The 71,739-nt window shown below is 46.3% G+C and overlaps 2 protein-coding genes and 1 non-coding gene across 3 annotated transcripts in view; 1 reads left to right on the top strand and 2 right to left on the bottom strand.

The window, feature by feature from the left end:
- Positions 1-2,952, top strand: part of LOC8031157 (dehydrodolichyl diphosphate synthase complex subunit Nus1) — an 8,722-nt gene extending 5,770 nt beyond the window's left edge. The window contains exon 5 of the mRNA XM_029984380.4: positions 2,744-2,952. Within this exon, the coding sequence (XP_029840240.1) occupies positions 2,744-2,834 (91 nt within the window). The 3' untranslated portion in view covers positions 2,835-2,952. The remainder of the gene's footprint in view (positions 1-2,743) is intronic.
- Positions 2,953-15,719: 12,767 nt separating this feature from the next.
- Positions 15,720-15,883, bottom strand: LOC8027711. Its single transcript, XR_003919232.2, has one exon. It is a non-coding gene; the product is annotated as a U1 spliceosomal RNA (small nuclear RNA).
- Positions 15,884-18,380: 2,497 nt separating this feature from the next.
- LOC120838391 (scavenger receptor class B member 1) lies at positions 18,381-46,619 on the bottom strand. Its single transcript, XM_040208301.3, has 15 exons — positions 46,401-46,619; positions 45,973-46,056; positions 37,569-37,660; positions 36,132-36,292; positions 34,465-34,606; positions 31,118-31,324; positions 30,286-30,377; positions 26,999-27,045; positions 26,291-26,360; positions 24,250-24,422; positions 22,451-22,569; positions 21,550-21,623; positions 21,364-21,415; positions 20,380-20,550; positions 18,381-19,073 (listed from the first exon to the last, which is right to left on the bottom strand). Exons 2-15 carry the CDS (start codon positions 45,992-45,994, stop codon positions 18,990-18,992), a joined length of 1,506 nt encoding a protein of 501 aa, XP_040064235.1. The 5' UTR covers positions 45,995-46,056; positions 46,401-46,619; the 3' UTR covers positions 18,381-18,989.
- Between the last annotated feature and the right edge of the window lie 25,120 nt (positions 46,620-71,739).

Below are 71,739 nucleotides of genomic sequence, written 5' to 3'. Positions count from 1 at the left end.
CTCTCGCAAGCTGGTTCCCGCGCACGCGCAGGGGTTGTGTTCTATATGTTACCCGAGTAGGTACGAGTTACTCTACCGGCTCTAATCATGTGACAACACTGATAGAGAAAGAAAACTTTTTACTCTATCCGGTCTTATCGCGTGACAACACTGATGGAGCAAGTAAATGTTTTACTGATGAAATTCATCCCACTTCGCGAAAATCCGATGGCCTTAGGTCGAAGAGGTTTTGAGTAGTTGGAACGGCAGGATGTGCCACAGCCTTTGAGTTTTCCGTTTTGAACTGGGAGTGGTAGCTGCCGCCATCTATCGCCGTGGGCATCATGAGAGCCAGTCGAGACAGCCGTCTCTACTTTCTCGGCAAACCCGGTATCTCGGTGCGCCAGCGACTTCCCTCTCCCTCGGCGTCCAGCGACTGCGCCATAGTCCTGTACAGCCCGATGCGGATGCGTTCAGTTGGACACGAGGTGAACACACCGCTAGGGGAAGTATTTGGCGCTGTAGGCGCACTGTCTAAAGGCCCGTTCACACTCTTGCGACCTCTTAAACCTGGGTTCCTTAAAACTTCTTAAACCAGAACACACACTGGCGCCATCTATTGGGAAGCAGTGTAAACTCGGCGGTTCGGCATATTTTTTTTTTTTTTTTTTTTTTTATTCCTCGCGCATTATCCTTTCTTTATGGCTCGAAAAACTTTTGTCAATGTTATAAACGAGCCTTTCTATGGGTATTACGCACATTTGACCTCGGAAATCCCACAAAACCTTCGCTCTTGTGAAATGCAGTTCCAGGGTCACCGCATAGATGGCGCCACAATGCTAGTGTGTTCCCTCGTTCTAAACACATTTAAGAAGTTTTAAGAGATCTCGTCTCTCTCAGTCGTACTCGGTCGCAAGAGTGTGAACGGGCCTTAATGCAAATCAGCGGAGTGGTATGTATCCTCCCTAGCAAAGTACGTATTTCGAGCGAGGCAGGGCACGGTTAGGTTTCAGGATGCGAAGGCTGGAAACCTCTACTTTTAACTAGGTTTGGGTGACTTTTGGAACACAGCCCTGGCTTGTGGTGAGCAAACGTGGGTTTCGCTCTGAACATACGTTCCTTAATTTCGAATCAGTGAGCCAATACCCGAGTGTTGGATCTCCTTCCATTTTTAAATAGCTGTTCTAAAACAAAACGAAGTATTTAATCTAAGGTATACAGGTACACTATACAATAATTACATGTGTGAATAAATGAAAGGTCAACTAAACAAATAGTGCTCCCGTCACACCTTTACCTGAACGGTCGTCATTCCTTTGAAATGGAATTCTAACAATTTACTTACTCGAGGCAGTTCTGAAACCGCTCATAAATTTTTGTCGTTCGTCCTCTGATTCTGTGGCCAGAAATCCTTAAAAAAAAATGTGCACATTGAGAAATATTTAGGTTAATTTTGTGCAACATGGCTCGCTGCATTCCATTACAGTTGAGGACGTGGAGAACATTTCGAAATAAAGGATATTTCTTCATAACAGATTTGTACGGCACTCATTACAAAGAAGCAAATTACTAGTAATCGATTACTTTTTAAAGTAATTTTCTAACAACTTGATTACATTCATTATAAAGCAGTAATCTGATTACTTTAAGAAATATTAATATTACTGGTAACCGTAACTATATTTCCCTCCTGTTTTTAATGGCAACCTTTGTGTGTACAAGTTTTCCGCCACGAAATCATCAAACCAAATCTGACAGGAGTATCTTACCGAAATTGGCGAATTAAGAAGATAAGTAGTTCACAGTTCGATGATTCTAATATAATAATGAACACTATGAAACACCCGTTTTCAAACCGGACGTAAACAGCCGTGTCCTTCTGAAAATCTGAAGTAATCGGAGAAGTAACTGTTACTTTTTCAAGTAACGTCCAATTACTTTTTGTCTCGAGTAATCAAGTACTAATCTAATTGAATAGTTTTTAAGCAAAAATGAATGTAACTAAAGTCGATTTTTTTTTTTTTTTTTTTTTTTGTCATTTGAGAGATGAGAGCTCATCGGTTCCATCACCTTTCGTTCCAAAATATGCCAAAGGTGTTGCCTTTATGAGGGAGTAGGTTTACAACTACAACCCATAATGCCGTTGCGTTTATTCCCTCCGATTCAATTGTACTTCCAGCACAGAGTTGGGGGCCTCCCCCAGACGAAAAATGTTGGCCCAGACAGCTTGAATGTGTTTGGGCGCCCGTACAAGCAGCAGCTTGCTTAGCATTCTTCACCAACCGTCCATTAAAATCACCTTTCTGTGATTCACTGACAGAATGAGAACGGCAAGGTGCCTCATTAGGTCGCATGGCGTGGCGTCAGGCCACGTCATGTGGCCCTATGGCGGCACATGTTACGTGACGGTACATAAGACCTATAAATACTATTATTTAGAGCGACTTTGGGATGACGTCAAGCAACACTGCGACGTCCTTGCGTCACGTGACGTTGCGTGTACCGTCATAGCGTCATCATATGACACCAGGACGCCAGACTCGCCTGACGTCACGATGTCAGTAACTTCGCATAAGACGTATTAATACTACACACCTAGAGCCCTTTTAGGATGACGTCACGGGATGCCGTGACGTCATCGAGGCTACGTCTGTGGAGAAGAGATTCTCAAGACCTGGCTTTATAAATGCCGTGCGTTTATTACCGGTTTTTACAAAGAAACCGATTGGTGTGATGACGCCGGCGTCTGTCTGTCCCTCAACAGGGATCTGGGATACCACAGGGACGTGCTGCCTTCGGAGTTTGTCGAAGTCCTCGAAATATACAGCAAGATTGAGAAGCGATATGGCAAGTGAACAGCTGGTACACCGGAAGGCCTGCCGGATCGAACTGGGACGTCTACACAAGAACATAATCATCGGGGATCATGTTGCGATGGATTAGCATCTGTAAAAATAAAGGTATCTCCTGGTATTCATGGAATAAATTGAGACGGCAGCGGCAATACCCAAACTAAAAAAAAAAAAAAAAACTTCGTTTCACATAGACGACCGAAAAAAGAAGCTTCGAGTATCGACACTTTACGTCCCGATAGTCTTGTGGGCGCGGCCCTTTTGTTGCCAGGTAAAGAGCGAGCACAACAAAGCACAACGGGCCATGTGACCCTCTGATTTTAGGTTTGGTACCAGGCGACACAGCCGGTATCGCTTTAGCTTTAATATTTCCGAAGGACGCAAAAGCGTTTTCTTGGATTTCGGATAAAGCTTCAGACATCGGTGTGGTACCGTGCTTCAGTGTGGTTACTCTGAAGCACGGTATCTTTAGTAGCTCCAAAGTGCCCCACGTGCGCAAACACCTATCTTCAGCGGGTTTCGAATTGCGCGTGTGTGGCCACACAAGCAGAAAAGCATGGCGGTGGCCAGATGTCCTGCTCTGCGGTTGCGCACACATTTCTCAGAAACCTCGAGAGGACGAATAACAATGTTATTTTATTCGATTTGTAATAAATTCCTAAGACGTTGCTTTTTCTTTCCTTTTCTTTTTTTCACGCGCAGTTGTTTAAATAAAATGCGCGTTTGAAGCATATATAATGTGCAATATCCTAGAAAAAAGAATAAAACAAAGAAAAGCAACATCTCGTACGTTCTATCGCGAGGCAAGAACACGCCCCATACTGTTTCAACGTGCCGTTCCATTAGAGAACTCTCGGGGTACGTCGACCCTTTGCTAATCAGGTATTACCGCGATTATTTTTGTTGCCATTATTCGATCGCATAGTTTACTTCACTACTCCTCGTGACACTGGGCAAAGACCCGTGGTGATCGACGACACCAGAGACAAGAATCATCAGCCGGTCAGTATCCGCCACCTCTCTGTGTGTCACGCGAGGAATTGACTCAAATGGAGAGAGAGAACGCGTAAAGCGCGATCCAAACCAACGCTTCTTTTTGCGCCTGTAGGTCGTGCGGCTGCGGATGTGACGCATTCCGCGTCGTTTTTGCTGTTTCCGGGCGCGCTTTCTGAGTCAGAAGCGTGCGCTTTGGTTTGGACGGGCCAGCTACGGGCGGGGGCGCACGCGCGCACGCAGGCACGAGCGCACAAGCAAAGTGCAACAGCGACAGACTGGCCGGCGAGAGAAAGAGAGAGGGAGAGAGATCGCGTTGTCATGTTGGAAGAGAATAAAAGGGAGGGAGGAGAGGGCAGCCAGACGGTGAGAAACGCGGAGCCGGAACTAGCTTGCCCTCCACCGATTGGCCGGGACACAGGCGCGGCCTGCTACGTCACCGCGCTTTTTTGTGCGGCTTGAGAAAGAAGTTGAAATCAACCAACTTCTTCGTGCGCGCCCGGAAGGAGCGAAGAAGCGGCGGGACGTCACGAAAATGCGTCACATCCGCAGCCGCACGACCTACAGCCGCAAAAAGAAGCGTTGGTTTGGATCGCGCTTAAAGGTGGTGCGATTTTCTATTGTTTTGGGAGACGGACGTTCACCGCTTCTCTCGCTCTCTATGTCTTCCCCTCCCCTGGCCTCCACGAATATTGGTATGAAAGTGAGAACCGATGAACGATCGATAACCCGTAACTGCCACTTTGTCTCTGACTGGTCGAGTTTTCGTTCATGGAGTGTCCGTCGTCTCCATGGACATCTCTTAATGAGATGTTCAAAATTCATGGCATAAAGGTGAACGGAAACCTAGAGCTTCAATTGTACTTTGCTTGCCAAAAACACACACACACACATACACACATAGACATTGTCATCAGCAAGAACAAAAAAACTCTAGGGAGTGTCTACATCCACGCGCGGGGATGTAGCCACGTCGGGAGGAGATAAGGCTCCATCCACGCAATACGTCACTTCCGGCGCACTTCTATCAACTTCCGGTCTTGCCTCCCATTGTTTTTCCATCTGCTCGGCGGCCATTGCACCTTGCGTTCCTGACGTTTGCGGACTGCTGTCTACTGTGCCTGCCTGGTGTTCCGCAAGCGGGTTTGACTTTCTCTGAAGCGTTTTCTTTTTTTCTTTTTTTTTTTTTTCCTGTTTTCTTGGACAAGGAGTTTGGCCGTTTGAGTATTAGCACGGTCGCGCTTCTGATCTGCCTCAAGTTTTGGTTGCCGGGGATTCGACGGTGAAATACTTGTCCTAGTATTTCCCATCGAATAACCGGTTGGCTGTCGAAGTGCGGGCGTTTAGTGGCATTAGGATCGAGGTTTTGTTTTCCAAGGTGTCTGACGCCCTGCTCGATTTTGGCAGAAACAACACCAGCGTTTGTGCCAGCGCGTACGTTGACAAGTATCGTCGGCTGGCCGCTCAGATCTTGGAACGCAATCGACGATGCAGATCGCCTTTTCTTCTGTCTTTCCGAGGCGGGAGAACAGGTTCTCTTCGATGGAGTGTCAGCGTAGTCAGAGTGCCGAGATCCAGGCGTTGCATGATCAGCACAGAGACGTGAACTGCTGCAGGAGTTCTGCCGCAAGAAGGGCTTCGTGTTTATCGGTGATCTCGTGAACGAGTGGCATCTGTGCATCGGCTACGGTTTTATTTGTCATGAAATAAACTGTTTCTGGAATCTTTTACCCAGTTTTCTCGATTGAATGCTCTCAGTATGTTTGTTATTAATGGGTCTAATGCATGCTTTCCCTTTTCTCACAATCTTTGTGATTGCGAGCGTGCGCGCAAGTCAAGAACGCACGGAGCGTTGGGCACGTACTTGTCCCCTTCGATACCCATAAGCTCACATTAAAACGCTTCGAGCCAAGCCAACCATACACACGACGAAGCCCCTCCGCCTCGCCTCAGCAGCGATGCACACATGGGCGAAGGCCCCGGAGGCCGCACCCGCACAGCCCGCACGCACGGATGGCACGCACGCCGCCCACGTCTGTGGACATCGTAGCTCTAAAGATATATATTGGTACTATTTTTATGATGCATGATATTTGCTGTTAGTCTTAGAAAACAGTAAACAATTGATGAATTCTCTAAAAATTTGTGAGGTCACGTGACATTAACTTTAAAACAACAATCAAATGTAACCTCTTTATTTTTATATCCTATATTTACTTATAAGAAAGCATAGTATGTACATGAAAACAAATTATCTCCTTAGATTATAAGTCACGTGACCTTTTGCGTGGATGGAGCCATATCTCCTCCCGACTTGGCTACGTCCCCGCGCGTGGATGTAGCCTCGGCCAAAACTCTAACCTACAGAAACACATCAGGGTAAGCTGGAACACATGCATTCTCCATTGGCAATACATTGTAGCGTTACAATCAAGTTTTTTTTGTTTTTTTTCTTGCAAATAACAGGCGAAACACCCGAGTCAAAGGGGTGCTTTAGTAGATCACTTCCTTAGCTCCGCATCCCGTGGCGGAGGTCGACGCTGCTACTGAGCATGCGCACCGCTACATTTGCCTGCACTATTCGAGGGAGGATTTCCGGAAGCCGGAAGCTAGCGGGATGGCGGGTCTGGTAACAGGCTTCGGTGGCTTGTCAGCTTACAGATGAACGGAGTGCACCTACACTCTTTCTCGTAAATACAATATTTTATTTTTACAAGGACTACCATAATATTTCAAAAATGTTGCAGAACATTTTTGAAAAAATTGTGGTAGCTTAGGTCGGCTATGCCAGGATATACGTAGCGTGAGCTTATGGGCACAAAATGAGAGGCGCTATCAAGCGGCTCCGGTGCAGCGTCAGACTTGGCTACTGCGCAACGGAGGCGCACAGCTGGGCACACGATGGCGCCAGTGCGTCTGCCGCGGCTATGACGTCACTCCTCTGGAATGCGCAGACCGGTCGAGGCGGGCGCGGCGGCGGCGGAGCGCGCGGCGGCGGCGGCTTCGGCGCGCCAGCTGTGCGCCGTGTGACGTCACAGCTCCTCGCGCATGCGCAGCACGGAGCACGGCCGGTACTCTTGTTCTGACTGACTGAACACAAGTTCCACCCGAACGCTGACGATAGCCCTCGAGTGCAATCTAGGACTCGCGTTGGCCCTCATTTGGTGACGCGGGAAAGACACTGTGGTGTACCGGTAATTTTAGGGTAATGCAGGATATATATTTATTTAACTGATAGATTACATTCGGTTGACAACGTCTTCTTCGGTCTGCGACCGCGCCCAGTCTGTTCTTTCGCGCAGGCGTCACGTTCTTCACCGGGGCTCGCTCTCCCTTGCCGGCGTCTCCGGTTGCATCAGCCCGCGCGCCGTTGCCTGGACCAAAGGTCGTGTTCGCTGTGCGTGGCGAACACGCACACAATACACGGCACGCACACAATACACGGCAATATCTCCCCCTTAAAAAAACTTCACTTTTTCACAGGCCCAGCCGCGTTGGTGGCTGGCGCGTCCGCGTTGATCTTCTGAGAAGAGGAGGGCTACCCTCCGTGCTCTGGCCACGTGTGCGTCTGGCTGGCGAGCTTGGAGTGCCTGCCTCCGGCGTTGCAGGATCGTTGTGCGTGGTTGGAAAGTCGTCACTGGAAATCGGAGACGATGAACCGTTTCGCTGGATGATGCCGCGGGGAGGGGCGAACTTTTTCGATGTTTTTGCGCCCTTGAGGCTATCGTCTTGATTCGGAGATATTCCCTCCTCCTCCTTGGGTACATGTCGCAGCTGTTCAATGTGCCTTTTCCAGGTATTTCCGTCGTTCGTGCGAATCTCATATGTTCGATTTCCCAGAACTCGTACGACGACTCCTTTCGACCATTTCTTGCCATTCCTGTAGTCTCTTGCCCAGACCTGGTCGTTCAGATGTAGGTGTCGCTCTTTCGAGTTGCGCGAGACGTGCTGCTTCGCCTGTTTTGATCGCACGACATCCGTTATTGATGGTCTAAGAAGATCGAACCTTGTGCGAAATTCGTCTCCTGTCATCATCTTGGCAGGAGTTGAGCCAGTTGTCGTGTGCGGGGTTGTCCGGTATGCCACCAAGACGTTATGGCATGCCTCTTCCATGGTCAGCCCCGACTTCAGGCTTGCGTTGACAGACTTCTTGAATGTTCCCACGAAGTTTTCTGCCGCACCGTTTGTTGCGGGATGGTTCGGGGTTGAGAATGACTGCTGCACTCCGTTTCTTGTCATGAAATCCCGGAATTCGCTTGATCGGAATTGCGGGCCATTGTCTGTCACAATCCTTTCTGGCAGTCCATATCTAGCAAAGAGAGTTAGAAACACTCTTATGGTGGCTGCCGAAGTCGTCGAGGTCATGGGCACTACCTCGGGCCATTTTGAATATGCATCAATGATCAGCAAGAAATTCCTTCCTTGAAAGGGTCCTGCGAAGTCTGCATGCAGGCGTTGCCATTTCTTTTTTGGGTATTCCCACGGGTGTATGGGGAACCTTGGGTGCCTCGTTGCTCACTTCCTGGCACTGCCGACAACTACGGACCACCGTTTCGATGTCATGATCCAAAAGCGGCCACCACACGTAGTGTCGTGCCAGTCCCTTCATCTTTGTCATTCCCGCATGACCTTGATGCAGGTCGTTCAAAACGTGTTTTCGGTACTTCGAGGGTACGATAACGCGTGTTCCCCACATTAAGCAGTCGAGCTCCAAGGTTAGTTCTGTTCTGCGATGGAAGTAAGGCTTGAGGTCTTCGGAATTCACTTGTTCCGGCCATCCATCCATGGTGAGTCTTAAAACTTTAGACAACACAGTGTCCTTTCGTGTCTCTCTGCTGATCTGCTTATGTGTCAGTGGTAGTGCTTGAAACTTTTCCAGATGGAGACATTTGATTTCGTCCATTCTTGTGGTTTCTGATCTTATAGTGCCCTTGTCAGTCATTGGGAGTCTCGACAGCGTGTCTGCGACTACGTTCTTATCAGTCGACACGTACTTTATGTCGAAGTCATACCCTGACAAGATGATTGCCCATCGCTGCATTCTTGCTGCGACCGTGCCTGGGATTCCCTTACTGGGATTGAAAATCGACACCAGGGGTTTGTGGTCCGTCCACAGCGTGAAGTGGCGTCCAAACAAATACTGGTGAAATTTCTTTACGCCCTCAACTAGACTCAACGCTTCTCTGTCAATCTGAGAGTAGTTTCGCTCACCTTTAGAAAGCGTTCTTGACATGAAGGCGATCGGCCTCTGTTGCTTGGTGGGTAGTACGTGTTGAAGTACTGCACCAATGCCATGGCTCGATGCGTCACAATGTAGTTCCGGAGGAGGCGCAGGGTCATAGTGCACTAGCAGACTCTGCTTGGTGAGTTGCTTCTTCGCTTCGTTGAAGGCTCTCTGGCACGATCTCGACCACTCCCACCTTTTATCTTTTCGCAGCAGTTCATGTAGTGGATGTAGGATGTCGGCTGCGTTGCTGATGAACTTCCCGTATTAATTCAGGAGTACTAGAAATGCTCTAAGTTCTTTTTGGTCTTTGGGCGTCTTCGCTTGTAGGATCGCATCTACCTTCTTGGGATTTGGGTGGATTCCTTCTTTGTCTACAACATGTCCTAGGTACTCAATGGAGTCCAGCATGAAGCAGCATTTTTCTTTTCCCAAGCGAAGGCCACTTTCCTTGAGCTTTTGCAGTACGATGTCCAGGTTCCGCAGGTGATGTTGATCGTTCTTGCCAGTTACCACGATGTCATCCTGAAATGCACCTGTGTACGGCAACTTTCCAACGAGTTCTTCTATGACGCGCTGAAAGATAGCTGATGCTGGAGTTATTCCAAATGGCACTCTGTTCACCTTATAGAGCCCTTTGTGTGTGTTGATCACAGTGAGGTCTCTGGATTCTTCCGCTAAGGGAATCTGGAAGTAGGCTTGTTTACAATCAAGCTTGGTGAACTTCTCCCCATGAGCAATCTTCACAAAGAGGTTTTCAGTCTTTGGTAGTGGGTACCTATCTGGCTTCAAGGCTGGGTTGAGTGTAACCTTGTAATCCCCGCATATGCGCACTTGTCCGTTTGCCTTCATCACTGGAACGATTGGAGTCGCCCACTGACTCCTCATCACAGGAGTGATTATGTGCTCTTTCTCAAGACGATCCAGCTCCTCTTCGATCTTTTGTCGGAGGGCGTATGGAACTGACCTTGGTCTGAGAAACTTTGGTTGAGCATCATCATTCACGCAGAGTTTCACGGCGTAGTCCTTCAGTTCTCCCGGACCTTCAAAGATGGAACTGTGTTTCTGTAGCACACCTGCGAGAGTTAAGATTTCTGCACGCACGTTGTGCACTTCCTTCCAGTTCACTTGGAAATCCTGAAGCCATGCTCTTCCCAGGATGGGAGGTCCCCCATTCTTCACCACTTGGATTGCATGACGCTTGACTTGCCCGTTGTACCGCATCTCCACTTGAACCATTCCCTTTGGAACGATGGGCTTGCCGGTGTACGGCTTCAGCGTTATTCCCGAAGGTTTCAACTGGATGTTTGGAAGAATTTCGTGAAACGTCTCCAGGTTGATCACAGTCACGGGTGAGCCTGTGTCAATCTCTATCTGAAGAGGTTTGTTGCAAATCTCCACAGTTACTGTGATGGGTTTCGGGTAGCTTGAGTCAATGAAATAAAACGGAGTTACGTCTCCCGAGTTCTGTGTAGTGACATGGTTGGTGAAGTTTGGCTTGTCCTTTTTTCTTGAGTCTTGTGTATCTCGTTTCCTGTCGCGACAGACCAATTGGAAGTGTCCTGTTCTTCCACATTTTTTACAAGTCTTGTTCCTTGCAAAGCAGTTTTCAGGGTCGTGATTGGTTTTGCCGCAGCGATGACATGGGGTCCTGCTTGTGCGAGATTTTTCTTTTTCTTCGCTGGCTTTTTCGGAAGTGACGTCTTGTGTTTCCGCCCTTGCACCAAGCGATTGACATCTTGTTGGATTTTAGTCTCGCTCCTTATTTCCTTCGCATCCTTCATGGCTACCTCCATCGAAGTGGCAAGATCCTCCGCTGCCTTGAATGTCAGCGTCGGTTCAGCCAGCAGCTTTTCGAGAATGTTTCCGTCCTTAATGCCGTCAATGAGCTTGTCTCGAAGGCGGTCGTTGAGGGAAACACCGAAGTTGCATTGCAGTGAAAGCTGTTTGAGCGCAGCTACGAGTCTGCGATGGTTTCGGATTCCAGCTGCTTCCGGTGATGAAATTTGTAGCGTTCGACCGTTTCATTGGGCGTCGGGTCGATGTGGTTCTGCACTAGTTGAACAATCTGTACGTATGTCTTGGTGCTTGGTTTAGCAGGTGCTGCCAAGTTCCGTATCAGTCCGTACATTTCTCGTCCGACGATAGAGAGAAGAACATCGGCACGCTTTGATTCCGGAATGTCGTTCGCAGAGAAGAACACTTCGATCCTTTCGATGTACGAAGACCATGATTCCGATTTCTGATCGAATTCTTCAATTTTCCCGATGCGAGGCATTCTTTAGGTTTGAGATGGGGCGTCACTCACGTTCCGCTGTCTCCTTTGTTCCGATGTCGCTCAGTTGTTTATATCCGTCTTTGTTGCATAGATCCCATCCTCGTCGCAATTGTTGTGTACCGGTAATTTTAGCGTAATGCAGGATATATATTTATTTAACTGATAGATTACATTCGGTTGACAACGTCTTCTTCGGTCTGCGACCGCGCCCAGTCTGTTCTTTCGCGCAGGCGTCACGTTCTTCACCGGGGCTCGCTCTCCCTTGCCGGCGTCTCCGGTTGCATCAGCCCGCGCGCCGTTGCCTGGACCAAAGGTCGTGTTCGCTGTGCGTGGCGAACACTCACACAATACACGGCACGCACACAATACACGGCAGACACCACTACGGGTTTCTATCCAGGTGTTCGGACTTTCAGGCCCCGTGGCAGCTTTCGAGGATGTCCTTACTTGGTGTGCGGCTGTTCGGGGCTGGCACGAGGATTTGAGGTGACCCACTACAATTAAAATATCTACTGCAACCTAAAAACAAAAAAAAACACGTTTTTGGAGAAATTGTTTTTGGCGGTGAATACACTTTTCTTTTTCCTTTTTTTTTTTTTTTTTTTTTCTTGTAACATGTTACAGCAACGCACTGAGACAGGCATACCAGACTACCCGAGGCTAGAATCATTAAACAAGCTGGAGGTACAGAGTGGAACGTTCGTTCTACGATTTTCTCGCAAGCGCCGGCACTCTTTTTTTTTTTTTTTTTTACGTGTTAGCACACGATTTGTTACATGCGCTGACCTGGTTTAGAGCTAATGCGCTTCCCCATGATGGCCAGCTTGCCGCCATCAGAACTATTTCTCCGCGAAAGTTTGTTCGGTTACTGCGTTCTAGTCGTCAACTCACACGAGGTTCTCAGCTACATTGAGCGAAGCTGGCGTTCTCAGCTACATTTTTCCAGGCAACATAGATTTTTTTTTCTTTTCTTTTTTCCCCTTTCTCTTTCGAGTGCATTCAGACACGTGGATCCTGTGCTGTGACCACCGATGGATTTAACCGACGCCATGACGTCTCGTATGGAATGTCCATTAAAAGTTTCCTCACAGACCTTGATTTTCTAACACTTCGCGCGTGCGCTGAATCGGGAATCGAAAGAATCAAGGCTCATGATCAACTCGTGGGCGCCGGGGAAGGGGAGGGGGGGGGGGGGGGGGGGGGGGGGGCGTGATGAGCGAGAGGGCCACGTGTGCAAGTACACCCGCCGGCAATATGAAGGTGAACACCTTACCTGGTTTCTTGCCTGTTTTACGGCTCCCTAAGCTATATTAGCTCTCAATGTCTCAAATGGTACGTGGCTTGGGGTTCTAAACTTTGTGTTCTAGTCCTCCTCTGGAAAAGAGCTTGTTCCAAAACTTGCAGGAGCGTCAAAAACAAGAAGAGGGCTGTTCACCTTCATATCGCTCACGGGTGTACGGCCTCTAGCTGGGCGCCGCCATCTCAGCAATGTTTGACTATCAGACGATCTATCCACACCGGCAAGCAAGATAGCGGTGCCCAGAGGCCGTACTAGTGGGATAGGGCTGCCGGGCGCTTTACTCCTCGCTAGGATTGACCAAACGGGAAAAAGGCCCGGATGTTCCCGATGGATTTTGCCATCATCGGGACATCATAGCTCGAATATGTATTGTACGAATAACAACCGAAAGCCTGAAATAATACGTCAAGAGCTCATGTACACGGGAGCCGCCATGGCGAGCGCTGCTGCGAAGTTTTTAGGCTTCAACGCCTTTTACATGATCAGGAACTTTTGGGTCAGCAGGTTGCGTTAGTAAATCGAAGTGTTTTGCCCATCGCCATCATATCGAGTGTGTTCGCAACATTCTTTGAATGAAATGCACACTAAAAGTTCTACCCCGCAGCTGCACTAAGCAAACCATTTGTCGTTTTGTCACACACACAAACAAACAAACACACACACACACACACACATACATACAGTTCGTGTAGTTTACCGCGACTGGTACTACACTTCGACTATTTTTTTTTTTTCTCTTTAGAAAAGTGAGGACGGCCAATTTAATGCGGTCTCAAGCAAGGCGAAGACAGATAGGAGGCTAAATTGGTCGGGAAAGACCTGAAAATTTAGCGTGACTCCTGAGCTCAGGAAAGCTCATAAGTCCAGCGTGACTCAAAATACCGCCCTGCGTCTCCCGACTTTATCCATGGGATTTCGGTTCCTATTTGAAGTAACAAAAAAAAAAAAGACAATAAAAAGCGTCTTTTTTTTTCTTTTTTTTTACTGTTACTTGTAATTAAGATATTGAGTGCAATCTTCGGCAAGAATTTGCCCTGGGCACAAACTTCAAAGGCTGTGCATTAAACTGACCTTTATATCTTGACTTCGACAATGTTGATACGAATTGATACTTATATACCTCGCTTAGTAGCGGAATCATTATTCACACCACCGGGCACAGGTGGACTTTTATAAAAGTTAATCTCATCCGGTCTTTTTTTTTTTCTTTTTTTTTTGGATCGAGGTTTTCAGAAAACTGACAAATTGAATGACCATTATTATACAAATTTGCTCCATCTATTATGTGAATAAGTACACAGCCCCCGTGTAGGAAAGCTGCTAAAATGTAAATTTCCACTAAATGACCTGTAATTTTAAGATGAACCCAAATTTCCTATACCGAACTTCAGTATCGGAAATGTTGACTTGTTGGCAAGCGGCACTTGTTGACAGGCGGCCGACCCGCCAATACACGATCTTTTAAAAAAGAAAAACCGTTTATAAAAACAAGAGCTGACAAAATAACGTCAGCAACAGACAGATCTCACTAAGCGTTTGGCGCACGCACGCGGACATGAGAGGGCTCGTGCTGGCTCGTGCTCCACACGCCCAGAGCTCCAGCGCGGTTGTAGCACGTGCAGAAAGACTAAAGCCTTGTTCAGAAAAATAGTGGGTTGTGTGTATGTTTATACAGCCTAGAACTTGGTCTGCCTCACAGGGGCGACGAGTCACCCAGCTGTAGATGAGCAATTTAGCCAGTGCAGTACAACCGCTAGCCTGGGGTCTTTAACGTGCATCACGCAGTGGTGATACACGACCGCACGCCGGTACGATGCTCATCCAGATCGAAACGCTCAGGGGTGGGGATTGAACCCAAAACCCCTGGGTTCTGCAGCGGCCTGGTTCAGACAGTTGCGTTTTACTGCGTTTTTAGTGCGTTGCGGCAGCGAGAAACCAGGACATCTCTGCTGCTTATATCGCGTGCCAAGATAATTCCTTGAATTGGATTGCACGCTTCATACGAAGCACACATGTGCCGGTGACTCGCTTTCGGTTCTTGACGCAGCACAGTCAAACGAAATCAAACGCAACTGTCTGAACCAGGCTTAAGTTCCCTCGATGCATTGCGGCAGCGGTGGCGTCATTAAACTGGCTGGTGAGATCGGTCTATTATATGCGCGAGCAAGCTCGAGCCGTCTTCTTTCGTTCCCTTTAGTGTAATAATGGTCAAGATTCCGATTCAGAGGAACCGCCGTCCGAGTCCGACAGGAAGGCTTGTAGCTCACTCCACGAAGAGCTGCGGAGCAACCTTTCAGGTTTTATTTGCGCTGCCCTTCCGTTATGCACGATATACTTTCCTGTGGCGCACACGGAACAGCGAACACATTTTTTTATGGACCGGCGTCTACATCTCCAACCACGAAATCTTCGAGTGAAGCGCGAACGAATGCCTTCTGTCTGCTACCACTAACACAACAAATGCCATAATATTGGGAGGAAGAAAATGAACAGTGCCCGGTTACTGTAAACCACGGTGTAAACCATGCGCAAACATTAATAAAAAGGCGTTTCAACTGGCGAACGGCGGCACACGGTAACACACGAATCAGAGACGACCCAAGCAAACATTTCCTTAACCGGCCGCAGAAGCTACAGCGGCGCCCCATGCAAGGTCAGCTCAGAGCCGTTTATACTGAGATATAAACGGCTCTGGGTCAGCTTTCGTAAAGCCACCCGAAACTTATTTTTAGAGGTGTGCGAATAATGGTTCGAATCAAATAGCGCAGCGTCATTCTTAGCATCAGCACTGCAAAAAGAACCAGTAGGTCTTGGTTTCCCCTGATGCTGTGAAGCCTATAAACATCGGTCACATCGAAAGACGTTTTAATGAACAGCGACATTTGAGCGAATCAACGTTATAGCAGATAACGGGGCGCGCGTTTAACTACCCCCTAGCGCTGCGATTACAACGCTTCGCGGCGACAGTCTGCGGCGGCCCATTACAAAAATGTGAACCCACTTGGCCCACCCGTAAACGCCGATTCGCGGCGGCTGACTATTCGCTAAAGTGTCACTTCTAAATAAATGTCATCTCTTTTTGGATTTCAATGTAGGGGGATAGCGCGAACGCAGTCCCCCACTACCAAAAATTGCATGCCCCATCTGTCCCAGTTTGGGATAGTGGCAGGGGTCAGCACAGCCGAGGTGCAATGGCCGCGCCTCTCCCTGGAGGCACCTCCTCGTTGATCAAGGTAGCCCCGGCACCAGGTAAGTATGCTTTATCATGGTCGAAATCCGGTCCACCCTGGGACGGGGTAGGCGCGAAGCGCAGTGAGCCGTTCGTCAGAAACAGCTTTGCGCCTCTGTTTCGAAAGCTATCACCAAAATTTAAACTATGAACAGGATCCGATGGTTGTAGGAGTATATCTCTTAATTAAACAATGCAAGGGTCTCCGCGTCCTTTGAGATTTTATTCATTTTTGTCGCTTGCGCACTCCCAGACAACACACAGTCAAGCGATTCTCACAGCAACGGGAAGCGCTAACAGATGGCGCCACACGAACTATCATCATCATCGCCGAACAGCTACGTAGGCGCGTCGGTCGTCGGTGCGCTGTTGTTTTGTCGTTCGTCGAGTTGCCGTGTGTTGGGCCGCTGGGCGACCGCGAGGTTTGTGGAAAATGTTTCGCGTCTACCAAAAGCGCCCCTAAAAATCGCTGCTGATGGCAGTACATGACGTAACGGACACATCCCATCCTCGTCGCCAGGTGAACTGATAATCCCATCCCCGTCGCCAGTTTCCTGAATGGGTGAAAAATATTTTGCTCGTAATCCCCCGAATGAACTGGAAAATGTTTTCCTTCAAACGTACTTTTGTTTTTTGTGCTGCTGCAGAAAGCGGTTATTAACAAGTCTGTTCATACGTCACCCTTCTCGACAGACTTTCCTACGCGGGAGGCACTCATTTGATCGAATGACGTTTTAGCGAACGCCCACGTTTCACCGAATGACATTTTAGCGAATAGTCGGACGCCGCGGAGCGGCGTTTTCGGGTGGGCCAAATAGGTTCACATTTTTCTAATAAAACGCCGCAGACTATCGCCGCGAAGCGGCGTAAGCGCAGCGCGGCGGATGGGTTAACGCGCGCCCCCGTTATTCGCTAAAACGTCGATTCGCTCAAATGTCGCTGTGCGCTAAAACGACATTCGCTCGTGTGATATGGACCCTTCAAAATGGCCAACCAAACGCGAAGCCGCGCATACCGCGGGAGTTGTCTTTATTCGCACGGTGTTTCACTTTGCTGGCGCAATTTATGGTTTTCAACTAGACGTTCTGCACATCTGACAAGTACGAGTCGACCGCTTCGTATATCGGCTGCTGTTAGATTCAGATGTATGCTTCTTAATTCAGGGGGCGATAGCTTACCATGAGATGAAGACTCTACATAAAGTACCTCCGGTTCGTAAAAAAAGGTTATCAATGGGGAAAAAAAAATGAGGCTCTGGACATTTTTAGTCAACCTGAATAAATGCCGGCGCACCGAGTAATCGAGGTTCATTATTTTAAACAGCTCAATGAAGACGTCGAATGTTTTTTTTTTTTCTTTTATGTATGACCGAGGCTACGTCCCCGCGCGTGGGTGTAAAAGCACAGCTTCATCTTGTTTCTTGGTTGTTATTGTTATCGAAACTTGAGAAGCGAGAATGTGCGCTTTACTGTGGAAAGTTCCAGCGAACCCAAGACAGCGAGCGTGACATCAAACCGAACTCCAAGCCCCGGAAGCCCTTGAAAACAGAACATATAATAATGAATGCATCCCTGTTCCCCAGGCGACGAGACGTGTCCTCCAAGGTTAGTGACCCTGAGCTACACTGATGTTGGCAGTATCTTCCAAGAACCACAGCAAGATCCAAGAGATAACACGTTTGACGACCCTTTACGGGGGAAGAGTTTAAAAGAATGCCGAAAATAATCCCCGGAGAAGGGGAACAAGAGGGACAAAGGACAAACAGAAATCTCAAAATACAGCCAAGTGACTGGTACGCTACCGAAAAAATCCGCCCGGTCCGGGTATCGAGCCCGGGACCTACACTTTCAGTGGAGCGCCCTACGAACTGTGCCAACCAGGGGTTAGACGTCAGTAGAGCGAACAGGTTTTGCATTTAATTAAATTATAATCAGTTCAGAAGAGCCGTCGCCAGGGCAGAAAGATTTAACCCTTTTTTCCAGTTTTAGTCACGGCAAAAACATCAACCATAGGTGTTTTTCGGTTTTGACTCGCTCCGTATGTTCGTCACCAGCAGATTTTCTTTTTCAGTTAAACCGGAAAGTGCACAGACAAGTTATATCCCACAGGTCCCTTTTGCATTACGTGACCAGTCACGCAATGATTTGTGATACTGATTTCTTCCTTTGTGGTTAATTAAGAAATATGTATGCACATTTAAGATTAGTTATCAAAACCTCTTTGCGGTGAATTAAGATTATGTATGCACATTTAAGATTGGTTATCAAAACTAATGTTTCAAATACCGTGTCATTTTCTTTTTCTTAAACGAATCTTGCGTGTACTGTGTGCTGCATGTGAATTACTACGTGAATAAACTTGGTTTTTTTCAAGAGGTGATATGTTTGTTTAATACTCGCAAAATCCCTATGTGTTATTCTTTCCCCAACAATGCTTTGGCATGCAATATAAGGAATCCCAGATTGTAATAGTGCTAATTATTCAAACTTCGAAAGGCTGCATTACAAATGACAAAACTATCAATGTACAAAACAAGTTCATTTATTCACATTGACTGACTAACAGACATCAGTCGTATCGTCCCAAAGTACCCAGACCATTTGACCCTGAAAGTCTGAATGAGCATGTTTAAAAGGCCTAGCAAACAACAAGGCCATTCATTGTCACAAAACACACATTTCAAAAGCACGACTTATCTCTGTTCCTAGAAACGCATCATATAGAAGTAGAAAAATCGAATGTACACAAAGGCACTGCTTGCAACGATTCAAAGAACTGAATCACACTGGAAACGCGTCAACAGCACACTGGCATTCCGAGGCAGCATCGGATAAAACATTTCTTAAGCAAAACTTAGTCATTCATAAGAATATACCGAAGCAGAAGTGGCATATCGGTCCCTGCCCAATCACGCACAGTCTAACAAACAAAACAAAATATTGTCGCGCCTGCGAGGAATTCCTTAGAAAGTTAAAATGGAAACTTCACTTTCACTTGTTGGAGAGCAAACAGGACTAGGAGTCAGTGTTTTCATTTCCACGACGCCACATGTGCAAACACCAAAAGCGTTCGGTCATTGGTGCAAAGCACACCGCAGCACTCTTCCTTCTTGCCGAAACCTCACTGATCTTGCACTACCCGTGAATAATGCCATTTTCCTTGTCGCTCAGTTCATCCACCTTGTCGTCGTCGTTGATCAGGAGCGATGAATCGTCATCCTACGAAGAAAACCATTTGATGAAAAGGGGTTAAGCGACCATGAACCGTGTCTATACTACAGGTCTTCGTATGAATTCTCCAGAGCTTGAATGAAGGCATGAAGACGACGATGCAAGCCCTTTACTGTATGAAGGTGCATTATTACTGAAACTCTAAAACCGTAAAATTGGTCAATGGCCCCCGCCCCCTCCAACAATTTATTGATCAAAAGTCAACTTTCTTTAACTAGATGAACACACTTTAAAGACAACCTTAGAACAAGAGACTAATTAATGATCATTGCAGTGCTCCAAACTTAGTTGGAATTTCGAGAATGCTCTCTATCCTTTACCCTAAAGTATGAGAACTCACTCCTTTAGAGCACCTTAATGTGCTTTTTGACAAACCCAGTCTAGAAGAAGAAAAAAAAAAAGCCACGACTCACATTTTCTTTTTGAAAGGAAGAATGCACAGCTCGTTTTATACACGGCCCCATCTAGCCAAGCTTCTATTCCACTTGATCCACTACAGGTCTCCTAAGAGGACACAAGCCCTAGGAGGGTCACCTTTCGAACCCTTGGCTTAACATTAATGAAATTTACAGGGTAGGATGGTGGTCATGTTAGAGGGTGCATAACAAAATTTCATGTCTGTTGGTTATGTGGGAAGGAAATTAGGGCAGCTTTTATCAGGCACACGCCTACATTGTCTAGTTAATCTATCGTCGGAAAACTATCGCAATGTTTAAGATTTTTATTCGCCAGATATGTAGCAGAATGCCTAGGAGGTGCGGCTATGGAAAGCTTTTTTGTAAAAAGTCATTTAATTCTATCAATTTTCTCTTCTACAAAATTGGTCAACTTTTGGTCTTCTGTGTCTTCGACAAAATGTCAACATTTTTTTTTATAAAAAAACATACGTAAAGTGACAAAAAAATTACACAGCCCCATTCGTTATTAAATTTCAGTCAGGAAGAGTGAAGAACGAACCTTCCCTGTATTGCCATTATCAAACGATAGATTGAGTGAAATGGAATTTATACCAACAAGTGGAACGGAGAAAATCCGTTCAAAGTGCTCCAAACCCTACCTTTTCGTTAGCTTCGGTGGACAGAAAATAATTTATAAAAAATTAACTATGCAGTGTAAACTAGTAAAAATTTCTGGGAATACTCTCAATGTTGGTGGACCTCAGTCGGAATCTCAACAATGCGGTACTTGCAAACGCTGTTCTTGAGTTTATCAGTGCTGATTGAGTTTATCAGTGCTCTGCGAACCAACTGCTACCTTGAAAGAAGGCACACGACCTCGAGGCGAGTCTACTTACGCCTGGAGACAAAAACCTCTGGAGTGCCCTGCCCGCCACAAAGGCGGCCACAGCGAGCACCATGATCGCCCCGAAGCCAAGCAGGAGATACGAAAACAGCAAGCTGTAGTACAGCGGTCTGTCCATGAGAGACTTCAGGTGGTCCGCAAACTTTTGGTCCAGCTCCACGGCCTACATATAAAACACCATTAACATGAACATACTCCGCTGCATGCATGAACCCCGTGCTTTGATCTTGGCTGCTGTGTATTGCACCCCTGGAGTGCAAGCACTTTCCCTCTAAAAAATCCCCGAGGCTTGCGACCGTCTACGACAGGATGTACCGACATCATCTACGAATCTCCCTGAAACATATATTGCCCCACTTTTCACGCAATATTCTTTCACTTTGGGCTTAAAATAATTACGACTAGAGCTACTAAATAAGCTCCGCTTCTGAGTAACGACCCTTCGGCCATCTTGGTCAGCAAAATCGTTGTTGCCACTAACTCTAGCTTTATCTGGAATCCCAAGAAATGGTTTTTCATTCTATTGAATTGTTGGAACAGTCCGTGGTGAGGCAAAACAATATCACCCCAGCAACCCAACGCCAAATCAAAAGTTCGGGAGGTCATATTTTTTTTATCGTACCGATCATCACTCTATACTAAAAAAAAAAATTGATGGCAAGAAAATCTGATTAAGGTGCCAATACTTTAGGCGTACCTTATTTGGTGGCTTTAAATTTGACAACCTTATAAGCAACCATACATTTGACCTTACAGACTGCAAATTCTTCGGTCTAGTTGTACAGATTTGAGGTGTTTCGGAGCTACTCGATAGATGGCACTAGTGGTATGTGGTGTCAGAAACAGTCACAAAGCGGTCGGTTCTATTCATACGCCCATGTGCGCTGCTTTAGTGTGCGGCAAAATGTAGCACGGCGTGAACTTGTGTAAACATTCTTGCAGGTGCGACGCCTACTTTAAATGGCACCAGGCTTACCAAATCTTGCCACAGGATGGGATAGGTCAGCTCTGGAATGTTTCTCAAGTTCCTACAAAAAAAAAAAAAAAAAAAAAAAACAGAAATGAGCGGGTCAAATAATAATGCCCCCGGTCAGATGGGGAGTGCCACAGTGCAACGCAAAGCAGCAAAAGGGAACGCAAGAGGCGATGAGTACATGCTCACCTAATCAGTGGGTCCCTCTCGAGAATGAAGTTGGTTTGAATGCGCGCATTTATTTTGAGGGAGAGACCGAGCCTCTGGAAAATAAAGAGGAAAGAAAAGAACAAAAGCTGAAGCAATGGCGGCATAAACAATAACACTCAAGCACACACAAAAACTGTAACCCGTGTCTTGGGCTCGTAAACAATTTGAGCCCCGACGGAACATAAAGTTCCCTTCGCAAAAGACTGAAAGCATTCCTCCTATAACACTGTCAACATTTGTCCAACCACACATAGTGATTTAGAGGAAAAGAAACAAAGTTCCGAACAAAAGAAAATTTCAAAAAATTTTTAAATTGCGTAAAATAAACGTTGGCATTCCCAAAAAATAAAAATGTAAAAAAAAAAAAAGGAAATTTTTTCCCTTTTTAAAATATGGCAGATTGAACAGTGTTGCTTGCAATGTTCATGTCTATTTGGCCTTAGCACCGGAATTGATGTTGATATTTTGTTTTTACAATGTTAGTTTCATGCTTACTGAAGGCCACGTACACACCACGACCCTCTCTTCTCTTACGATGAAACACACCCGCTTGGCAGAGACTCCTCCCGCAGTCGCTGCGTCCATGTGGAGACTGAGGATTCACGTTTCATTAGCGCGAAGATCATGCACTATTTCTGAGTTAAAACAAATGTAACATCGATAGGAAAGTGTGGTTTGTAACACTGATAAAAGTCTTTAGAGCCAAGAAAGAAAATGACGTGATAAGATCTTAAGGCCCACATCTTAAGTCGCGAGAGCCTGAAATGAGCCTTTAAGAGCACACACGTTCACATATGTTTAACCGACATGATCCACACGTAGCAAAATACAACCTCCATAGTGCAAAAGAGTGTCTGACCTCGCAATCGAGACAACTTACAGGTTCCATGTCCAAAGTGAAGCTGTGGCGATCGGGGTCCGGTTTCATGCCCTCCACCTTGTCGCTGTAGGATGGGTCTGCCAGGTAGAAATGAGGGAAGGAGAGGGCAGCGGGCAGGTCTGCAGAAAAACGGAGATTTGTAGTTTCGAAACGATCCACCTAATGTGCGGCACCACATAACTCGTCTGCTACGGAAGAAGACAAAGCTTCTCTCTTGATTGCTTGCATCCGTGCCAAGTCATGGATGTTGTCAAGTTATGCCTTGCTTCTGACACATGGGGTATGATGTTGGCCACAGCGAGAGAGAGATCTAATTTGCCTTCCGCAAAGCGAGCTAAAATTGCGTCTGCAGATGGTTCGACAGCTAATACGAGCATATGACGTGGTTTGTCCATCACGAAGTTCCATTTCCAGCCGAAAATAACATGAGAAAACACCATTCGCTACCCAATAAGGAAGTGGATTGTCCCCGAATCAGATGCCACAGTGAAAATAGGTTGAATGCAGGCTCAAATTGTGATTGCCAGCCATTTCATGTTGGGAGCCACTGAAAGTTCATGCTTCTTTTTTGGAAGTATGAAGTTTTCTGCTGCCAAAGCTGACATTGCCCGGAGGCGATCAAACATCAAAAGCTTCTGCCTTAGCGTGAAACCTCGTTCATCCCAGGAGATGCTGCTATCCGTTACATCTTTGGGGAACTGTAGGTGTTTTATTTGCAGTGTTTAGGTTTGCCGAAACTATGTGATAGGTTGATGTCAATGAGGCGGACGCGCCGCGATGACAGATAGAAAGAATGACAACTTTTAACTTTCAATAGTTTTATTCTATGCTTGTCAATATGGAGAGCTTGAGAGCACTTAATGTGCTTCTGTTAGATAGTTAAAAAAACTGGGCACTGACTTGTTTTTGTACTATCTTTTTAGAAGAAAACCCTAAAATCTGGTTTACATCTTGTAAGAAGTAACTGCCTTGAGAGGGCACAAAGTAACTACCTAAGAACAAATGCACCAGATGCCGCAAGACTTCTCGCGCCATTTGCACGTTGCGAGACGCTCTCGCCAAAATACTGCCCAATTGTGGACTCGCAAATGGGTCAAACGGTTCGCATTGGACTATCATGCGCTCCCAGAAGGAAGCTGCGATGCCATGTCCAATAAGCAGACGAGAATGCTGTCGCTTTCACCTAGACCAAAATCAGACCCCCCGAAAAATGGAAGAACTCGATCTCCAAACAATTTATGCTAGTTTTAGTGGCAATAGAAGTAAAAAAACTAGAACTATTATGTTGAAGCTACCGGGCTTTGGCCCAGACGGTTCAATAGAGGTTAACAACCATTTAAGCTGCCTTTTACAGTTCCTGCCTACGGCAGGGTATTTCGGGTTCTTATCTTAAGTTCTCGACATCAATTGATACAGTCATGTCTTGTTAATACAAACGCCACTAATATGCGTAACCCGCTATATAGACAGCATTTTCGGGCCCGGACGAACTGAACCAATACATGCATTTTTGTCTCATCATTCATTATGGACGCTTTTTGTGGGAAACGGAGGGGTCCACATTAGCGAGGCATCACTGCACAAGACTAAAACTTTAATGCAATAGCTTGAAGTTAACAACACCTCCATGCAAGACTCAGACATGCCATATCTCGTCATTCCATTCCCAGGACAAGGTATCTGTTCAGATAACTTGTTCTCTAGCCGCCGTAGCAGTTGTGCAGGAGACGCGGTACCCTGGAAAATATTGACCAGCTCGAAACCGCTCCGAAGGCGTTAACAAACAAAAAAACTCTTACTGTGTTGGCAAGGACCGATGTCCACAGCACCAGATGCCATCGTGCGCTTCGTGTCAAAGCAGGCGTTGGGCGGGTATGCCGTGCCGTTGTCAAAGGTGCGATTGTCGACGCGGAACCTCACTGCAGAGATGCCGTAGAGGCTGTCCGTTCCCTCGCGCACCAGTTTAAGGGACCTGTTTTGTAATTAGAAAAAGAAAAGGTGGTGGTAACTGAACATTAAAGGGACACTAGAAACAATCTCAACTTTTGAAACATGGCATTCAGTTTGTTCATGCTAAATAGCCTCACACAACCCCAGAAAATAGTACATCTTTTAGGCAAAACACTGAATCCAGGGTTCTGGGACCTTCCGATCTTGAAGAACACTTCTCCTTTCACTGATAACAGTTGAAGCCCATCCACTCTTGCACTGTTCCAATAATGTAATTTAGGAACCCATAGACCTTTCCTTCGTGGCGGCTGCCACGTTTAATCCCGATGCAGGCGAGTTGGGCTAAGATAGCAAATCAGTTTATTTTCCGATTGGAAGGCGCCATAATTCAAGGAGTCTGTGCCAATAGTTTTACATGTTTTCTTGCTATACTTTTTCTATTGTGGTTATGCTTGAACTAGTTAGCTTAGTATTTGTTGCCCAACCCAATTAAGTCATATTTTAACGTGGCAACCATCGCACGAAAACGATCTATCGGCCTTTCCGGAAAGAGCTCTCCGGCCACTGCCATTTTGCGACTCCCGTGAACCCCATCAGACAGCGCTTTCCGACCCGCACATGGGCTGTGGAAACCTAGTCAGTGCTACTCCCCACCTCCGTTATGCATTCAGAGTTTGCCGGCCTTTCTTGAAAATTTCGACTTTATTTGCCTATTCTGGATGCTTGCTATTTTTGCATTATTGTTTACCGTGAGAACTGCAGAATAGCAGGATTTGTAGCGTGCTTGACCTTTGCAAAAAAACGAACGAAGAGAGTGAACGTCGAACAGCTCGCAACAAAGGTCTTCAACAGTATTCGAGGATTATCTCCGCTGAAGTGATCTCCAGGAAACCTTTGCGGTCTTTGTGAAAAATGGCTTATCGGGTGCGGGGTAGGGGACGAATAAGACATTTCTGTTCCTTTGCTTCAGTGTTCTGCAAAAAAAAAAAAACGAGCTCTCCTGAAAAGTGGCCTAAGCTAAGTCTGGATTCCGTCCGATTCTCGTAAAGCGACTGTCGTCGAAACTGCAGATTAGATATGCTGTGTTATTCAAGATCTTTCTAAAATAAACCCAGTTTGGATAACGCGGCACCGTGTCGTATGTTGAATATGTCATTTGATTGACGAGACTGTGAATTTCATTTTGCAAGCGAGGAATACCCATGCCTTTTGGGAATGTTGAGTGGTCAAACATTTTCAATAATTAAGACTTTTGTAGCATAAAAACTGTGCTTAAAATGAAACAAAAATTACAGTTGCATTCATTCTGTCAAGCACGGAGTCAGCAGAAATGGCTTTTAGTTCCGTTTTTGTTTCCAAAAATGATGGAATGCTTTCTCAATCATTATGGAAAATTCTATTTGCCATAAACAAAAAAAAAAAAAAAAAAGAAGCAAATCAAATGCAGCAATTTAGTTGCCACCCATGTACGAAAACTGCCTAGCACAATCGAGCAACACTGACGTGCACTCTCAAAGCCAGGCATGCACTGTGAATTGCCTGGTTTCGAGAGTGCCACTGGAAAGGACTTTGGAGACAAACTTCAACATGATAGGGAGTGTTTGTCCGATAGTTATGTACTGGCAAGTGGCTCAGACCTGTTAGAATACTACCTAAACTGGAAAAAAAAAAAAACATTAGTACCTATAGGGGCAGAGACTGCCGAAAAAATTTGAAAGTTCGTTGGACCTCGAGCTTCCCTAGAAACACCGGGGAAACCCGAAAGTTTGGAAGGCACCCCCTTGAGGAAACTCCTAGTTCCTAGAGGCCCAGTTTTGGCAATCAGCAGTAGAGACATGCAATCTCTTTTCACGTGTGGCAGACCCCGCTGTCGACAATTCGAACCCGCACCTGCAGATGTCAGAGTTGAAGAGCTCGAGGGTGTCCTGGCCCGGCTTCAAGGGCGGTTCAAGTTCTCCGTCTGCGTTGACGTAAACACGCAAGAGATCGTTAGAAGACCGAATGCTTGCGTCTGCAATCTTCACGTCGTCATGCTCGGCATAACAACACTCCACGCTTCGTTGTGTCTAAAGCCACTAAATAAGCTACGCATGAGAGTAACGACACTTACCTATCTTGGGGGCTTAAAATCATGGTTGCCAGTTATCTGAAGCTTTATCCGAAATCACAGGAAACTCTGTTCCGTCCCCCATAAATGTTTAACCAGTTTGCGACAGAGCAAAGCAACATTACACGAGCTTCCTAACACCGAATCAAATGACGATAAAGTAGTACTCTCGAATTGCAACGATCGGCAGTTGAGTCTGCTCTGTACCAAGCACCAAGATGGTAGTGCCCACAACAATCGGGGAACAGAATGCTGACAATCTAAGCATAGCTACTTTAGTGGCTTAGACATGCCCTACGACGAACCACGGCCTGCAATTTAGCTGCACCAAGAGGTGCAAATAAATTGAACGAGCCTACTGTGTTTTTTTTAAGGTGCCCGTTTCGGTAAGTAATTGGTACTTTAACGAGTTTACCGATGCTGATTCTGATCAGTCTAGGTACTGGCACGTTCAGATTCGTCGAGCGAGAGCCAATAAAGTGGTCACTTACTTGTGCCGTTTATCATGTTGCACGTGCCCTTCCAAGCTGTCAAGTTCCTGGGAAATTAAGGTAGTTTTTGAGCATTCAAGTTCCAGAGATGTGCCAATAGAGTTTCCTACTTGAAGTGTAGACACATTTTGGAGAGTGTCAGTTTTAACACAAATGTTTAGAGGATAGGATTACCAGGAGGCCCCACCATACCTCGGCAAACCTCACTCATGAGGGCCCTCACTCACCCTCACTCACCCTCATCTTCACAGGTGAGGTGAGGGTGAGTGAGTTTCTGAACCAGGAAAATTCATGAGTGTGAGGGTGAGTGAGGGCTGTGAGGGCGGTGAGGGCCGTGAGGGCCGTGAGGGCGGTGAGGGCGGTGAGGGCGGTGAGGGCGGTGAGGGCGGTGAGGGCGGTGAGGGCGGTGAGTGCGTGAGGGGCGTGAGGGCGGTGAGTGGCGTGAGGACCATGAGTGCGTGAGTGGTGTGAGGGCGGTGAATGCGTGAGGGGTGTGAGGGCAGTGAGTGGCATGAGAGGCGTGAGGGCCGTGAGGGCCGTGAGGGCGGTGAGTGCATGAGGTGTGTGAGGGCCATGAGTGCGTAAGGGCGGTGAGTGCGTGAGGCCCCCTTCAGATCGAGCATCTTTCTCCGCAATTTTGGTGTTAATGGCGGGTTGTTCTCTAGCTTTCCCTAGATCGACACGAATTGCTGAGATCGGGTCCGGCTCGAAATAAGCAAGCAACTCGGAGCAATTCGAATGCGTTTGAAGCGGCTGCATCCAATCAGGGACGGAAAATTTAACGTGATACCTCGTGCCAGTGATGATGACACCGAATGACTTGGTTCTGGTTTGAAATCGATCGTTTTTTGGAAATAAACCGTTTCAGAAAGGTGCATTAGTATTCTTAACGAGGTTTAAATGCATAAAAACACGTTTATAACGCGTAATTGTGTCTAAATAGTGCAAGAAAAATAAAATGTTATGATGACGATGGCAAATTGCAGCAATGAACCTTTTCCACATACCGACGGCACCAGGCGGTTGCTCCACGAACTAAAAATCGAGGAAGTGACCTACCTGTGCTACCAATCGATAATGGGAGCTACACTACCAGTTTCTTCGCGCTCTGAGCAGCGGCGACTTGAAAGAGGGGCATCCGTGGCGTCCACCCAAACATCGTGTTTTCCTTTCCGCCGACGTTCTTTTTTTGTGTAACACAATTATATATATGCTGCAGTTACGTGTTCTACTCGCTGATATACAGCCTCCTTCCGAATTTCCTCGATTTTTCGTTCCGACTTCCGCCGCTTGGCATCGGGCGCTCGCGCGTGAGCAGAACGCTTCTCGGAAAAGGTCCATTGGTTGCTGCGTGTGATCGCGGGCGACCCGTGTTGCTGGTGTTGCGACGTAAAGTTTCTGGGCGAAATTGCCCCATCTGAAGCTGGCCTGAGTGGCGTGAGGGCCATGAGTGCTTGAGGGGCGTGAGGGGTGTGAGGGCCGCATGGGCAGTGAGGGGCGTGAGGGCGGTGAGTGGCGTGAGGGCGGTGAGTGGCGTGAGGGCGGTGAGTGGCGTGAGGGCGGTGAGTGGCGTGAGGGCCGTGAGGGCGGTGAGTGGCGTGAGGGCAGTGAGGGCGGTGAGGGCCGCGAGGGCTGTGAGTGGCGCGAGGGCTGTGAGTGGCGCGAGGGCTGTGAGTGGCGCGAGGGCTGTGAGTGCGTGAGGGCCGTGAGTGGCGTGAGGGCCGTGAGTGGCGTGAGGGCGGTGAGGGCGGTGAGGGCGGTGAGGGCGGTGAGGGCGGTGAGGGCCGTGAGGGCGCTGAGTGACGTGAGGGCGGTGAGTGTCGTGAGGGCGGTGAGTGTCGTGAGGGCGGTGAGTGTCGTGAGGGCCATGAGTGAGTGAGGGGCGTGAGGGCCGTGAGGGCGGTGAGGGGCGTGAGGGGCGTGAGGGCCGTGAGGGCGTGAGGACCGTGAGGGCGGTGAGGGCCGCGAGGGCTGTGAGTGGCGCGAGGGCTGTGAGTGGCGCGAGGGCTGTGAGTGGCGCGAGGGCTGTGAGTGGCGCGAGGGCCGTGAGTGCGTGAGGGCCGTGAGTGGCGTGAGGGCCGTGAGGGCGGTGAGGGCGGTGAGGGCGGTGAGGGCCGTGAGGGCGGTGAGGGCCGTGAGGGCGGTGAGGGCCGTGAGGGCGCTGAGTGACGTGAGGGCGGTGAGTGTCGTGAGGGCGGTGAGTGTCGTGAGGGCCATGAGTGAGTGAGGGGCGTGAGGGCCGTGAGGGCGGTGAGGGGCGTGAGGGCCGTGAGGGCGTGAGGACCGTGAGGTTCAGTGAGGGTGAATGAAGGGCTGAAGGTGAGTGTGACTGTGAGGGTGAGTGAGGGGCTGAAGGTGAGTGTAGCTGTGAGGGTGAGTGAGGGGCTTAGGTGAGTGTGGCTGTGAGGGTGAGGGTGAGTGAGGGCGACCTAAAATGCCGACCTCTGGGCCCCACAGCATGTGGTGACCACATAATCGAGGCAATCAGTAACATAAAAACAAATCAGCAGTTTGGTGCACTCCAACTCTTTGTGTGCATGTATCAGTCTACAATAAGCTCGTAAGTTGAGAGCAATTAAGCTGCTGTATACTAACTTTTGTTTACAGAATACTACATACAAAGCTCCATTTAACATTGGCCACCTGCCCGAAAACCGAACAAAACATCAACCCGGCTTTCTCATGCAGGTTGTTTCTCTTGCTATTAATCCTCGGCCCCATCTGCCACAGAGTGCATAAAACAAGCTGCCAAACTGAAACACGAAACAGACTCGTGGTTGGTCTTTCTGGTCTATAATGGACGGCATGAGTGACATTCGTGACTAGTAACCAAGTGGTTAACCGTTGTGCTACTCTACGACAATCAGATAGATATTTTCGAAAATTAATTTCTATGTTGAAGCGAGTAAACAGTAAAATGGATTTGCAGACTGTTTTCCTAACTCCTTTAACGTGCTCCATTTTGAATCTTCATTAAAACATGTTTCTTCAATAAAAAAAAAATGCTTTCTTTATGTATCGTTCATATGCTCCTTAGAAGAGATAACTTTGTGCAAGTGTGGTGATATCTCTGGAGAAGAGAAATGAGGGGGACAAAGAACAAACACCCGTGTTCCGCTTCTCCAGGGATCATTATCGTTATTCTTGTCGAGCTCGCTGCACCTTTGCAATAACTGCATGAACTATCAACGTCTCCTGCAATGGACTCAAAGGAAAGGCAGACAGAATTGATAAATAAATAACCAAACAAGGAAAGTTTTATTTATTTTAAAGGCTGTCAAACTCACTCTTTGCCATTCCAGCGAGTAATGATGTTATACAGGTCCATCTGGTCCTCTCCGGTGTAGACTGTGTAGAGACCGTCATCGGTTGCATTTCTCTAAACACACATACAAAACAAAAAAAAAAAAAAGGGAAAAGGCATTGTCAAAACTTTTGTAATGGGGCTACCGTGAAGTTCCGAAAAAACTTCCACCCGAAACGAAGAGATAAACGGTGAAAAACATGAGGTGGGCTATCTTTGGGGATGCCACAGCAAAACCTCATCAAAACTTAATGACAAACACCCTGGCACTGGCTACAAACCACGTGACACGGGAACCGATACCTCAGATCCCAGACACAGCGAATTCGCCTTTCACAATGCAATAACCTCGCGGGAAATCGCTACAAACTCCTTTGTCACGGGGAAAGAATACCGCCAGTTGCAGATGCAGCATATTCGTGTTTCACGGTGCGAAGGACCCACAAGAAACCGCTGAGAACTCTTATCTCGCGAGAACGAACACCACAAATCGCGGACGCAGCAGACTAAATTCTCAAATATAAACTGCGTGTAACTCATTTTGATAATGACGCAACAAGCAACAACGACTCACTTTGCTGTCGCTTAGTCACTCGCGCAATGAGGCAGACCGTATGAAAACGGCGGGACCAAGCAACCAAAGCTATGAGCAACGTTTTCTAGAAATCGAAAAACAAAGCGACGCGACGCGCAACAGTGAGAAACCTCCGTCACTCGTCTCATAGCTCACTAAATCGCTTACATGCGATTCAGCCTTTGTGGTGCAATAAACACACTTTGGCCGCCAAAGTTGCCAAGTCCTTCGTTGCCCTTACCCCGTGCATATAGCCAAACTTTCCATCCGAGGTGGGAATGGTCGGGTCAAGCATGTGGCTCGCAGCAGCCAGGAAGTCCGGGTAACCGTCGTAGAGCAGCTCGCCGACCGTGTGGTTCACAATCAGTTGTTCGTTGAGCTTGTTGATGACCACGGCCATTACTAACCTCAACGCCGGATTGGCACGCTTCAGAAGGGCCCCGGCACCCTGAAACATTGTGTAAGTGGGCAGAAAAGAATGTATTACAAGCTTGATCATTGAACTACCTACACATCGCAGAAAACTGGAACTTTGTGAGAATGGGAAGCTGGCCGTAGTAATGCACCTTTCCAAAAACCGCTCCTAGGCCGCCACTATGTTGCTGATGCTGATGCGGCTGGTGCGACTCTTGTGCCCTCTATCAGCCAGAAATTTTCTGCCACTCTCCTGAACTGTGAAGACTTGCTCAGCGCTGTTCTCTACCTACGAGGGTGACTCAATAAATAAGGTGAACTTTTTTGTATAAGGACTTCTAATACAGATAGAAGCTTACTTTTTTGTTATTTGTATTGTTTTACTACTTTTTCACATGTATTCAATTTCTTATGCAGATTACAAAAGAAAACTGAGAATTTTACTGAGTAACAAAGATACCAAAAGAAAGAAAGCCAAGAAGCATGCTCCAGGATTGAACAGCGGTCAGTTATCAAGTTTTTGGTTGCTGAAGGGTGCAAACCCGTTGAAATTCATAGGAGGATGTCAACTGTGTATGGTGCCACATGTTTCAGCCCAAAAAATGTCTACAAGCGGGCTAAATTCTTTAAAGAAGGACGGAGCAGTGTTGAGGGTGAAGACAGGCCATAAGAGGCCTAGAGAAGCGAGACCGCTTCAGGTGATCAAATCAGTCAATGACCTCATTCAGTATGTCAGAAGGGTGACAGTGGATGGCATTGCAAGGACTTTGAGCTTATCTGTGGGGACAGCACACAAAATTGTCCATGATGACCTTGGCTACTCGAAGGTCAGCAGCAGGTGGGTGCCAAAGATGCTTACTGCGGAGTTATCCCAGCAGTGTCTTTCCCGCTATGAAAAGGATGGTGATGAGTTTCTGAAGAAGATGGTCACATCTGACGAGACATGGGTTTGACACTATGAGTCTGAGTCTAAACGACAGTCCATGGACTGGAAGCACGCAGGCTCTCCAGTGAAGAAGTTCAAGTCCCAGCGGTCCACTAGGAAGGTTATGCTCACCGTTTTTTGGGATATGCAAGGCCCAATCACCATTCCATTTCTTGAAAAAGGAAGCACTGTGAACAGTGCAAACTACTGTGAACTGCTGAGGCAGGTCAAGAAAGACATGAAGAACAAACGCAGAGGTCATCAGTCAAAAGGAGTCATCTTGCATCATGACAACGCAAGGCCTCACACAGCAGCCCTAACGGTGCAAACCATCAACGAGCTGGGCTGGGAACTGCTCCCTCATCCCCCTTATAGCCCAGACCTTGCCCCTTCAGACTTTCACCTGTTTGGTCCCTTGAAAGCGTTCACGAGAGGCACGAAGTTTGAAAGTGACGATGAAGTCAAAAGTGTTGTGAGCGACTGGCTGAGACATCAGTCTAAAGATTTTTACGCTGAGGGAATACGGAAGCTTGTGCACAGATGGCCATGTAGACCACGTAGGAGACCACGTAGAAAAATAAGAAAAAGTAAGCTTCTATCTGTATTAGAAGTCCTTATACAAAAAAAAAAATCACCTTATTTATCGAATCACCCTCATACGTTTTTGGGGTTTTGCATTCAACGTTTTCTTGCCGCTCTTGAAAGTTTCCACTTAATTTTTTTTTTTATGCATGCTGCGTACCCTTTCTGTGTTATCTTCCATTGTGAGAAATAAGGCTGCTAAGTGCCTGCCATTCAAGTTTTCCTGCTTTACATTCAGGGGGAACGAAGGAGGTAAAGGACGTCGAACGACCTTCGACGCGATTTTGCGAACATTGTTCTCCCCCCTCTTACAGATAATCCGCTTAGAATCCTCAGTCCTCCAAAAATCGTAGTCCGGGTTGGGGTGGGAAACGGGTCAGTCACGTTTGTTCCTTTGCCTTGGTGCGGTTGTGAAAAAAAGCTCTCCCCAAAACGTGACCCAAAATCAAGTCATCTCGGATTCCATCCGATCGTCGAGATGCGACTGTCGTCGACTGTGACTGTGTTATTTGAGACCTTTTTCAAATAAATTCTTTTCGGATAACGCTGCATTGTGTGGTACGTACGATATATTGTTTGAATGTTAACACTTCCTCAATTGTATGTCACTGTCCTGTTTATCGGTAAACATGTTATTTGTGAGTGAAAAATGCATGCCTTTCGGCCCTCTTTTGTTGCAATTTATTTTTGACAGCAAAGCGCTTTGTCGTTTCACATGCAGCGAATCCCACGGCGCCGTCAAAACTTATCGTAAGAAAAAAAAAAACACAAATAACTAGACCTATACATTCCAGTCTCATTCACCTGATGTGCGCATACCCCACAAAAATAGTTTAGTTTTTTTTTCCGCTTTTTTGTTTTTCAAATGTGGTACAATGCTTTCTCAATGTCCTTGGGAAAATACATGTACCATGAAACACGAAATATAGCAGGAAAAGACGAGAATTTAGCCGCCAGCAGTGTTTGAAACTGCGCCTACGCAGGCTGCGCCTATTCAAATCACAGTCCACTCTGTTAGGGTTAGGAGGGACGCCGGTGAGAGTCTAGCCTCAAACTCAGTGACTGGGCTTGAAAACGGTTTGTTGCCCCTGGGGTCGAGTGTTTTTTTGGAAAGGTGTATAGAATCTGGAAGTTTGAAATGATGACGTTACCTGGTTCGAAAGATAACGCAGAAAAACAAAATTTTGCTACGAGCCGACGTTTGACTAAGTCGCAAACTAAAAGATCACACTGTCGGCAGCTGTAACATTTACTTAAAAAAAAAAAGAAATAATTATAAAACTTGATAGCAAGAAAAAAAAAAAGCATTGCATATTTCTTGCTGACAAGTTTTTTTCACTTAAGTAAATGCCACAAGCATACACAACGTCATGTCTTCGTTTGATAAATATTGGGCTCGGGTAAACGTCTCCTCATAGAAAAATTAAGTTTTTCTGCTTTAGCTTTTGGCCCACCCGATTTTATGATCAACCTTTGCATTCTATCACCACCAGCTTTCTGTGATTCATAGTTTATTTATGCTAATCGAAAAACCAGGTTTTACGTTCTCACAGACCTGGCATATATTTGTAGCCATGGCATTTCATTTTACGGTAGATGTGAGGCCATGGTACGGAAGTTACCAGAACTCAACGGCGCTAGCAAACCGGGGAAAACATCCTGCTTACCACCAGAGGGGCATTGATGGAGACTATGACGTCATCCTGGCCTCCCACAGACTTCTCCCGGTCAAAGTGGAATGTCCGCACCTCCCGGTAGGAGACGGTACCATTGGAGTTCCACACAATGTTGGTCTTCACCATAGACACCCTTCAAGGTTACATTAGACGACAGTTAGAGACATGCCATAAACTAAGTCCCACATCTCCCAGTATACAAATCAAAACCGTCGTACAAGTCACATCCCCCTACAAAGAAGTGTTTATAAAAAAGTTGATATAAAGTACCGTACTGACATGAATGTAGGTCGAACCATTTTTTCAATTTTGAAAGTCTGAAGTTCGGGGTTGACTTATAACTAGGGTTCTGCGTTTTCGGTTTCTATTTTTTAAAAATTCGGCGTACTTTTTTCGGTGTTTATTTTAAAATTCAATTTTCGTTTTTTTTCGGCGTATATTTATGCCCGCAAAAATTTATCGGCTTTTTTCGGTGAATATAAAATAAACACCAACGGACACCGGATCAGATGATCCTTGTACGTAGCTCTGATATTTGTGATCACTCAAAGAATAACGGAACAGATACGTTGAAAAAGAAATGGACACTTCATTTGGCAAATGTGTGCAACTGTAGAAGGAACAAGAAAAAAACGCAGAAGTACAAACAAGTCAGATATGAAGCCTATGCCCCAAAAACATGCAACCTCACCTTCTGTACATCAGGAATACGTGATCTCATTATAGTACACACAAACATGTACTTCCCCAGGTTCTCCTTCTTGATCCACACTATTTCTTCCCTGTTAATATATGACCCTGAGCTTCGAGAACGCCCTCTCAACGCTAGCACTGGACGCTGGCAGGCTGAGGAGATGACGCGCTGCCTGAGCCAAAATCGCCGAAAGAGACACGGTGCGACGTTTTGAAGCACAATACAACATGCAGAGCTTGCATCCAGTCAGTCTTCCTCACAACGAGTTTGAAAACACGCTCGCCACGGCTCTGCGGTACGACTGGACAGTCAAAGTGACATTTTCCGGTTAAAACTGAATTTAAAAAAATGGATTCGACGAAATTTTATCGGTTTAAATCGAAACTGCCGAACCTAAAAACTGACCTTTTCCGGTTAAAACCGAATTTCCAAAAATGGATTCGGCGTACTTTTATCGGTTTAAACCGAAAACTCCGAACCCTACTTATAACCGAACCAAAACATTCCATTGCAGACAAAAACGAAATAATCACGACATCAAGAGCCCCGAGATTTGTTAAGAGTTCAACCGGCTGTACCTGCAGCATTGTGCTATTCTGTGCGCTGATTTGACAAGTTCTTATTTTGTTTTAATTTGTGTAAATGAGTATTATTGATTGTGATTAGCAAATTAGTCCAAATGTATGGTGGTGAACAGCGCACGGTGCGCCCAACTCCCTTGGGTGGCGGCACTTCTTGCAAGAGCCAATACCGGATGGCCGCTGGAACAGCCCAACTTCACGTCTCACTCCTCGCGGCTTCGTTTTGCAAGTTTTCGCACTCCTGCGAAAGAAGCAGACAACTTGCTCTCCGCATAGAGTTTGACAAGACTTCTTGTACAGAAACAGAGCTGGAGGCGACTGTCACCGATTGAAAGACAAATGCAAAAGAATTATGCTTTTAATTACAATGTTCTAAGACTCACCCGAAGGTGTATGGCCCCACCTCCTGCAACTTGGGCTTTTTCCCCTCTTGGAGAAACTCGTATGGATTGGTGAGGTTGAAGAAATAGACCCTCTGGAAGGCGGGCAGTGGAATGTCGCGCCAGAGCTCGAAGGCCTCCGAGCCGTTCACCAGTGGCAGTTTCTGCACAGACGGCCACATACTCAACTCAACCACACAGCATGGCGTCTACAACTCCACAACCTCCAGAGATTTTTTATGGCAACGTCGGAACTCCCCAGATTGGTTTGGTGCCTCGGTCTAGTCGTTGACTGGATAAGCATGGGGGTGAGGTCATTTGAATGACCTGCTCCCAGCATGCACCCCTATCTTCAATACTACTGCGGGCTAAAAGGGCAGCTGGAGAAATCTCGTTTCTTTCGGCAGTCGAGAGTGGTCTTACGCCTCGTGCTTCGTTGTCACCATGGTACTGTCGCTAAGCTGGTAGCAGCGCCACGGCAGCAAAGACCAGTTAATTCTTCAGCAATTGGGTTCCAAGAAAAATGAAGTAGGCAAAACTATAAAAAAAGTATAGAGGGTCAAGTTCCCTTTTACAGGCGACTGCCGTTAGAGTGAGACAAAGTGCTCAATCCACCCATGGCGGTTAGTTTCCTTTTCCAGTCCTCACGTGCAAGGTGGTGTCACCTTCAGCCTACCAATTATGTTGCGTTCACTTATAGACCACCATATTGGTACTACCAGGGAGACCTAACAGTCACACCTCTAGCGGAATGCCTCAGCAAAACATATTTCCTCGCATTCTTTCGATCGAAGCGATGGAAGACAAGGGCTCTTGCCCGCACCTTCTCTAGTGATGTTCCCTCATGCACACCGAGTTGTATGAAAAACAAACTGGAGAAGGGACCCCCATAGTGTGACCTTCTCGCCAGCAGCCTCGACTGCTCATGCATGCTACAAACTCTCGTGCGACACTGGAATGTCTTTTAAGCCAGATTAAAGCATGCTTCACATACTGCACCAATGACAGGCATCTTGTACGCTCCAACGAAGTGCCTAGATTTTATTGGGAGACTTTGGACACTCAGCTCAATTACAACTGCGCTCTCGCCACCATAATCCTCTGCAAAAACATAAAGGTTTTAAAGGCATAATTTTAATGCGAAGGACTTGTCAGTTTTTACTATAGAAGAAAAAATCAACCGGAATCGAATTTTGATGAGTAATAATATATTTCAGACACTGTTATACCCCACTAATACAAGTCAATAGAGACTGAATCATTCTCTCATGAATCATCGGTCACATCTCCCGACAACTATTTTACATTTTGCGGCACAGAGCTTTCCCTGCTGTATTTCGACAGACACGCAAGAAGCCATTTAAAACAGACAAGCCCCAAGAGGGGGCACGGCCGAATGCTCACAAAGATGGAGGATGCTGTCAAAGAGGAAAGGCGCACCTTCAAAACAATGCTGACAAACAGCTTTGGCACAAAGAGGACCCCAGCACCGCCTAGTATCATCAGCAGGAAGCCAACTACGGCCACCACGGCTGTAAAAAAAAAGTGCACAAATTATTGAAAGCAGGCCAGAGACCAAATGGTAAAATAATGTATGTAATTGTCATAAATCTGTCACTTCAGAAAGCACCATTGTTTCCCCGGTACAATCGGCAAATCGCTACTCGCGTTTACTCTCCCCGCCAAACAAGAAATGCGGGCTTTTACGCAGAAATTTTTGAAGGATGGAAAGTGTGGGGTAAATAATAAAACCCCAAGAAAGGACAGTTCACACCAAGGGGGGTAAAGACAGAAGCAGAACCCAGCAAATCCTAACCGCCATCATCATAGCCCCCAGAGAAAGAATGGGAAAGAGAGCAACAGGGAAGCAGAGAGAGAAAGCAGACGAAAGGTTAGGCATGCAAGTTTGTTTCGCCGCAACAAGGTGAAGTTGCTCGAGCACCCATCGACTTTATTTCGTCTTATACAATGCGAGATTCCAGAGTTTTCCTGCAAAATAAGCTACAAAAGAACTACCGTAAAATTGAGCAAGCGCACACGCAAACTTTGGAGATAATCATGTAAAACGTCTCAGTTGTGGGGTTGTGCTCTTAATGATTAACCTTTGTCAGCTCGCCTCCACCCAACACGATTTCGATTGAATGTATTGCAATTGCTCACAACAAAATCATGCACACTAGCGCCATCTATGAGGTACCCCTGGAACGCTCCCGGTCTGCTTATGACTAGACTGAAGGTTCGGTAGTATTTGAGAGAAATGGTCGTTTTACAACAGTGTCGGAATTATTTCGAGCATACGGTGAAAGAATGACGCATAAAATATAAAGAGTAGAAGTGTTTTGAGGCTACCGCATAGGTGGCGCCACTGTACTCCCGTCGCAATGGTTGCAACGCAGTCGATCACAGTCAGATGCAAGCGTGTGAACCAGCCTTCACATTTGTAGATCGATTTTTTGCTTCCAGCCACAACATATTGAGCTATACGCACGGCACTATAGTATGTTGCCAGTTAAGAAGGTAGGGCAAGGGAAAGGAAGGTGGGAAAGGAGGAAGCAGACGCAACGTTGGCGAGGGAGGTGTTTCCTCCTCCCCTCGCCAGCGTTGCGTCCATTTCTTCTTCTTCCTACCTTCTCGAGTTGTCACGGACTATAGCAATACTTTGTTTTCGTGTGTCTATTATACTTTGAATAAATCGAAAAGTATAAAAGGACTGCAAAATGCTCCGAAACATGGCCCTCTTTCTCTCTCATTCCCTGCAAAGCTTGCAGTGCACGGCGCAGCTGGAACAGAGAGGTGGCCTCCAGTCTTCCCTGCTGTTCTCTCCCTGTTCGAAGGCTGCCCCAAAAAGTATGACTGTATCATGCCAAAAGTGCACAAGTAATACGAAGGAATAAAGGAAAAGGTACTCGTATGCATTGCCTGCGCAGCACGGTGCACGAAGGAAATTGAGGTGCACACGTGATGCAGCTTTTTTTTCTCTCATGGTGAATCAGTTTTTTTTTTTTGTTATTAAAACCGGGGACAACTATAATTGGTAGTTGAAATCCCCGACAGGCTGCTTTGGACACGCCGAAAACAAAAAAGCGAAAGTGAACATACTAAGGGAGAAAAAAAAAAAAGAAACAGATTGGTGCGAATCCACAATAGTTGTAGCAGCAGCTGCACTTACTGTATTTTTATCTATGCATCTTATCTATGTATCTTTATGTATCTTGCAGGGGGGGGGGGGGGGGGGGGGGAGCTGAGCAAGACTTGTATGCACAGCAGTCGCAACTAGGGATGTCGCGAACCTGCCCAGGTTCGAGTTGGACCAAGTTAGACTTATTCAAACTTTCAACGTGATGTTCGACAAAGGTTCAACTAAAGTTAAGTGCATGTGCGAAAATTTAAAAAAAAAAAAAATTGACTCCACCTGGCGGAGGAAAAGTGCAATATTTGTTGGGTGTATTCGCATCACTGGGTCACATTACTAACTAATAGACGCATTAAAAGCGCATATTTTCACTTTTCTATAGTGAAAACATTGGTAACCATTTTTTTAAATATAAAAAACTACTTTCTAAGCCATTTGTTTCCCAAAATTTAAAATATTCGCGTAGAAGCCGAGCAACACTGTCCATAAGTTGAACTGCTTCGAAATTTAGTGAACGATCGAAGGTTCGGCGAACCAGTCGAACCTCCAGGTTTGACATCAAATAGAGGTTCGACAAAACTTTGCGACACCCCTAGTCCTAACACACACAATTTATTAGATGACGCAATGAAGCAGTGCACTATGCAGTGCACTGCCAGTGAAGCAGTGAAGCAGTGCACTGCCATAGTGCACATAGTGCACTATGGCAGTGCACGCGCTTCATGATCTGTGGACTCTGGATCAAATCTCAATAAAACCTCGGTGGGCTGGGGGGATTTTCATTTTCAAGCGTCTGGCAACGTCGACGACGTAGAGCCCTACACAATTGTTTTTTCGAGCGGGGCGGAAGAGCCCACAACAGTTATTGTCGTAAAGAAAATTACAAATAAGGATCTACTAAGTAGCATAACTGTTGAGAAAATTGCCAGAGCATTGACAGCAACAAAAAAAATAGAGAAGAAAAGCAGGACGAGAAACGAGAAAAATTGGACTAAACAAAAACAGGACGAGAATCAAGGATATGCAGGCAAGACCAAAAAGTCACCCGAGAGGACGAAAGCGAAGCAGCACGGATTACACAACCCGCTGAAAATGCAAAGAGCGTGCCAGATATGCAAAAACTAGACGCTTGGGCGGCCATGTGACGCAAGCGGAGCAGGGGTGTTGCCGCACGCGCCGCGCCACCAAAGAGAAGGGTCAGCGCAGCGGAACAGGGGGAGAGCACGGTCGCATAACATGGAATACACAGCAGCTCTTAAACACCTGCTCCCTCCGGTGAACCCCTTTTGAGCGCACTTTTATACAAACTAACTTTGTGAAGCGATTTAAAAACAAGGCTGTTGTTAAGGGGGAATTGACCTTTGGTGCCAAAAAACAATACCTAAAATAACTTTTCTGAAATTTTCTTTTTTTTTTTTCTATTTTTTTTTCCGAGTTTACCAAGATTCTAATTTTGTGTGAGAATACTTGAGCCATAATATTAATTTGTAATAACTATGCAGGATTATTTTGAATTTAACTTGATGCTAAAATGGTGCTCATTCAAAAGACGCTTCTTCCTCCTAGAAAATTTGTAGGAGAGATTTCTCGGTATCTAGGTCAACTAGAAATATCAGCAAAAAATTGCGAACATGCCAGATTAAATTTAAGCCATCTGAATTGTGGTAATAAATGTACCTGCCTAAAGGCAATGAAATGAAATACAAACAGAGCAATTATCATTTACTCTCCTTCCAGAAAACAAAGGTCTATTAAAAATCTCCTTAAACAACTGTTCTACTCCAAAAGCCTTCAAAGGCTTTTGGAGTAGAATCAATCAGCAAACTTAAGGTTCAAATGTGAAGTTTAAATGTTTCATACAAGTAGGATGCTAGCTGCGTAATCTTGAGGCCCATTCACACACTTGTGACTCCTTAAAGCCGAGGGCCTTAAAACCTCTTCGACGGGAGAGCACACAGACACGCTGGCGCCATCTATGCGGTGACCCTGGAACTGCATTTCATTAGAGTGAAGGTTTGGCGGTACCTATGAGGTCAAAATGTAGGTACTACTTTAGGAATGTTTGCCGATAACTTTGACAAAAGTTTTTCGAGCCAAGAAAGAATGATGCGCGAAAGAAATAGAAAATATACAGGACCACCAAGTGTTCCACAGGCACTCGGTTCTAAGAAGTCGCAAGTGTGTGAACGGACATTAAGCAGATGGAGGATGCCTGAAATGCAAGAGACAGAATGATCTACACTACCTGTCACTCCTCTTAATGTGCAAACAACAGCTGTCACAGAATGCCTACACCAGAATAATCCTCTGCTTAATTATGGGGCACCTCAGCTCACTTGCACCACCTTGTACTTGTGGCATTCTCAAGAGTTTTAGAATGACAAGGAGGCATTTATTCCTCGTCCAACCCAAATATGTCGCCCTCTGAAGTATGCCAAGTTCGCACGCCAAGGTGCCTTAACGTGTATGTATCCGGTTTAAAGTGGTAACATAGGACAACTTTGCGTTGCAACGCTCTTACTTTTCTTTGCTCTGGGGTGCATACGAAAACGCCGTCCAGCTAAAGCTCCCAACTTCAACATCTGCTACAACAAAATTTTGGTTCAGTCCATGTTTTTTTATGTTCTACCTCCAAGTGCTTGCCATCACAATTGAGGATGAAAGCCTCGAGCCAAGACAACCGAAAGACCGGCCATTGACAATACAGTATGTTAAACAAGGAAACACTCACATATGCAGTCCATAAAAAGATTCCATTTCCCCACGTTCCCACTCACCCAGAACGGACTAAAATGTCTTAACGGGTCTACCGAATTTCCACCGTATATCAATTTTCTGTAAGGCCGCAACTCAACACCGTCTAAATTCCAAACCCGAGGTTGCCAAACAAAGACCTGCAGCTGGGTGCCCCCCTCTTTCCGTCTCTCTCAGCCCAAGGAACCCGTCACGGATGTTCTCCCATTACAGGAAGTCTATCAAGAAGAACCAGGCCGAAACAAAAGACGCTGTCGTCGTGTATTTCCAATTCATTGCTCCATGCATAAGAGACAACAATTGCCGAGCCGATACCTGCCTCCACCTTCCTCCAGCTGGTCATAAAGTCGCTACCTGTACATGAATGCTTGACAAGAGGGGAGGAATAAATAAAACCTGGACAGCAGCCAAACAAAGGTCTTTGGAAGCTCCAATCCCGCTAGGAAAACTGCCCAAACGTGCCCCAACTCTCCATTTCAAATGTGGCCCCTTTCAAGGCCACCGCATAAATCCTATTCCTGCTGTTCAAGGGGCGATTATGGCCTTGAACAATAGTGTTTGAAAGTGCTTGGCACCTGACAAGTTGGCCTGATTAAAGGGGCCATGAAATGTGCGAGAGAGAGAGGACTTGCAAAAGAGGAAATACTAGCGTGGGAGTTAAAGCTAAACTATAAAGACAAAAAAAAAATTGCAACTCAATTAGATTTTTTTTTTTTTTTTTAAGATGACAATTGGTCAAGAATTGCAGAATTAAGGCTTGGAACTGCCCGCCTCTCTTCTTTCTCAAGTCGTGTGTGATAATAACGCATGCCAAAATATTTCAGAAGTATCTGCCGCCAGGCGCATAGCTGTTGTGGTGTCAGAACAACCCCCTGAAATTTTACATTATATATATCTTTTTTCTTTTCTGCATGTATGTTCGCACCAGCGCCCTGAAACACCCTCCGAAGATATTTTCTGGCTACGCCACTGTCTGCCGCCCATGACACATCCCATTAAAGGGATGGTGAACCGAAATTTGGATTAAAAAAAAAAACAATGCAGGAGATGTAGGCGAGACGCTACAATCCCTACAGAAACTACTCGCTAGGCGATATCTCGAATGGACGGCCGTATTTTTGGAAAAAGAGGTCGAGATTGAACCAGGCCGTCGAGGCGCGTGACGTCAAGATACTGTGTTTTCTCCTCTCTTCGCTTCGCTCCCTCAAGGCCGCGAGGCGGAGAAGACGCGCGGTTGTTCTCTCTCCTTCTCGGAGAAACATGACGTCAACATTCCTGCCAAATGGCGCATTTGGCAGGAATGTTGACGTCATGTTGCTCCTTTTTTGAAAAATACGGTCATCTGTTCGAGATATCGCTGTATGAGTGATGCTTTGGTGTTTGTAGCATCCCGTTGCACGCTTTTGTCGCGTGTTTCCGGGAAATCCAGATTTCGGTTCAGCATCCCTTTAAGAAAAACAACAATCCAGTTTTTATCACGACTACACTGCTTATGTGGAGAAGACAATAATTACAGGGAATAAAATAATCTGTACAACACCAAGGTCCTTGGTTTCAGCCTGACCTTGCTAATTCTCATATCAGCGTAGTGAAAAATTTTTTAACACTGTGATGCCGTATTTGAGTTGCCTTTCACCACAATACCGGTTGTCTGAGGTCCTCCAAAGTATTTTGTTTTCAAAGGAGCACTTCAAGCAGATATCAGAACTATTTATTCAGAGTTGGAAGAGCCGCTGCGCTGCGCAGCGCGGAGTGTAATCATAAAATGATGACATTGTACAGATGACAGATACTTGCCTGATGGTAGGCACTTGAAGCAAACTACTCATACAATTAGGCATTGAGTGCATCAACTTATACAGACAGGTTAAAATACCGAGGCTGGATCTAAACTGGGTCGTAAAGATCGGCGCCTGCAACTAGCAATCTAAAATTTTTGTCAAAGGTCAGTTTTACCCTGTAAAATTACTGTGTACCAGTCTTACGCTTCAAGAATGCGCTTCCTTTCGTGCTCGCAGTCATGTCTTTTTCACTCGCTTCCGCCCGAGATGCATACGATAACCGGGACTGGCGCAAGGTACTGCTTTGTCAGCCATAATGCCGCACGTCTGCCTCAGCCACCACTGTATGGGGGAGTTAGCTCACGCATGCTACAGATAACATTTCGCAGCAACTTGCGCCAGTCTTTGTTATCGAACGTTGAATGGAAGCGAGCAAAATAAACATGACTGCGAACAGGAAAGGATGTGCATGCGCAATTCTTGAGAGCGGCATTGCGCCGTTTTTGGCCCGCGCTCCCGTGCCCCACAAACTTTTGCTGCCGACTGCACCTCCCTTTCTTTAAAAAATAGGGCCAACGGCGATGCAGACGACTGAACCGAGTGGCGGGGTGCATTTGGCGCACATATTGATAGATGGCGCTACCTCCTTATTCAGACTGCTGGCAACAACCGTGGTCCATTAAAATTAACATATTTCCTGCAAGGCACCTTAGGTTTAAAAATAAATGCCGACAATGATAGCAAAAATTGAAGTAACAAAAATAAACGAAAATGTGGTCCAATAACCACGGCTCTCTTGCTGCTCACGGATTTCGTCGAGTGTGGTTTGATTTCTTTCGCTGGTCGGTTACTTTCCGACATTGCTCCTAACGCCATCTATCAATATGTCCGTGAAATGCGCCCCGCTGCTAGACTTGGTCGTCCGCATTGCCATTGACCCTGGCAGGTTTTTCAACCGCATTCTTTTAATAGAAAGGGGGCTACACTTTGTAATTTTACAAGGTAAATCCTACCCGTGAGATATACCTTAGACGAAAGTTTAAATTGCTACGTGCAGGAGCAGATTTTTACAGCCCATTTTATATCCAGCCTCCGTATTTCAGACATTCTACAGGGTGTCACAAAAGAAAATTTACACGGTCTTTTTCACCGCAAAAATAAACTAGGCATCGCCGAACGCTCATTTTCCGCCCAAAGGTAGAGCTAGAGGTCACAACCAGATGCCAAAGTTTCAGCCCGATCCGATAACTTAAGCAAAAGTTATAAGTGATTTTCTGAAAATTTCAATGGGAAAATGGAGCCCATATTTGCCCGTTTTCGGTTTCTAGTGCTAGAAAGCCCCATCTGTTTGAAAAGTCCGTCAGCCGCCATTTTCCCATTGAAATTTTCAGAAAATCACTTATAACTTTTGATTAAGTTATCGGATCGGGCTGAAACTTTGGCATCTGGTTGTGACCTTTAGCTCTACCTTTGGGCGGAGAATGAGCGTTCGGCGATGCCTAGTTTATATTTGCGGTTAAAAAGACAGTGTAAATTTTCTTTTGTGACACCCTGTATATAAACGGTTCAGAATCTGCACAATTAATGGAATGCAATTCCACTAATTGCATTCTATTGCTGTATCTGCTTGCCACATTCCAGCTCTAACCTTATCTGGGGCCTTTTGTTTGCTTTATCTGAAAGATTACACCTATAAATGCCTGCTCTGAAACCACTTCTATCTTAGCGCATCCAGTTTCGGACAGCAACACCTAAAGTAATGCCAGCTGCCAGTATCAGATATCATCATTTTAGAGGTCATGCTTTGCACAAACAGATATCATTAACTCCGCAAATTGCATTCCATAAAAAAAAAATCTAATTGCACCTCAGTAGCTGTAAACGCAAAGTGAACATGAAATGGGAAAACCAACCATTAAGTGCGCCTAAGCGTGTACCCATACAAAAGAAGAAAAAGAAAAACGATACAACTCAGTTCGAAGCGAGCGGTGTCAAGGTTAAGAAGCAGTGTTTCCGTTACGTGAGTAGCAGGCAGTGATAGTGATAAACATCACCGCCGGCCAAGCGAAACCGGTCTGTAACGTTTCATGTCGACAAAAAAAGAAACAGACAAGGCGAACGATTCAAAACAACAGCTTGAGATGCCCGAAGGCGTAGGGCGTTATAACTGACTCACCCAGAGCACGGCAGTATGTCATCCTTTTGGCTATGTTCGCTCCACAGGGCACATGTTACGCCGAACACCACCGCAAAGTTGAACCTAAAACATTAAGGTAAAAAAAAAAATAACACCACTCGTTTCAGCTCACAAACATCTGTCGGACGTTCGCAGCTATCGCATTGTGGCGCCTTCACTCAGTAACACCGACAGATTATCCGCTTCTGTGAGTCCATGAAAAATAAACGCTAACGCCAAACAAAAACGACCAACTTTTTTTCTTTTTTTGTGTGTGTGGTTTGGGGGAACGGACACAGTCCTCGCACAACGGACCGAAAAGAGTCAGCTGTGACCAGACGCGAGCCGCGCTTTAGAAACGGTGTCACGTGCACAGACGAGAAAACAAAAGTGAGCAAAGTATCGAAGCGTGCATTAGGACCACCTACCTTGAACCGCAGCAGAGGACCACGCGAACGTATCATAACACGACCATAACGACAACGTTACCACCCTGAAAACGTCCAAGGCAATCAAGATGCCACCGACCAAACTTCCCACAACAACAAGCCATACACTCGCTCCCCGTACGGACTCCTCTCGCCTTCTCGCTCGCTCGAAAACTACCGGAACCGAGCGCGCTGTCGGTTGTAAACTGTTACATGAGCCAGGGGGGGGAAGGTGCCGCCGCTTCCAATGCACCCTCCTCAGAATTTACGGCGCTCCGTGGGGGCCGCCATGTTAAAACTTGAGACCAGTGTTGCTGCATCTGTAGGTCGTCTTTAAGTTAGAGCTGACGGAGCCACGGCGCAACGCCGATGTACGCTGGAAGCTAGAGCCGGTTTGCTTTCGTTGTTTTTGTTTGGTCGGAGAAAATCTAGCAACAACGCACGTTCAAGTTTCAACATGGCGCCGGTATTGCTTCGGCACTTCGGTTTGACCACGTTTGACGCGGTTCGCCAGCACATGTAACGAAGACGTGACCGGAGAAGTGCCCCTGTGATGGTCCCGGAAGACGGAAAGTATCATTCGTAATCGTCGTGCGTGCTTAGAAAGCGAAGGGAGTCACAGGGTCCACGAGTGCGCAACCACAAGCCAAGGTTCACGACGGCGCTCCGTTGACTTCGGCGATCTTGTTCTGTTTGGTGCATAGAGATAGGTTTGGTGCAACACGGCGATGCGACAAAGAGTTGAAACGTTCGTGGTGTGTCGTGCGGTGCTTGGAGGTAGAATCCCATACTAACACGAAGCGCAAATTGGTTATTGTGGCGTTAAAATTCAACGGGTTCAGTTCCGTCCTCGTTGTCAGCTGATCCGGTCCAACTGGTCCGGGAGGACGCAGCGAGCGCTTTTAAAAGTAAATCTTCCTTCGTTCCGTTTCAAAATGTGGAAGATTCTCGACGCATACCGTGAGTAAAAAGCTGCGGGCGTTTTCAAAAAAATTACGTCGTTTTAATTGAACAATGGACTACGGATTCTTGACCTAGACCTGCCGTTGTTATTCTTCGTGTTGTTGGCGTTTGCACAGCGACGCACACCGCCCGAGTAGATGATTCGGTCCTGCAAACGACCGGTCATACAGAATTTCAGAGAAACATGAGTCACCACTGATATTTTCTTGTAAATCTCGTGTGAATTTGTTGCGCTGGTCATGCGGTGTGAATAAATTAGGGCAACGTTTCCTACCTGCCTACGGATGCATGAACTGAGACCATTTTTTACGTAGTGAACATAGCGTTTTGTCTTTATTTTGGAAAAGGTGTTGGTGAATTTATTATGGTACAATCACTTGAGAGTTCAGAAATTGGAGAGAGCGAGCATGCTTTCTCAACTTAGTCACTTTTCTCTCTGGCATTGCCCCTAGTTTCAAGTTGCAGTTTCACTAGACATACCTACTAGCAGGTACAAACTGCTCTAAAGCAAATAAAAGACTAGTAAAGTCAGGGCGGTGCGGACTCCGTGTTTCGCGCTTTTCGCAAGGTTACTGGGTAAGTGCTTTTGCGAGGTATGCGGAATACGCAAACGATTTTGTTATGCCCGTCGGTTGCGTTTCTCCAGCAAAACGAATAAGATGATCTACAAAGGTGCAATCACAAGCCAATATTTACGATAACTGTGCATTTGATTCGGGGGTACGTGTAGTTGTATTTTACCCTGCTTTCTGCAACAGCGTGTCATGACGAAGAGCTGGAACGTTCACGCGGTTTGTTCTGGGCTACCGGTTGACCCAGGGGCGAATCCAGAACTCCGTTTTTTTTTTTTTTTGGGGGGGGGGGGGGGGCGAGGGGGGAGGGAAAATCTAAACTCTAAAGCAAGATAAACAGGACTCCAGTTGCGCCTTTTGTTTTAACCGCCGCAGAACCACACTGCGCCGACTTTTGGTTCTAACTTCTGCCGTGCTTTGAAACCGCCGCCGTGGACTTCAGTCTAAGCGACGGAGTGGTTCTCCAAGTGTGTGCGCCTGCTAGGGTGCGGCCTACCCTATTTCGAACCCTTGTCCTTGAGTACCGAGCTTCCTACCACCTGGCAGGACGGGAGTTGGTTTTATTTCGGGGAATCCACCCATGTCAAATCGCCCTCCAAGAGGGGGGCAGGGGGGGGGGGGGGGGGGGGGGGTCGACTGTTTGGATAGGCGGCCGCCCCCGTCGCCTCCCGCCTCCCTCTTGGGTCTGCCCCTGGATTGACAGAAGCCCGCGTCGCCCGCATCGTGAGTGCACTTGGGCTGTTGTAGTGGCTCTAGGCTGTTGATGCTCAAGCCTTTCATCCGCGGCTTGCCGTCAGCTGATCCGCCTGCTCGACGGTGAGGAAGCGGCAAAAGTGACCTCTGAAGCAAATCTAAATCCTTGTTCATCTTGTGGGATAATGCGCCGTGGTGACGAGCGAATCCCAACATAGAAAAGGAACGGCGGTTTTATTGCCTCGGCGGCGTCGGTCGACGGACGTTCTTCTGTCCCGCGTGACTGTGCAGCGGGCGGCCGTGCTTCCCTGAAGCAGACGACGACGAGGTTTTATAGCGCCAAAATGCTGGTGATTGTGCGTCGCCACAATCTAGTTATCCGGTGTCAAAGTGTGGAAGGTGTCCAAAGTGTACTGAGGGCGGGAACTACGAGCGTTTTGCCTTGCTTTCGTAACCGAAACCAGAACAGCGAGATAACGGCCTTGCGTACTCCAAAATGATGGAAGCAATAAGTTGCCAAAACCTGTTTTTAGGGTTTCAAGCCGAGTAAACAAGACAAATATAATTAAACTTCGTTGTCTGTATGCAGGAGGACTTACATAACACAACAATACATTCTTTCCAAAACGAAAAAGAAAGTAAAACTTAGTCCGCCGTATATGGCAGCAACTTCTCCACTGCGAAACCTATGCTGGCAACGTAAGCGGTTTTAATATGGCAGCCTCCGCTTTGCGCCGCGTTCCCTTTCCCTCCTTCCCCCCCCTGACATGAGCAGTGTAGGAAACATAGTGCCTTCGCTTGGGCATAGAACCCACCGTCTTTCGTGTACGTATTCATCCGCCAGACTATGGTCAGTCTGGTCAGTAGACCTGTGCGCCGCCGCGCCGCGCCGCCGCCGCCGCCTGTTTTGCTCTCGCCGCCCTGCGCCGCCGCCGGTATCCCCAGTGCTAGCACGCCGCCGCCGCCGCCGCACAATAAATCCGGCGCGCCGCCGGCGCCGCCATCTTTTTCTTTTTTTTTTTTTGGGGGGGGGGGGGGGGGGGGGGATTGGTGTTTTTTTTTTTTTGCTTCTGTATGAGTTTTACCTACTATATTATTAGGGTTCGGAGTTTTCGGTTTAAACCGATAAAAACCGATAAAAGTACGCCGAATTCAATTTCGGAAATTCGGTTTTAACCGAAAAAGGTCAGTTTTTAGGTTCGGCATTTTCGATTTAAATCGATAAAAACCGATAAAAGTACGTCGAATCCATTTTCTGAAAATCAGTTTTAACCGGAAACGGTCACTTTAACCTTCCAGTCGTACCGCAGAACCGTGGCGAAAAAGTGGAACGACAGTGTCTATCGAAACGTGTCCGAATGTATGCGATACAGAGATGGCCTCACCTACGGAGCAGAGTAGCGCAATCCTTTGAACCCCGTGTTTTGCCGACAACATGGCCGACAGAGAGGCTCGGCGCGAGTCACGTGGTACTCAGGGTTCCAGGAGGCGGCCCGCCCTATGGGAGAATACATGGAGATCGACACAACACGGCTGATTAAAAAATGAACGGCGAGTTCACACTTTTCAAAACTAGTCTGTCGTGAAGTTAGTAAAGCACTAAACCATTTATCAAAGTTTTAATAATATCGGATGCGTGTGCAAATTTTGAGAAGGCAATTTCCAAGGCAATGGCGTTTGAAGCAGACGATTTTTGCTCGCAGCGGAGATGGGCTTTTCGGGTTGGCCGGAGCGGGTCACGTGAATGGTGTGACGTCGCCGTGTCGTCTGCTGCATGATGCCGCTCAGGCAATTTTTTTAAAAAATTCACGTCCTTGCGGGGCACAACACTTAGCACAAATTATTCTAAAATATTCCATTATTATGTCAAAAATAATTGCCATTCCGTTCAACTCCACAATACTGAAGAAACAACGATTTTCTCACGTTCTCCATGCATTTCTGACCACAGTTGGAACCTCCGGGCGTTCGCCGCTAGTCGCCGAGAGGCGGCGTTCTAGATTGCGCTACTCTGCTCCGAAGGAGCTATATAGTGCTCTAGGCCTCACGACGTTTTGGTTTATTGTGCGCATCATCGATGGGATCGTGAAGTTCGAAATGCCCCAAGACTTTGCCATGTACGGGCGTGTTTTCAAGCTCGTTGTAAGAAAGACTGACTTGATGCAAGCTCTGCGTGTTGTGTTGTGCTTCGAAACGTCGCATCGTGCCTCTTTTGGTGCTCATAATTGGTTGATTGGCTGATTTTGATTCAGGCAGCGCTTCATCTCCTCAGCCTGCCAGTGTCCAGTGTTAGCGTTGAGAGGGCGTTCTCGAAGCTCAGTGTCATATTAACGGGAAAGAAAGAGTGCGGATCAACGAAGAGAACCTGGGAAAGTACACGCGTGTGTACTCTAATAAGATCACGTAAGCCTGATATACAGAAGGTGAAGTTCCATGTTTTTGGGGCATAGGCTTTATATCTGACTTGTTTTTACGTCTGTTTTTTTTTATTGATTCTTTACGGTTGCACACATTTGCCAAATAAAGTGTCCATTTCTGTTTCAATATATCTGTGCCATTATTATTTGAGTGATCAAAAATATCGGAGCTACAAGGATCATATGATCTGGTGTCCGTTGGTGTTTATTTTATATACACCGAAAAAAAGCCGATAAATTTTTGTGGGCATAAATATACGCCAAAAAAAACCGAAAATTGAATTTTAATATAAACACCGAAAAAAGTACGCCGAATTTAGAAGAAATAGAAACCGAAAACGCGGAACCCTATATATTATGCATAAAAAATGAATAGATTTTTTTGCCTTTCATTTTTACTCTTGTAAATATATCAATAAATGTAGAAGTTCCATAAAAAACGGAGACACGGAACGATAAAAGAAATGAACAAAACAACAAGTCTCAAACACCGTTTGTAGTTTATTTTAACAACGAACGTTGATACATATACCTCAAAACCCTCACCACCAAAAAAGAAACACCTCCTCTTCTCATGATTCAGACATATCTAAATGATTCACACCAACCAGCCACCCTGATGACCTCGCTTGAGGGCTGACCAGCTACATAGAATAACAGGCAACTCCAGCTCCAGCACAGCCCTTACAATTCTTAGAAAACAGACACAAAAAACGCTCGCCAAGGTGCTCTCAATTACCAGACGTCAAAATACGCATGGTCTCCCTCAGAACTCTCCTACCATTGCTATTGTTGGGCGAGTTGGTATTGTGCGTGAGAAAACATGATTGCGCTTTAAGACAGAGGGAGGAAGAACACAACCGAGCGCTTACTTTCAACTGATTTAATCCAAGAGCCTCAGCGTAGATACACACTGCGTCACCGCACCACATGTCAACCAATCCGCGGCCCCGCCGCGGACCGCAAATACACTATCTCTTTTTCTGCAAAGTCAACTGAAACCACGCATGACTGCAGGTGCAAACCATTATTTGCTTCTTCTACTGTTCTCGCTAGGCACAAAGATAAGACTGTTAGAGAGATAATTGAGGCGGACGCCATCAATAGTTTCGGCACGTGTTGTGCACGAGTTTTTTCTGGCACCCCTGAGGACCACCCGAAAAGGAGGTCAACCTTTGTAATTTGTGCTGAGCTTTGAAAACTAAATTTACACTGAACCTCTCTGCCACTGATATAAAGTTATGAGATCCCAAGGTAGTAAGGCACACATTCTTTACAACCGGTTTTTTCACAGGAGCCGGATTAAACGTACGTTCCTGACACCTTGAGCACAACTGTAACAATCCCATCCTGGTGTAATTGTCAAAATGGTTGTGAACGAAAATTGAGCTTGGCAGAAGGTTTTGTCGGTTTTTATCTAGAAATACCTGACAGGAGTAGAGCAACAGTCCATTGTCAATCAAAAACCCTGAGCAGTTGATTGAAATATTGAATCCGCATCATGGGAGAAGGTGCGATGTGACAACTGTAGCCATCAAGGACTTACTCTATGGATAAGTCGGAGCTGTTAATAAGGGTCAGGAGGTGGTGTGATGATAACCTAGTGAAGTTGCAGTCTGCCACTGGGATTGATGTAGATAGTTTTATCAGCATTCTGGAGTTTCATTTAGAGTCCACTGCCGTAGACTTTGATGGTTCTCTTTTTATTCAAAAACAGGGTGTGTGTATCGGGTCGTGAATTGCTCCAGTGTTGTCCGAGATTTTTTTTTAAACGAGACTTATGTACACGTTGACACGGTTGTGCGGTCCTTGTCAATTGGACCGCACAATCCTGCCATCGCATACTCTATGGATAAGTCGGAGCTGCATGTTAATAAGGGTCAGGAGGTGGTGTGATGATAACCTAGTGAAGTTGCAGTCTGCCACTGGGATTGATCTAGATGGTTTTATCAGCAATCTGGAGTTTCATTTAGAGTCCACTGCCGTAGACTTTGATGGTTCTCTTTTTATTCAAAAACAGGGTGTGTGTATCGGGTCGTGAATTGCTCCAGTGTTGTCCGAGATTTTTTTTTAAACGAGACTTATGTACACGTTGACACGGTTGTGCGGTCCTTGTCAATTGGACCGCGCAATCCTGCCATCGCAACAGTCGAATTAAGTACTTATAGACCCACTGTTGCACACGGAAAAGGGCCTGTGCTGGAGGTACGGCAAGGAACCAGCCAAGCCTCTGTTGGCAGCTGACAGCTCTCACTTGAAAATAGTTAAGAGTGGTGTGATTGCGTCTGCGATAGATAACGCCTGTAAAGAATCCCGTATGTTTTGGGGTGGTGAGGCAGTTGAGTTGCAAAAGATGCGTCGTTTGGAAGCGGGCCATCACCACGATGTAATTGTTAGTTGTGCTCAAGGTGCTGAAGGTTTAATCCGGCTCCTGTGGAAAAACCGGTTGTGAAGAATGTTGTGTGTGTGCCTTACTACTATGGAATCTCTCATAACTTTATATCAGTGGCAAATAGGTTCGGTGTAATTTTAATTTTCAAAGCTCAGCACAAATTAGAAAGGTCAACCCCCTTTCTGGTGGTCTTCAAGGGCGCCAGAAAAAAAACAAAAAACATAAGAACCCAGATGTAACTTTTCAGGCAGGAGTGGTGTACGGGACCCTCTCATTTCGTCGAAACTCGTTTCGTGGAATTACGTATCGCAGACAACTTTTCATGGGCACACGTTTCTCGGAAACGCGTTTTGTCGACACGATCGTTTCATCGACACTCGTTAAGCGAATTGCACGCTGTGGGGACATTTCGTCACGCGTGTATCATATTAGTAAGGGTTCTGATGGAGTTGCCTGTTATCGCATGTGGCTGTTCAGTCATCAAGCGGGGTCGTCTGGGTGGCAGGTTGGTGTGACCATGAATCATTTGGATCTGTCTGAATGTCCGGCTTTCAGTGACCTACACTCTAAAAAAAGGGTGTATTCTTACACCCTTTGTTCCAAGACACCCCAAAACTTCAGACGTCGATCTGACAGTACTAACTTTCACGAGTGGCTTGATAGCCGTGTGGTACAAGATATTAAAATAACTAATGTACGTTTTACTAACTACAAAAAAAAAAAAAAAAGAATAATAATAATCGGGGTTTTCTTGGCCCAGCGGCGAAACCTCAGTGTTTTCTTTCTGTGGTCTCTGATACGTACTTTAGCTATTTAATCAGTCATATCGCTCCGTTATCAGGCCCCTTGTAAAATGTATGGCCGTCTGTGCGCTGTACGTCAAACTGAAGTTTTGGGGTGCGTTATATGGGACAAAAGGGTGCATGGTGATACCTTTTTTTTTAATTAGTTCTTTTTTTGGTGGCGAGGGTCTTGACGTATATATAAGAGCGTTCCTTGTTCAAATAAACTATACCAGTTTTTTTGTTTTTTGTTTTTTTTCAAGAAAAAAAGGAAGCTTTGAGCATTTATTTATTTATTTATTTGTTTACTAAAGTACCCTCAGGGCCCGAAGGCGGGTTCCGGAAGAAATGTCCCCGGAAAAAACGTCCCCGGAAAAAATGGCCCCGGACAAAAAGTCCCCGGAAAAAATGTCCCTGGAAAAAAAGGCCCCAGGTGAAAAGTAGGAAAAAATGTCCGGGACATTTTTTCCACTTCAAGTACAATCCGTTTTTGAATTTTGTGTATAGATCAAGAGTTTGTCATTTCATTCCTGATTTTGCAACATTGCATCTCAACTGTTTGTGTTTATTTTTCATTGTGAATAAAACATTCATTACACTTCTAGCTAAAACCAAATTATTGTGTCGGGAAATTTGAGAGGTACTTGTGTACCCTTTTCCAAATAGCTAAAAAGCGCGACACTTAACACAAACAAACAATCGCTATTTTTTTTTTTTTTTTTTTTTTAAGGGTCGAAGCTCCTTAGGGTCCAGCCTTGTCCGTCCGGCGTTTGTGTTCACATCGATTGCCATCCCATCTGTCTTCTTAAAAAAAGAAAAAATATTTGCGCAGTCAACAGGGTTCCAACCTGTGCGGGGAGACCCCAATGGATTTCTAGTCCATCGCCTTAACCACTCTGCCACGACTGCGGGACGAGTAGGGGGCTCTGAGATGTGATAGTAACTCAAGAGCTGGGGTCGTCATGGATGAAACGTTGCATGTAGCCGCTCAACGTCTATACAACAGAGGGCGCTGCGGTCAAATGCGTATGTAATCGCGTTAAACTTTGCATGCATTGGCTCAACGTTTATAGAGGAGAGGGCGGAGGGCGCTGCGGTCAAATGCTCAAATGCGTATATAACCACGTTCTATACCACACATTCTCTTTCTGATATGGACGTGGAGATGCTTCCCCACGGCATCCAGCGGATCCAAGCTGATCCGCTAGAAGAACCACTGGCTCTGCATTTCACCGACCATAAAGCAGTAATAATGAAGTCGAAACGCAACCCGGAACTCAGCAATACCTATGAGCAATAAAAAAAATCAGCACCATCAGCACTACCTATGAACAATAAAATCAGTATCATCAGCACCACCAGAGCTTCGCCCCAATCAACATAATTCACCACGTGGAGATGCGGTCATTTTTTTATAGAAACGAGAGGTTAATTGTCATCAAAGTTATTATAGGTATTGAAGGTGCTTATTTGGGGATATAATGCAAACGGTAAAATTTCGTTCTCACTAATCCTCTTTCGGAGCCGTTTTCCCCTACCTGCCACACGGTGCCTTTTTTCCCAGGACATATGACCGGACCGCCCGAAGCACATGAGGATCAGGGAAACCCAGAGATACACTCTAAAAAAAAAAGGTGTCGATTTAACTCTTTTTGGAGTGTAACTGGCTTGTCACAGAATCCACTCTTTTAAAGAGTAACTATAACTCTTCGGAGGCAAGTGTATGTTTAACTCTTCCATACAAGTGTTCATTTAACTCTTCTATAGAGAGTCACGCCAATACCTTTGAGAGAGTCAGGGCTACTCTTTTGATGTGTAAGTGTAAGTGTTACCTTCACTCCTTTGTGTAGAGTAACTATAACTCCATGAGAAGTGTTGCCTAAACTCTTTGATGAGAGTAAATTTCACCTTTTTGTGTAGAGTGACTATAACTCTATCAGGAGTGTTGCCGAAACTCCTTGTTGACGAGTGAAGGATACTCTCCAGGAAGAGTTACCTTCATTCCTTCGTGTAGGGTAACTACAACTCTATTACAATGTTGCCTGAACTCTGTATTCAAGAGTTACGCGTACTCGCCAGGAAGAGTTACCCTCACTCCATCGTGTAGAGTAGCCACAACTCTATTAGAAGTGTTGCCTAAACTCTGTATGCAAGAGTTAAACATGTTCTCCGGGAAGAGTTGAATCCACTCGTTTGTGGAGAGTAATGACAACTCCATTAGAAGTGTTGCCTGAACTCTATATTTAAGAGTTATGCACGCTCTCCAGGAAGGGTAGTTTTAACCTTATTGCGGAGTAAATACAACTCCATTTGAATTGTACCTTGAGTCCGTATTAAAGAGTTAACTCTGCTCTCTACCAAGAGTTAATGTCACATAGCAGCACACTTGAGCAGTTTGTATGACCCCTCCTTAGATAGTACTTAACTCTTTAATACAGAATTTAGGCAACACTTGAATGGGACTGTAATTATACAGAAATAATTGTGTACAGTAAGTACAGACCCATCTGATGTGTTGCCTAAACTCTGTATAAAAGAATTAGCACCCTCTTCAGGAAGCCCTAAAATCTAAAAGCAGCTATGTACATGTTCACAAGGAGATGAGTGCAAAGGAAATGTGGAAATGCAGCTGAAAAATGACAAAATATAAAGCATGAGCCTGCACAGAGGCTATAGTTTCTCATAAAAAGTCAGCACTGAAATAAAACAGTAGAATAGAGTTTAATAAACCAAAATTTTAATTTCAGCACATGGCAAAAAAGGCAAAACCGGCACACAAATTTCCTCCGGCTAACAAGTTTTTTTTTTTTTTTTTTAACTTCGTAATTAAGTCTAAAGCCAAGACGGACTTTATTTGTACTTCAAACTAATGAAGTGCCCAATCACAGCGAGTGACTGGCTTGCTTTTTGACGGTAAGAAATGTCGTCGACTCCGTGCGATGCAAGAACGAGCGCTGCACCAGCCCGTCACCTCAAAGGAGTGGTCCTCCAACACCACAGTTATGGCGCTTGAGTCCTCTTCGTCAATTCTCGTCACCGGATAGGTCGATCGGCCGTGTCCCTCCTCCTGTGAAGAATGAATGCTTAAATGCAGAGTCAGCAATATTAAAAAAAGAGGAAACAGCTCGCGAAGTGCTTTTAGTTAATACCAGTGCACTCATTTGCGAGACAACAGACCATTTTCGAAAATCCCAGGAGCCATTCATAGGATGCGCTCCAATAATTGGCTGGGGCTCGCTTTCTTGCCGATTGAATAAGAGTCCCAACCGAACACTAAGGCAACACTGATTACTAGCTCGCTCAGCCGCAAAAATCAAAAACCGTTCGTATCCCCTGCTATGAATACCTAAGAGAAAGATAAACCACATCCCTCGCTCTCTCTCTATTTGTTTCCTTTGTATGCAATAGCAGCCATAAGCGGTTGCATTGATTTATGGTATCCTCAAGTTTGCACCCCATCAGAAAAAGGGGGCAAGGAGAGAGGGCAGTTCCCCTCCCCCTTCTCCCTGACTTTTGAAACAATTATAACAGGCAATATGGGAGTGAGGGACAGAGTTTAGCTTCCTTGCACATCACCCCTCCACCTTCCAAACAGTAGCAAATCAGCTGGCCTCTGCCCATAGCGGTGCAAGACATAGCTTTATTATATAGACACTAGACTGAGGGGTAGGACGAATGCAATTTCTTAACATCTGCATTTGTCCAACTTGCATACAATATGTTAGGAACATTTTTATAGATAAATTAGTGTAAACAACGTATTGCGTTTCAGTGCTGACTGCCATATATTATAGTTTATTTCACAACTTTAGAAAGAAAGCTAACGAATGCAAGTAACATCTAAGTTTGGGGAGATCAATCATTAAATATTGTAACTACAGCTCTACGAGGGGATAATTCGCCATAAAGTACCATTGAACCTTAATAAAAAAAAAGTTGTACCTACTAAAATTCACGAATTCTAAACAAAACAAAACAAGAAGAAAAAGAAATTTAAAAGTAGGCCATACCAAGAACATACCAATTAAGATTGGCGAGTATTAAAATAACTGATAAATATGCTACATGTCAAAACAGAACATGCATCGCGGCGAGCTTAAGTTCTACCACAACCGACACTACTAGAAAGTCAGCGAGCTGCTCATGTGTGCCAATTGATCGTGCTGCTGCGCAATAGATGTGGGCTCTATGTCTTTTATTGCATGCGGATGAACTGGTTGCACCACTCTGAATGCAGGGGCAGGCACATGCATTGAAAGGTCGAATTTAGAGCTCTTTTTTTTTCACATAGTAGAAAAGTTAATCTATAAATTGCTTAGCCCTACTCTGGCAGCATCACAGCGTCTCTCAATCTTTCATCTAAACTTAAAACATGTTTATTGCAATCTCGACATTTAAGTTCACACCTATATTTCTACGTTGATTTGATAGAAAAAAAATAAACAGTTTTAAGGAATCGCGGTGTTTGCGGCGCAGAAATATGTAGTTATAAATGTACGCATATTGGGGGGGGGGGGGGGGGGGGCCTCTATATTATTTACAAGTCATAAATCAAATCGCTGGCCTCCCCTTCAGCTCACCAGTGTCAAATGTACTTTTAAATTATCAGTCCAATAAATACCCTGTTATACAAACAAAATATGACAGTTCAACGCAACATGATGCTTGAATCAATAAATCACTCACGTAAAAAAAAAAAAAGGAAAAAAACTTGTCGAGCAAAGACGATTACTGGCAAATACGCTCGCATAGCGCAGTGACATAGCTGACACTCCACAACCACCCGACTAGCTGAATCTTGGCAAAGAAGGACTACTGAACGCCCCGTGCAATTCGGCTTTGGACATACTGGGAGGACTTTACTACAGCACACATCTACCTTCAAGAAGACTGCCATATTTTAACAGAAAAAAAATGAACTAAATGACTTCAATCGCGAAAGTACCCAATCAGAACGTCTTTTACAGACTATTGGAATAAAAAGAATTTACAAATAACGCTGTACAGGACCTTTCAGGCCGATCGCTGTGGACTACACGCGGGACTCGTCGGAGACTCCCGGCCCAGAGTTAGACACGGTTCAAACGGATCGGATCACGACAAAGCGTACATTACGTAGCAAGAACACATGTCTCCGATGTTCAAGAAGAAGGAGAGGATCCTCTCATTGTCACTCACGTGAAAAAGAAAGTGGTCCGTCGTGTCTTCGGTCCGTCGAAGCTGGTTGTGACATGTATGGCCACAACAAAGGAAGATCACGGGTGTGTAGGCGCTGCCGAGAGAATATCCAAGGTCTTGACATTCCGCATGTTGAAGATCGCACTTGGCAATAAACCATCGTTCTTACCGGTTCCAGTTGGGGAAGCGTGGATAAAGGAGATGCCGAGCCGGTTCACCCGATAAAAAATAAAAATAAATGTCCGCTAAGCAATCAAATGAACCTAAACAACCTAAGAAAGTAACACCATGGTGTCCCGATATGAGCATGTTGATCTTGCCATTCTTGAAAAGAGCTATCTCTGCCGGAAAAAAACTCCATAAATTGCGAAGCGCCTCTGCCCCTTTCCAGTTCGTGGATGCGCGTGTTGGACATTGAGGGGACCGTCCCCACCGTTATCCAGTCCCTACCTTATCGTTAGGCCTTGGTTCACGCGACTCCACTTTCTGTGTGTGTGTGTGCGCGCGCTTTGCGGGCTGGACTCCGTCACTCCTAAGCTGAAAGTGAAGAGGAAGCTAAGGTGTTCGGTGAGCCAATCGTACATTTGGCTTTAATCACATGATCACGCTCCCTCCCGTAACCACGCGCAGAGAGCGGAGCACGCGATAACTGGCATGGCGGGCTCGACGGTCCTCCGACACTGTCAGCTTAGGAATCAAGGGAGCCCTCCCCCTTCAAGGACAAGGACGCCGAGTCCCCTAGGCTCACAAGAGATTTGGAGGGATTAGTGATGGTCGGTGGGGAAAACGGGAGGGAAATTATTTTCTCAGCACCTTCTCTCGCCCTTTTCGAGGGAGAGATAGAGCTCTTGCGCCAGGCCGAGGGACCTTCGTAAGCAACCCGTTTCGAGGCCATAGGCGCGCCCCTCCACTACGCTCTTCCCTCTCTCGAATTCGTCGGTTTGTCTCAGCTGGTATTTGCTATCCGGGTATCCAAAAAAACAATATAGTAGAGATTGCTTACACATGATAACTCTAGAACAAGGGGACAAAAAGGAATTGACAGACACGAAGCATTGAACTCAGCTTGAAGCCTTGTCAAAATAAAAAAAAGATAATGATAAATCAAATGTCTCCCAACGAAAAGAAAAGGGGTGATATAAATTGCAAGAAGATTGTCGGCCACTTGGCGTTCCCTCAGAGCACCAGTGAAGCTAACTAGCGTATGCCTCAAATTACACAAAACAGGAGAGCATGCGCTCAAAGAGACATGCACACAAACATGAGGAATGCGCCACATCGGTAGTCTAAAATATCAACGACATGTGGGCGATCGTACGGGTGTAGTATTATAGTTCCACGTGCAGAATCCTTGTACACGCTTGAACCGCCGTGGTTTCATGTCATAACCTAATACCTTGAGGGTCTACAAATGACGGCATGATTACCTCCCACGCGCTCGCGTGCGCACTAGCTGTCTCTTAATTAAAAGCAGAATGCTCCGCCGTCACAGTGAGGACCAGGCCACATGATCTGGGAATTCGCGTCATGGGCTTCTGATAAAACTAGCCCTTTGAAGGCAGGGCGAAAGGGCGGGTGTCAGTCGTGGGGCATTTGATATCGGGTGCTTTCGTGCACCACCCGATCGCACATAGGGCATGAACTTTCTGTAAAGCGGTCTTCTTTAGGGAACTTGGCAGTCCACTGTGATAAATGTTCGTACGACCCTTTGCTGGATAAAACACAGATTCCGGGCAAGTAGGAACAGAAAACAGAGGGGAAAAATTTCGAGGCGTTCGAAATCAGTGTAAAGGAAGATGACAGTTGCATCAGTGCGTCGTCGCTCCTTTCATCAAATAAGAAATTCAGATTCATTTGGCTTGAGGTATAATAAAGTGTGTATCAATGGCGTAGCCAGGGAATTTTTTTCATGGGTGTTTTTCTTTGCTTAAGCTGTTTGAAAGATACAAAGAAAAGAAGAGACCGGGAAAAGAAACTGCCCAAACACAACTTTGTTTGCTATTTTCCTGTTTCTTAGACGACAAAAGTCCAACCTTCTTTTCCACCATCTCGTTCGTCCAGTATTTAAAAAAAGGAGAATTTAATGTTAAACGACGAAAGAACGCAGTCAGAAAATATTATAATTGACTTCGAGCAAAAAAGTCTAAACAGGCTCACAAAAAATTACGGTCCGTGCACTTCAATGCGGAATACTCGGGTATCCAATGACTGAAAACTATGGAAAAATTGCCAGAGAATAGCGAAGTTTAGAATACGATCAAACACAAAAACGGCAATGCGCAGAGGGGCTATGAGTGAAGTGAATAGTGAAGCGTCACGCTCATTGCTCCTGCGCGGATCACATTTTTTCAGAAAATATTGTTGTATAGTCATGTTTTAGGCTATTTCCGTTCTTCGTTGTTGTTTTACGAGAAAGTGTGAGAAAAATACCAGTTTCTATCATTTTGTTGGGTCTAAACATTTAGTGGAAGCCGCCGTCTGTCGATTGGAAGAAGTGAGGCCTGGTTCACACTTACAGCTAATCCGCTGCCGCCGAAGCGGAATTGGCCGCGGCAATGCACAGGGGACGCTACGCCCGGCGGCCGAATTCTTGCAGATTCGCCCGCCGATTCGCAAGTGTGAACCAGGCCTGAGAGTACCCTTTCGGTGCTGATTTGCATATTTCGGTGAATGTTCAAAAGCGCAGCCCCTATTAGAGGCGAGATGTTTTGTGGCGCTCTCCTATGGTTTCCTCTCGTGACGTCATTACCTTACGGACAACAAGTTCGACGGTGTTTATAATTAGCATGGTGGAAGCTATTGCGCTAAGCAGGCGGGTTAAGCTAAGCAGGCGGGTTACATTAGGATACAAAGCCTCTAGGCAAATGCAAGTTGCCTGTACCGCCGAGACGCGCTACCTGGTGCGGTCCCTCCACATCTCTGTCAAAACCAGTACTTCCCCAGGAAGTGTATTTAATAAAACCAATGCTCCGCACAGGCCGACGATTTGATCGAAGTCGAGGCTTGCGACATAGAGACCGACGTCGTTGGCCACAACATCGCTCTCGCCTAGGGCGGACGATGCTGCCTGGCGTGAATGTGCCGGCTCTAGCTGTTGGAGACGGTGATGACACGCTTGAAGTTGTAGGTCAATAATCATTCTTTAAAAAAAAGAAAACAAAAAAAAAAAAAAGAACGTCAAGAACGGCTTGGCTTTTGAACTCGTTTTTGAAAAAAAGTTCCACGACTCACGTGCTGAACGCAAGCATGTAAACATTACCCACTTCGGCGATTAAAGAAGTCAACTAGATACGCTTTGAAACCAAGTGATTATGAGCATTACAAATATGCTTCAACAGTGCATATGCTGTCGCTTTTCTCTGTTGCTTCTTTTCTTTTTTTAACGATGGCGATGTTTGTGTGTGTGTGTGCTTTTTGCATTTTTATGCCATATTAAAGCTAAATAAGCGCAAGCGAGTGAACCCTAAAAAAAAAAGAAAAGACGGAGCACAAAAAAAAAAAACGCTAAGCTGTTTGTTATTTTGTCGTCCGGTTTTCTCCGCATTTTAGGGTTCGTAAAGTCAAATCATTGCTATTTTGGAATTTCGTTGTGCTGCCCTGAAATTGTCGTCGAGCCCTTGACACTCAAAGGGTAGGTAAGCCGCCTGCATCCCCCGAAGCGAGGCCAGCGTTTTTCGAGGTCAGGATTTCGCGGCTTTTATGACGTCGGGAGCTAAGCCATTCGCGCCTGCGAGCCTGAAGAAAGGCTTCGGTTACAAACGTGGCCGAGTTTGGAGAGGGCTGTTCGAAGAGCCGGAGCCGGAGATGTGTTTTTCACGCAGTCCACGGACAGCGTCGTCTTTTTCGTTTTGCTTCGGTATGTTGTGGGCATGCACCACCCCTCGCCGCAGTGGATTGTCGAAACGAAACACACACACAAAAAATACTGACATTGGAAAAGCGGAAGGGGTAAAGGTAACAATGACACTTCGGCGGTGTTCCGACCCTTCAACACCCAACACCCCGTACCCTGGCTACGCCGCTGGTGTGCAAATATGTTCGTGTTTCCCAAATAAAATTGAGCTGCCGGTAGCCGCTCTGAGTTTGCACTACTACTTCTTTCAGTTCGGTTGTTTGTTTTTTCTGGCGCTTCTAAGTATAGAGTTTATTCACATGACCTCAGACCGCCTTTTAATGTCGAGTCATTACACACAAGCATGGCCGCCGAATGCCATAGCGGTTTGCCGATAGGCGAGTTTGCTTTGCCTTCTTTTATTTTTCACCGAACTCACGAATAAAAGTTCCGCTTTATCGCTCGGCGGCCATGTTTGTGGGTGATGACTCAGAAAGTGAATAGACCCTCTAGGTTTGTTGCAGCTGACGTCACTTCCGGCTAAACTGTAGGTCAAAACCAACATTGTCGTCTACTATCAGTGCCTTGTCACCATGTTGGAGGCAAAAATAATTCTCCTGACACGAAGTGCAGTCCATAAACCCGTAGTTAGGGTACGAAGCTTTTCTATCAAGATCATAAGTCAACATAATAATCTAAAGCGAAAGTCCCATGCGTTTGGCCGCGACGGGAGGGCGATGCATAGACGCGGACATCGTTTGGCCTCATTTTGTGGTCCCTATAAGCTCCTATCGCTGGCGACGCATATGCACAAAGGAGCAGCAAAAAACCACCTATAGATTCTGCACTTTTTTTTTTAATTAGCAGAAAAAACATTTGAATTGCGCGTTGCCAAATTTAATATAAAGGTAGGCTGTATCAACTCACTTATTCAAATATCCTTGCCCATCTTCCCCCCCCCCCCCCCGCCACCCCCCCAAAAAAAAGAAGCGGCTAGGGAAAAAAAAAAAAAAAAACCTTCCCCTGAAAAACAAAAACACGACAACAACAAAAATCTGCGCCGAGCAGCGTCGAAAATGCGCCGACCCCATAGCGGCGCCATCTGTTGACAACCCGTGATATCGCGAGGAGAAACTAACTCTAGCTACAGTTACTCTAGAGCTCGAGTGAGGGTTAAGGGAGAGTACCATCGAAAGAAGCGGTCGCGAAAGAGTAACTTTGATGAAGAGAGGGTTAAAGTAGGGTAACTTAGGGCAGTTACTCTCCTTTGACACCTTTTTTTTTTTAGAGTGTAGAAAATCCTTTGGGGACATTTTTTCCAACTTTCCATCTGGGGCCTTTTTTTCCGGGGCCTTTTTTTCCGGGGACATTTTTTCCGGGGACATTTATTCCGGGGACATTTTTTCCTACACCCCCCGAAGGCATTACAGAGGGGGAGAGCACATACATGAAACAAAGATGTTCGTATACGCGACGCAGTCTTACGAGATTTGGTTGTGAGAGAAAAAAGTGATGATTTTGGCTCTGGAACGTGTACGTCTTGATAACATATATCGTAGAATCCAGCTACATGTATCTTAATTCTCCACATAAAGGTGGAAATTAGTAATTTCAGTAAATTAGTAATTAGGTTCGCAAGGAGTCGGACTCTTTTTACTCGAGTTCTGAAAACGGGTATAAAAGCTGTGTTTGAGACTTGTTGTCTTGTGCGTTATTTTTATCGTTCCGTGTCTCCGGTTACTATGGAAGTTCTTCACCAGCTCGCCTGTGTTTTTAAAGTGTTATAACGGAATGAACGGTTTTGTAGACCGCAAAACGATTTAATGAAAACTTTGTGAAATGATTTGATACAAGAGGGCTATATTCGCGTCCGTTTTCAGGCTTCTTTTAAACGTATTTTATTTTGATCTACACGCCTGGCTTGTTCCTGTCACGTCGTGTTTCTAGGGGTCCTTCTTTCTCGTTTCCACGTCGGGATCCAGCGTCGGGGGTCGAAGTCGAGCCCCCATCCGGTCGAGTCGGGGAGGCTCTCCTTACGGGTCTTTGCCGCCAGCGTATTTGCTTACATCTCCCGAGCTCAAAATTCTTGCGCCCTCGCACATTTTGTCATGATCCTCTGCTATGCGTCTAGCCATCGTGGAGGGCGGCGTCGGCGTGATGCGCTAGTAATGCTAGTAATCGGAAGATCTGCCGCGGTGCAAGACGAGTTGGTTGAAATCGACGTCAATCACTGCAGGTTGTTCGTGAAAAAAAAAAAAAAAAAGAGCTATCGTGCGGCAGCTTGGCGGCAATCCGGTGTGCCTTGCGGGGTAAACCCGGAAATGGTGTAGGTTTGATTGTTCACGTTGGTGAAGTGTCCGTGGAAAAGCAGGCCAAGTTTTGAGGTAGGAAGGCCGTTCGTGTACCATACCCTGTCCCTGACGCTGTATGGAGCTGGTCGATGTTTTGCATCGTAGGAACGCTTCATGCCGTAAAGGTAAGCGAGGTTCGCGTTTGCAGCGTCGCAGTTCGCGCGGACGTCGCCGACCTCGTCGGGAAGCGGGGGAAATTCCATTGGTCGGCGTGGGACAAAGTTGAACAGGAGTTCGAACGGTGATGTCTGGAGTCCGGCGTACGGCTGCTGGTTCACTTGAAAGCTGGTTGCCTGGAGATAATATCGCTCCAATGGTCGATGTCGCCGTTGACGTTCTTTCGCGCAGACATGGAAGGATTTTTCCGTTGGCGCGTTCGACAAAGCCGTTAGCTTCGGGAGCGTAAAGTACTGTTAGGGATGCTCTGAATGTGCCTGTCGGCGAAGTACCGCGAAGCCGACCGAGAGGATTATTACGACCCTGTCGTGTGATGACGGCTTGCGGCGTACCGAATGAGAGTGCGAGTTCTATAAATCGAAGGACGTGCTCGGTCGACTTGTTAGGCACGGGGCGTGCGACAAGCGCGTGGTGAGGTGGAACGCGGTGATAAAATCTCTGTTGTCGGTCCTCGTCTTGCGGAGGATATTGCGCCGTGGCTGCCAGCCGGCGACATATTCTCTTACAAACGAGAGTAAACAAGACGCGGAAGTACCTGATTCTTCTAACGGACGCACTCTTCACCAGCGAAGGCAATGCATACATCTCCAGAAAAAATTAAAATAAAAAAAGTGTGTTCCTATTTATGGTATTTGCATCTTGTTTTCCAAATTCAAACGACTCCTTTCTCTCTCCCCCTCACTCTCTAATTTACCCCCCCCCCCCCCCTTCTTCCCTCCCTCTTCCGCGCCACGCCGCCGCCGATCCGTTGATCCCCGCGCCGTGAACACGCCGCCGCCGGAGGTACAAACACCGGCGCGCCGCCGCCGGCGATTTCCGACCGGCGCACAGGTCTACTATGGTGCCTGGAGCGCATGCTGGAGCGCGTCTTCGACTGGTGTGTTTAGCATCCTATCCCCAGAGCCTATCCCGCCCATACATCAAAAGTGGTCCCGATATGGCAACAAATGACGCGAGTGTCATGCTGTTGCCTGTCGCGATCCTAGCGGTTGGCCGTAGAAATGCTGGCAAAAAGCACGAGCGAACGTGAGTGTCGCTGTCGTCACGGCGTCCCATTAGGCGTCCCAACTTCCGGCTGCACTAGCCTCCGTGAACTGTCACAGTGGAAAGAGACCTGCAGCAGAACAGGCATCTGCTACATACACCATAACTGTTGGAACGCCGCCAGGGTCGCGACCGGCGATAGCATGACACTTTTATGACGTCATCAGGCGGAAATCGAGGGACCACTTTTTTGGCCGCGGTAAACACACCAGTCAAAGACGCGATCCAGGCACCATAGCCCAAGCCATAGCCAGACGTAAACGTGTTTTTTGTGTTTATTCGAAACTAGAGGCATGTATTTCGCTCCTTAAACTTATTCAAATAGATATGTTCTAATATATATATACAGGGATGGGCAGTATTTCAAATACAAGTATTTAAAATACGTATTTTAAATACTTTGTGTATTTTGCATTTGTATTTAATTACAAATTAGGTAATGTATTTGACGTGTGTATTTAAATACTAAAATGTGGGTATTTCAAATACAATTGTAATTAAATACAATTTTATGGGCAAAAATACATCCCTCACATTTATTGTCACTGTCCAGAGCAGGAAGAAAACTACGTTCTGCACTGAATGCAGCGTCTCTCAATCAAGCACAAGCGTTCAGTAACTTTGTGATTACGGTGGTAGTCCAAAGCAAAAATAGTGACGAAATCGACGTTCACAGACAGACTGCCTAAATAATTAAGTGCCTGTGACAACTTGTGATGCTTTACAGCTTGATTTCCATCCATATGTTTGCCGGGAACATTCTAAATGCGCGGCTTCTCCAGATTTTCGTAACTGGTGCGAGTTGCAACTAGTGATGGGACGAATCACCAGAGATTCGGATTCGGACAGATTCGGAAATTTCCGAACTTCCCGCGACGAATATTCGGCAGATTCGGAGATTCGTCAGGTTCGTCGCGGGTTGCAGACGGCGGCGTGAACCCTTTCGTAAACCTCGCGAATGCGATCAGTTGTGTTTTTTTTTAGGTACTGTTACTGCATATAACCAGATTTCTCTTGTTTACTTCAACGTATGGTATGTACTGTACTGTCACTCTAAACCCTGGCACGCGCCCAGGTTCAGCTGAGCTGATCGGTGTGGTTGGCGTAGGCCTAATCAATGCACGGTCTCGGTTTCGGCGCGGTTTCGCGGTGATCGCTAAAGTAAAATCTAGCAAAATGCTGTGTATTATAGATAATGTGGCGCAACGCGCAATAAATATATTTTGGCAAGGAAATGATTCGTCTCCTCCAGAGCTGCGTAATACCCCTGTCAGACGGGCTAGTTTAGTGTCACTACAAGCGAGTGCACTTCGCCCGTAGTGTCATTTCTGTAGTGTGCCACACGACTCATTCCTAAGGAACACACTTGGCTTGGAGTGAGTTTGACGAACTCACTTCGCTCGATCGAGTGCGTGGCATCAATAGGAGTGTTTACACAGTAAAACATAACAACACAGAAACAAAAAAACGTGGCGTAAGTTTTATTTTTTGAAGAAAAGGATATTCGTGAAAGAGACGACATGTAGAAGAGTGGCATTGCAAAAAAAAAAAAAAATAGTGGGGTGGATTTGGAGTTTAGGCTGATCTGAATCAAGATTAGCGGAGCGCTGAATTGATAAAAGACGACGACAAAGTCAGTCATTCATGGCTATCTTGGTTAGTAGAGAATGATAGAACCTACTTTTGTTTCAGCATGTAACTATTCGAGACAACACGATAATTATAATTTGAATTGGCAGTGTCAGGGCCTCCTCGTAGACTTCCGTGGAACGAAGTGGAACGCCAAAGTTGGATATGCTTCGTTCTTTATCTTAGCTTGGGATGATCGATCAGAATCATCCGATTGGCATAAAAATCATTCATCAATGTAACGTTGTCTTAGAGCACAGCTCCTAGGCACCCGCTTTTGGGTTGAGCGGCGTCGGCGTAACCGCGCGTTGCATTAAGGGCTGTTCCCAAAATTACGTCACACGTGACGTCACGTGTGTCGTCACGTGTGACGTCACGAGGGTAAAATTTTCCCGCTAAATTTTGCGGTAAAAGTTTTTGCTATGTTTGGCGGAAAATTTTTCCGCTAAATTTAGAGTAAAACTTTTACCCGTGTGACGTCACGTGACGTCACACTTAATATTTCAGATGACGTGTCATGTGACGTCACACGTCAATTCAGCGGGAAATTTTCCCGGCTAAATTTAGTGGGAAATTTATCAAACATTTTACACTAAGTGAGATGGGAACAGGACAGGAGGATGGGAGGGTACGGAGGGGGAGCAGCTGGCATACCCTCCCCTTCGTACCCTTCTTCCCTCCTCCTCAAGAGCTGCGCTCCAATTCGGCATTACAGAGAATTGTAAACGTCAAATTTTTTTACCGTGTCTTTATTAAGGGGTATCGGTGGCCGAGTTGGCAAGCGCCCACCTGATCGAAGTACGTGCAGAGAAAGCTCGCGCTGGAGAAGGAGAACCCAGTGATCCTGAGCTCAATCCCCAGCCCTGCCCGAAGAACACAATTCCAGTGAAGTGAGTTCGGGGAGCCCACTACGCTCGCTCCGGTAGACCAAGTGTGTAATCTCGATAGCAGTGTTCAAGGAGTTAAAATAATAGAAGAAATTAACGCTGCGTAAAATTAGTATTATTTTGATAGGAGTAATATTAGATGCGCACTTGTTTCCTGTAGGCAGGAAAGTAGTGCATTGTAGAAAAACAAGCGGCTAACCTAGTTTTCAGCCTTAACCCCTACGCGATGGCAGGAGAGACGCGAAAGGCTTGCTTGAAATAGAACTCGCCCAAATGGGGCAAGGTTTCTTCGAACCACCGTTCGCTCCTCTGGAAAGTCCACCGTTCTCGACTGATCACGTGTATAGTGGTCGGTCATGAGAGCGGCTACGGTGAAGGCATTAACCTGAGGCTGCTGATCGATGTCACTTGAAATTCTTGCCTGTGCGTCGGCATCTAGGTCCAACTTCCTCTTATCCGAAAGGCGTTGGGCTCTCACGGAGAAAAATGCCCAACCACGCGCTTTCACTGTCCAACATCGCGGATCTCGCACTCCAGCTCGTCCTGCGCAGACTCCATGATGCTTCATTGTGGCGAGTGGCCGGGTGGGCTCGCGCACACCAGCTCGGAGCACGCGGAGCGAAAGCTCGTGCTGCAGAACCCAGGAATCCTGGGCTCAATCCCTACTTCTGCTCATTTCGATCTATACTCTGTTTCACCTTATGTTGTACCGCAGGCAAGGCTAGATGCGCGAGCTCATAGCGTTGGGAGCTACTCTTAACGCACGAGAGCTTGTGCCGCCTTGATGTGGCCTAGAGCAAGGAGCTCGCGCTTGTAGCCTTTTCTGCGGTACAGAAGGTGAAACAGAGTATCGTACCGGCGTGCGGACATGTATCACTGGCTTGAAATGGCTGAACGTAATGATCAAATTGGATTTAAATTTGGATTCAAATTCGTGACTTAGCGCAACAATGTGTGGTAACATGTTTCTAATAAGACGACGAAGTTATTTATGAAAAAATGCGTATGCACTGTAATATGTTGCGTGCCCATTACTTACCCATCGTCATTGCCATCATTTTGGAGTGACACTAAGTTTTCCCGTGTAGCACCAACACACTTGTAGTGTGTTTCGACGGGTTGAAGTGCACTCGCTTGTAGTGACACTAAACTAGCCCGTCTGACAGGGGTATAAGACGCGAGAGCGATGAAAAGTATTGCTCATCCCAACTTCGACCGCGTACCGACACCGGCGAAGAAAAACGTCGCACTGTCGTTTCTTCGATCTCGGCAGCAAGTTTTGTATACGTGAACTTTATTTGATGAAAAAGAAACAACACAGGGGTATCCACCGCAACTTTATTGTTCAGAAACAGACACTAATTCAGATACCGTATCATTAAACAGAAAGGTACAAATGCAGTACAGAAGAATAGTACAGCGCAAGGAGTTTTAGGTTGTTTCCCGTGTTCCGATAACAATACCGGAGTGGACACACGTTGAAGATAATCGAATCGAACATACTCACTTGTGTGGGGTGTGCTACTATGACCGTAATAATGGACACGAAATCTGTTTGAACCCGGTCGTGGTTTGAACCACGCACGTACGGCATCGATCTCTTCCGGGGGGGGGGGGGGGGGGGGGGGGGGAGGGAGGGGGAGGGAGGGAGGACAGCTGCGAACTTTGGACGAGCATGGTGGACGTCTTCGGACTCCGGGAACCCCGGAGTACGAGAATGTGATCTTCGCGTAAACATAACATCGCTCCGTCGACCCGCCGCTGCACCGGCTGCACGTCCGCCGAATCCCGCCGGGCTGGGGCGGCCACGCCAAGCCTAACGAAATCCACGAGGAACTTATCGCGCTTGCGTTTCGCCGCAAGGGCAGCCGCGGTGGTCACTGCCATTACCCCGCCGACAACGCCGGAGGTTCCTGGTGGTGTCCAAGAAACTCACGCGTCAATCCGCCTGCGCCAGAACCGACTGTCACCGAACTGGCCGAAGCGCCGGGGCCGGGACGATGAAAACATGCGCTTGTCTTTCCACGTCGTAATCCGGAACCGAAACCAATTCTCCCGCGATGACTGGTTACCGTTCTCGACAAACATCCGAAATATTATAAACAGAGCGGAACATTTTATTTATTACTATGATATTATATTACGACAATATTTTTTGCACTTTGTAGATATTAGTGAATTTAATATCACGAAAAGTTGAAACACTCATCAACGTAATCTGGACACCATGGCAACGCTCCGAATTTTTCCGAACTTTTCCGAATCTCTTGAGATTCGGCTACTTTTCCGAATCTTTCCGAATCTTCAGATTCGGCTCCGAATCTCGATTCGGATAAAGATTCGTCCCATCACTAGTTGCAACAATAAAATATTCTCTAGCTAGTGCTGCGCGTCTTGGTCGTCTCGGTTCTTTGTTGGTCTA

Source organism: Ixodes scapularis, unplaced genomic scaffold (assembly GCF_016920785.2).
Source record: "Ixodes scapularis isolate PalLabHiFi unplaced genomic scaffold, ASM1692078v2 PGA_scaffold13__105_contigs__length_92229423, whole genome shotgun sequence".
NCBI classification, from domain to species: domain Eukaryota; kingdom Metazoa; phylum Arthropoda; class Arachnida; order Ixodida; family Ixodidae; genus Ixodes; species Ixodes scapularis.
Note: the sequence above shows the minus strand (reverse complement) of the source record. Positions and strands in the feature narration are given on the sequence as shown.

Bases quoted from the DNA above. Each gene is read 5' to 3' on its own strand.
- LOC120838391 (XM_040208301.3), bottom strand. From the start codon at position 45,994: ATGACATACTGCCGTGCTCTGG. The intron at 36,293-37,568 runs GTGCGCCTTTCC...CCGTCTGTGCAG, and splicing joins TTGTCAGCATTGTTTTGAAG to AAACTGCCACTGGTGAACGG. The intron at 31,325-34,464 runs GTAAGCAGGATG...ACAATGTTTCAG, and splicing joins CCATCAATGCCCCTCTGGTG to GGTGCCGGGGCCCTTCTGAA.